This window comes from Papaver somniferum, unplaced genomic scaffold (genome assembly GCF_003573695.1).
Source record: "Papaver somniferum cultivar HN1 unplaced genomic scaffold, ASM357369v1 unplaced-scaffold_118, whole genome shotgun sequence".
Taxonomy (NCBI): Eukaryota; Viridiplantae; Streptophyta; class Magnoliopsida; order Ranunculales; family Papaveraceae; genus Papaver; species Papaver somniferum.
Window position 1 is genome coordinate 17,138,620 of NW_020620825.1, and position 72,089 is coordinate 17,210,708.

Below are 72,089 nucleotides of genomic sequence, written 5' to 3' on the forward strand. Positions count from 1 at the left end.
GAAGACGAAGAAATACTAAGGAGAGCTTGTGGAACTTCGTCGACAAAAGATATGTGGAGACTTAAACTCATCTATCACTTTGAAAGTCTATTTATACTCTATCTCCTATATTGAGACATGAGTCGTATTTATGATATAGTTTTGTACTATACACATTTGAGATTTCGAGCTGAGTATATCTTGCTTACATATTTCTCGAAATATGTGTTGGCAAGCTTTAGCTTTAGCCATGTCCATCTTTACTCGTGACGAAAGTCATGTTGACATTTCAATAACTTGAAAATTGCTTTGATGCTAATAGTGTGTGAAAACGGCTACTGACATTGTAGAAGAATGTTTCAATGATTGGAATGAAGAGTTGATAATGTAACCATCTTTGGATATAAGCATATATAGCGTGTTCGCACATTAGTGTATAAATACATAAACCGAGAGCCAAGTGTATGCATATGTGTGTATACGAAATTGGTGAAGGAGAAAGATGAGTATGTATAACCGTACGCATACTGGTAAAAGTTTTTTAACCGAAAACATCTGCTGGGTTTGGGAATTACAAACTCGTAAACTAGTCACCTTAAGTATGCGTACCCTTAGGCATACTAGAGGAAGTTTTCGAACCGAAAATATCTGCTGGATTTGAGAATTACAAACTCCTAAACTAGTCACCTTCGGTACACATACTGGCGGAAGTTTTCGAACCGAAAAATTCTGCTGAGTTTGGAACTTAACAAACTGAAAATCCGGTTGCTTAAGTATGCATACTTAAGCTGGTTATTTTATCAAATCGGTTTGTTCATGAACTTAAACATTTAAATCATAAGGAATGCAATCTTTGCAAACTATGGCTATAGTGTTCATGATTGATTCAAACGAATCAAACCGATTTTGTTTCGATTGTGTCTTCTATACAATTGAACAAATCATTAACTAGTTTCATTTGATTCACTTGAATTAGTTATGGGGGTTAATATGAGAGTAATGATATGGCTAACCTCGGTTAATTATTTGTCAACCAACATGGTGTACACGTTTAGGTACGGTTACATAAACCTAAATGAGGGTACATTTAATTTGTGTGTAACAAGATAAGTTCGATGTAAAAGTTGAAAGATATTAGCTTAGTTGAATCAGGTTTTTCATCTAACAGTGATTATTGAATGCTTTGTTACCAAGGTAACTTGGATTGCAAACCCTGATTTGAAAAACTATATAAGGGAGAACTCTAGCAACTGTCCCCACACCTCATGTGTGTTACTAGTTGCATAACTAGAGTCGATTCTCCTTTAACCTTAGGTTTTTTCTCGAGACCCTGTAGGTTAACGACTTGAAGACTTCATTAGGATTGTAAAGCCAGACCCAACTATTCTATTTGTAGTTGCGTGATCTGATCTTGCTGTTTCTATCGTGATTGAGTGTAATCGTAAGATTGGATTGAGATTTATATCTCCGATAGGCAAGATAGAAAAGTAGTCACAAACACCTTTGTCTTATCGTTTGTGATTCCACGTGTGGATGGGGAAAAACGAGTTGCTGGTTTTTACGGAATCGAGGAGACGACCGTACGGAGGAAACTCCTTGAACCGAGCGAACTGTCAAACCTCACACAGATGCACTGCAATAAGGGAGTGCTTTGCATTCGAGAGATCAATCTGTAGTACTCCGGCCTAAACCAAGACAATGGCCGTTCCAAAGTAAATTCGGTAACAAGAGAGGATGGGTCTATCTGTAGGAGGAAAGCTGAGAGATGCGTGAGATCAATGGTGATCGAAGATTGTAGGTGTGTTGTGTATTCTGAAAGTAAGATAAGTTCTGAATGATTGAATTTTCTCAGACGTTGAGGTATTAATCTCGTGTTGTCTGTTTGACGTAAGATTATCTTGTCCTTCAATCATGATTCAGAGACATATTTATATTGCTAGAATTGTAAACACCATGATCCCATGAAGTGTGACAGTCGATGGAATCAAAGAGTGGAGAAATGGAAATCGTGTGTTAAAACCAGTTCCTCAACGTTCAGAGACATGGTCGATTTTCCGTCCATTACTTTGTTAACTCCTTCAAATGATTGCACGACTTGCTCACATTCTCATCGTATGTATGAACAGACGTGCCGTAGACGGCCAGACCAAAACCCTAGTTAATATCCCCCAATGTGACACGATTGATGTTTCGTGATTGTGGAGTCTTCAAGGCAGACGTGTATTTAGTTAGTCAGTTGCTGACTTCATGACTTCATGGGACGATGGGTCCATGTATTGCTAAGTTGAAAATGATTTGCAAATATTCTGAAACTCATTAATTGAACATGTCTGTTGAGACAGAGGTATAATTCTCAAGTAAACGTTGACAGTTAAGGTGAGAAAATATTGCTCATTCGATGAATTGTTGAATATTGAGAGTCGAACCAATATTCCTTCGTTTGAGAAAATGTTGCTCATCTGAGCAAATGTTGCTCGTTTGATGAATAATTGGTAGCGTGACCAGATAAAATATTAAATTAAGATACTGGAAACTGGACCGAGTATAATTAATAAAATGTTGATCATGAGATTGTCGTAAAATTATTAGCGTTCGAATCTGGAACTATGAACCTTGGACTCAAAACCCTAATTCGATCAATTGATGGTTCATTGAAAATTAACCACAAAGTGTAGGAGGGACCAGCTACATGGGATCATGGATCGACCATATAGCTCCCATATGCTCGAGTGAGCAAATACCAAGGTCTCTTGAAGAGTTGGTGAAAGGATGATCAAATGTTGGTTTAATCATTCATTATTAAAATAATGCTCGTCTGAGCCTTAAGTGATAAAACGTAATTAATTATGACGGGATGAGGGACCGACCAAGGGGTCATGAAACCGTCCCTGGGTGGTCACGGGATCGAATGACGATCATTTTATGAAGTTCCAAAATAATTTGGAAGAGTTTGGACCTAATATGAACAAATTAGGTCAAATGATGAAAATATGTGGGACCGGCCTCTTGCAAGCTAAGGAGCCAACCTTGGTCAGTCAAAGTAATATGCGTGTCACCAAATGGTTCGTTTCTCAGTCCTGAGAATTTTGATATTTTTTGATGTGCGTTTGAGCAATCATTTGGGAAAATATGAAGAAATCGGGGATTTTTGCCGAAACTGAGAAAAAATTCATGAGATGAAGGAAAAATAATAATAAAATGAAGGAATCATGAAGTGTGGGACGGGATATGGCCAAGGCATGGCCAGCCGGCCAATAAGCCTGGTCCCACAACATTTTCCTAATTTTATTGTATTTTTCATGATTTTATGAAAATATCATGTAACCAAAGAGTTTGTTGAAATAAAGGAATTTTCCTTGAAGTGAAAGAGTTTCCATGAGATGAAGGAAACAAATAACATAATAATAATAAAATAAGGGCGTGTGGGACCGTCTAGGGCCTGGTCCCGTGAGTTTTCCCTAATTTTATGCATTATTTCCACGATTTGAAGGAATTTTCATAATTTGAAGGAAATACCATGAAATCAAGGAATTTCATGGGATCAAGGGAACATAAAAATAATAATGATAAAATAAAGAGTATGTGGGACCGGCTAGGGTATGACCGTCCGGCTAGGGCCCGGTCCCACGAGTTTCCATAATTTTATATTATTTTTTCATGGTTTGAAGGAAATACCATGAGATTAAGGAGTTTTCATGAGATTAGGGAAATAATATTAAAATAATGAGGAATCATGATATGTGGGACCGGCCATGACTAGGGAATAACCGTCCGGCTAGTATACACGGTCCCAGGACACCTTTCCTAATTTTATATTATTTCTTTGATGCGAAGGAAATACCATAGGACTGAGTAGTTTCCTTAAAACGAAGGATATTTGTTCAAATGAAGGGATTTTCATGAGATCAAGGAAAATAATAAAAATATAAAATTGGGCGTGGGACTGGTCACGACACGTCCAGCCGTCCCCGTGGGCCCAGTCCCCAGCGCCTTGCTTAATATTTTATTACTTATTATTTTCTTTCCTATTTTGCATAGGTTCATCGTTCCGTCGTATTTTGAGATGCTCGTTCGTGCGTTCAGGTGCTCATTAGTGCATTATTGTTGATTACACTTGCATCATTTGGATCAAGGCTTATTCGAAGGTAGCTCAGATGCCCGTATGCTGAATATTTATTACTAACCTATGGAGCTCTGTTGAGAAAACCATGAATTGAAGTAACGAAATATTATGAAAAACGTTGAATATTTTTCAAGGATCCAGTGAATGAATTTAATGATTTAGGAATAATTAATTGATGGCTCTATACTAGTACAATCGTCTAGGACCATTAATTATTCAGGAGTTGAGGTGATATGAGCTTGTTGAGGCGTCATATTTCTTCTATACAGTCAGGGAAAACATTGTTACATCCTGAAGACGTTATTGCTCTATACTAGCAGGCAAGCAGTCTGGGAGCCGTCTAATCTTGCGATTCTATATGGAAGTGATCACTGAAATTGCTCAGTATTCATGAAATATGTTGTTGCCTCAGCTGAGAGACTACACATCTACATATACTCTGAGAGACAGTATTCTCAGTCAGAGATTCTCGTGGCATGAGTTTTCACGCTTTCGATAAGAGACATGAGCCTCAATACTCGTCTGATTGCTAGATCAGGAGCATATATAATTATGGGTTTACGATTTTATCCCTTGTCGAAAATCCACCATCTACATTAAGTCCCCTGCTTAGTGAGGAACGGTCATGTTCCTCAGTCAACATCAAATGGTGTTTTTCCGATTACAAACAATATAAGCAATTGAACTTAGTCGTAAGTTAAGACGTTACCGGATTTTTGATAGTTCGAGCAAACCACGACTTGAATGAAGATCCTAGTGGCATGATAGATCATCGTCCAATGAGCGTAAATTGGTGTAGCACCACTGGTTTGGTGGTGAAACCTTGGTCGATTTAGGATTCACGGGTCCGGGCCCAAGAAAGGAAATCCACGGACGTTCGTTCGTTAGTTTAAGAAACAAACAAAATAGACCCGAGTCTAATGATAAAAAATTTGTCTAGGAGCTTTCACGAAAAACAAAATTTTATTTTTTAAATGCGTGAGATTTCACAAAGTGGAATAAACTCTCGTTTCAAAGGTGAATGCTCATACGAGAGAAAAGTTTTTTTTTTTTAATAGACATGCGTCGGTTAGTAATAAAATTTTGTTTATGAGCTTTCATGAAAATTTTTATCTTCGAGCTTTCGGAAATTTTTGGAAATATACTCTCGCTTCAAAGACAGATGCTCGTGCGAGGGAGCAAAAATATATAGATATATTTTTCAAATTTACGTGAGTTTCACGTTAAATATTTATATATTTTGTAAAATCATGTTTTGATTTTGAACAACTGTCGAAAGTAGACTGTTATACATGGTGAAATAATGTCTGTATGTGAGTTTTCACAATTGTGAAATGGACGTCTGTCCAATTTTCGAAAAACCAGTGGATGTTAAAATTCACGTGGGTTGTTCACTGTTTGATGAAAATCAAGTCATGATTTTGAATAATGAATTTTGCTCGTCTTTGCAGGTTTGAAGGAACGAGCAAGTTTTCGAAATTTTGACGTTATAATCACTACAGCTAGTGAAATTGTAAATAGGCAAGAGTTGGATTGTTGTCATTTCAGTACGTGTTTGTTATTGGTATATCCATGACTCCATGTCTTTCGCCTCAGATAATGGTGACTTCCAGTTACAACCACCCATCTGGTTCTTCCAGAGAATGCTCCAGAAATATCAAGTCAGAGATGAAGACTTTCTTTCTTGGTCTTAGCAGATACGAAGAGAAAGCAGAAGAAAAGAGCTGAAGATGAAAAGCTCAAATCTTATCAGCAGAAACACCATCGACTTCAGCAAGTGAGACTATCAGCTGAAGATTAAGTGCATCCTTGCATTCATGGTGTAGCTCCCATGTTTCTTTATCCTCAGAAAATTTCCAAGCTTTATCAAAGAAGATTTTCGGCTTTTGAGCACGTTTGGGAGCCGAAATCGACGAAACAGTAAACTTCCAGGAGGTTTTTAGAAAATTTTCAGCTGTCATGTAGTCCAATGTTTTGGCCACATATCTTTGCTCGTTTCTCCAATTGTTGTGAATTTTGGATATGTTCTAGGGGACATCCATACTAAGAGAAAGGTATATGACCCATACCTAGATTCTTCACAATTTCTCACAGCTCGCTTCTTTGTGCGAGACAGTATAAAATCACCTCAGACGAGCTTGTTGTAAAACACTCTTGTTATGTCTTTGAACCATTCGCTTGTGTCTTGAACAACTGGTGAAGGATTTAAATGCGATTGATTCATTTGAGATCAGAACCCTTTGATTGATACACGAGCATGGTGCTTGCAACCATCTTGTTTCTGTCAGATGTAGAAACATCACTTCTGAAATCCTGGTCACGGGACCATAACTAAGGTTGCACTCAAGAGGGGGTGGTGTAATGACCATGGTTTCATGTCCCGGTGGTAGAATTCCTTTTATGATGAATGATTAGCACATGAGATTCTGGTGCCACGGGTGTTGGACTGTGAAACTTATCGTCATGATCAGTGGACCGTCAGTCCCCAGTATTTTGTTAACTCTCTCCTTTTCGTTGTCTCTTCTTCTGGCAAGACTTGGATAGAGGACCCTGGTAGAAAAATTGATATAAAACCTAAGTGGTCGAAGTTTGAGGTACCTTGATGAAGTACTTAGTGGGAAGACCTGGTGAACATCGATCGACTGTGGAAGTTATGAATCCCGTCTAAAAATTGCTACTTGCAAGTTGTACGTTCTGGAAGATGTAGGAACCTCATACGACGTCGAAATTCGATGCTTGACCCCAAATTTTTAAGATAATAGACTGAGTTATTATATGAGAGAATAATCACTCAATTTGGAGTTGTAGAGGTCATCCAACGAAGCGTGCACATTTGTAATTTGTAATCCCGTACAGATTTTTCAGATTTCATAGACCTGACAGTAAAGGCCATATCTTTCAGCTCGTATGTCCGATTGATGCACCCTTTTGGTATGTTGTAGAAGATATATAGACGGACATCTTTTGTTGAGGAAGAATTGTGCTATTTCTCACCCATTGGTACATTTTTGTAAACCCATGGCATGAAGTGTGTTGTTTCTCATTTGTAGAGGTGGTGAGAACATCTTGTAGAATACTTTGGATTGTGCCCACCAGTCGTGCAAACTTTGGGAAGAGTTTCATGTGAGCATGTTATCAGGTCTACACATCTTGATATGAATCATTAGTGCTTGGAGAAGTCCGCTTCATCGGGTAACACTTCAGATAACAGGATGTTTCTCCTGAGACTGTTGTTGATGCTGAGATCACGACTGAATTTTCTCCAGAAATTCTTGTTGATGTTGAGACCATGGATGAAGTTCCTCCAAATATCCTTGTTGATGTAGATACTATGGTCGGATTTTCTTCAGAGACCGAGAAGGCTAGAACCATGATTATCGACATAGTCTTGCTCCTCCATCCAGTGAGCCGCGAAGTGGCTTTGTCAGGGAATTGACGTTGTTGCGGAAGATAAGCAACGGACTTTATTCAATAATATAATGTCCCAAATGTGTTGAAGGAGTTTGTGTCATCGATGAATGACACTTCATCTGCTCCAGAAGTATTATCATGGGATAGTGACGACTTATCGATTGTAGCACTTTGATTATGTCGGTGTTGAATCAGCGTGTCATCGTCGAGATATTTATGCTGAAGTTAGAGGCGTTTATTATTGAAGGTGTAATATTTGCTTAGGAGTATAATTTGAAGGCTTCTTAGACACTTGTGCGCTGAAGCGTCACATCCCTTAAGGTCGAATTTCTTTTGCCTGATCGTCTTGGCCTCGAGTATATTTTGTTGATTCAACATTACTTTTGTGGTAGGATTCCACACTTGTGCAGACATCAGAGCTTTCTGATTTTGTGGAACACATGGACACTCCTGAAAGGCTACGGAGAAACGCTCAAAGTATTCTTTTCCATGCTTGGATATCTTCCCAGTAATGAATGTCTCAGTGAGATGATCGATTCGGAGAGGTGGTGGAGTTATCCATTCATAACATCTCGTAAAGTTGCTAGCAGAATTGAGTCCCCATGCTAGGATAGCATGTGAGAAAATAAATGACATGGACATGAAAGGAATGAGAATTGCCTGAGTGCGGAACCTCTTGATGAATGTCTATGCATCTTTTTGCAGGATCTTGCTCAACCTCGTCAAAGCTAGAAATTCCTCCAAGTGCTCTGATGACGAAACATCCGCTAAATCCTATGGATCAGAACTTTTTTCATTGGAGAGATGTCAAACCAAATACGCTTTGGCGGTATCCATATTTTTAGCGTGGATCCACGCTCGTTCGAAGATCGTGTCATATCTTGGATCTTCCTGATTATGTGAAACTTGGTTTCTGTCCAGGTTGAACCTATTTTCACTTTGAGAGTGATGTAGCCATAAGCATCTCTGAGTATTCCTTCGTGGTCTCTGATTGATATGGGAGCATGAGTAGCTTCTTGTCGAGTGATGCATGTGGATCCGATGGTTTTCAGTGGAATGTTGTTGATGGCGGTGCCATCATTGATCAACGTTCTTCCAAATTCGTTTATTCTGAGACTAACTATGGTAAGCAGTCCCCAGCTGTACATATCTTAGTCGGTGGCTAGAGGCTCAAGAAGTATTTCCTGAATGGACTTCTTGACACGACGTGGTTCAGTGCTGTGAACATGTCTATCCTTTGTGCCTTCGACAAATAGAGCAATTCATACTTGACCAAGGATTGAACTGCCTCTTTGATAGGTTGTTCAGAGAGTATAAAGGTTATGATTGGGAGAGGATTCTTGTGTACCCCTTCAGTCCCCAGTTGAATATATTGTGGATCAACCTTCTCTTTGGTGACGTGCTTCAAAATATTGCAGTTACTTGTCGGATGATTGATAAATCTATGAAGGTGACAGTACCTGGGATTCTTCATTTTTTCTTCAGTTGGCTCTCTATCATGATGAACAACAATTTGATTGCACCATCTTGAATCCAGACTTCAAGTAACTCGATCACTCTTTCATGAGAAAATAAAAGTTTGATTCTGTCTGATCATTTCCCCGTTTGTTGATGTCGTGTCGAGGTTTGTGCATTTCAGGACTGGTTATATTTTCTTTGCCCTTCATAGGATCCTGGGATGTTGGAGAAGCGCTCTGATGATATGTCTCGGCTTTCCTTTCGTTCCTTTCAGCAACAACTTTTGTTGAAGGCTGGAGATTGTACTGAGTGTTGACTAGGCGTCGGTTGCTTCGAAGTTCCTCGACTTTGCATACTTTTATCTTTCCAGTAAAGCAGGTGTTGATCATTTAACTGCTTCATGAAGTTCTGAGAAAGTATGGAACCAGAGATTTTCCAACAAGTCTCTGTAGACCGGGATCATTCCGTTGATGCACAAATCCACCAGTTGTTGTTCAGTGACATTCGGGTCATGACAATCCAAAGCTTGGACTCTGAACCTCTTCACATAGTCGTTCGGATGCTCATTATTCTTCTAAGACATTTTCCTAAGTCAAGGAGAGTAATCTTCTATGAGACGAAGAAGTATTTCATGTAGAAAGCATTAACCATCTCTTCCAACTAGCGATACTCCCTGGTGCAATGTTGTTGTACCATGTGTATGCTCTACATGTCAGAGATTTCGAGAATTCCTTCAGACGGACGACATGGTTGTGTTCGTGTTCGCCTAGGAATCGAGAGACATGTTGAGCGTTCTCCGTTCCGTTGTATAATGTGAACATTGGAGAGGTATATCCCTTCGGGAGAGGAATTCTTTGTGTAGCAGCAGGATATGGAGGCTGATAACGGTGAACTGATGATGTTTTGTGTTTTCCTCGATCCTCCATAAAGGCGTTCCAAGTATCCACATGTCATCTAGCACATCAATTGGAGAAGCTGGAGAGGCGTCAGGATCAGAAGCTGGGGATGTTTCCTTGGCTTTTCATTTCTCCTTCTCTTTATGACGCTGGGCCTGAGTTTTCTCAGGTGACAGCTTGTCTGTGAGATTCTTTAGGTGAGAGCATAGCTCTTTCTGTGTCGTAGCCATTTCTATCTGATTCCTGGAGAGAGTCTCTTGAATCTTCATGAGATCAGTATGGTAGGTGGATCACTTATGATTTCCTCGGGAGACCTCCCGAAAAGAGGATTGTTTCCAGTGTTGGCTTTAGGAGGGGTGGTATTAGTAGCGCCGCTGGGAGAAGGATCGACTGGAGCACCACCACTGTTGTTGCTAGTGCTAGCCTTGTTTTCGTTAGGATTTGTAACTGAACCTGACCTAATACCGACTATTTTTGTGAGAATTGATATTACAACCGAGAGAATGATCTCCCACTGTGTTCGCCAATCTGTAGATGGGGGAAACGAGTTGCTGGTTTTTACGGAATTGAGGAGACGACCGTACGGAGGAAACTCCTTGAACCGAGTGAACTGTCAAACCTCACACAGATGCACTACAATAAGGGAGTGATTTGAATTCGAGAGATCAATCTGTAGTACTCCGGCCTAAACCAAGACAATGGTTGTTCCAGAATAAATTCGGTCACATGAGAGGATGGGTCGGTCTGTAGGAGGGAGGCTGAGAGATGCGAGAGATCAATGGAGATCGAAGATTGTAGGTGTGTTGTGTATTCTGAAAATAAGATAAGTTCTGAATGATTGAATTTTCTCAGACGTTGAGTTGTTAATCTCGTGTTGTCTGTTTGACGTAAGATTGTTTTGTTCTTCAATCATGATTCACAGACTTATTTATATTGCTAGAATTGTAAACACCATGATCCCATGAAGTGTAACAGTCGATGGAATCAAAGAGTCGAAAATGGAAATCGTGTGTTAAAACCAGTTGCTCAACGTGCGGAGACTTGGTCGATTTTCCATCCACTACTTTGTTAACTCCTTCGACTGATTGCACTACTTGCTCACATTCTCATCTTGTGTATGAACACACGTGCCGTAGACTGCCAGACCAAAACCCTAGTTAATATCCCCCAATGTGACACGATTGATGTCTCGTGATTGTGGAGTCTGCAAGGAAGACGTGTATTTAGTTAGTCAGTTGCTGACTTTATGACTTCATGGGACGATGGGTCCATGTATTGCTGAGTTGAACATGATTTGCAAATATTCTGAAACTCATGAATTGAACATGTCTGTTGAGACAGAGGTATAATTCTCAAGTAAACGTTGACAGTTAAGGTGAGCAAATATTGCTCATTCAATGAATTGTTGAATATTGAGAGTCGAACCAATATTCCTTGGTTTGGGCAAATGTTGATCGTTTGATGAATAATTGGTAGCTAACCAGATAAAATATTAAATTAAGATACTGGCAACTGGATCGAGTATTATTAATAAAATGTTGATCATGAGATCGTCGTAAAATTATTAGCGTTCGAATCTGGAACTATGAACCTTGGACTCGAAACCCTAATTCGATCAATTGATGGTTCGTTGAAAATTAACCACAAAGTGAAGGAGGGACCGGCTACATGGGATCATGGATCGACCATGTAGTGCCTATATGCTCGAGTGAGCAAATACCAAGGTCTCTTGAAGAGTTGGTGAAAGGATGATCAAATGCTAGTTTAATCATTTATTATTAAAATAATGCTCGTCTGAGCCTTAAGTGATAAAACTTAATTAATTATGAGGGGATGAGGGACCGACCAAGGGGTCATGAAACCGGCCCTGGGTGGTCACGGGATCGAATGACGATCATTTTATGAAGTTCCAAAATTATTTGGAAGAGTTTGGACCTAATATGAACAAATTAGGTCAAATGATGAAAATATGTTCGACCGGCCTCTTGCAAGCCAAGGAGCCAACCTTGATCGTCAAGGTAATATGCTCGCGTCACCAAAGTGTTCGTGTCTCAGTCCTGAGAATTTTGATATTTTCTGATGTGCGTTTGAGCAATCATTTGGGAAAAATATGAAGAAATCAGGGATTTTTGCTGAAACTGAGAAAAACTTCATGAGATGAAGGAAAAATAATAATAAAATGAAGGAATCATGAAGTGTGGGACCGGATATGGCTAAGGCACGGCCGTCCGGCCAATAAGCCTGGTCCCACAACATTTTCCTAATTTTATTATAATTTTCATGATTTTATGAAAATATCATGAAACCAAAGATTTTGTTGAAATAAAGGAATTTTCCTTGAAGTGAAAGAGTTTCCATGAGATGAAGGAAACAAATAATATAATAATAATAATAAAATAAGGGCGTGTGGGACCGGCTTGGGCATGGTCGGCCGGCTAGGGCCCAGTCCCGTGAGTTTTCCCTAATTTTATGTATTATTTCCACGATTTGAAGGAATTTTCATAATTCAAAGGAAATACCATGAAATCAAGGAATTTCATGGGATCAAGGAGATATAAAAATAAAATAAAGGGCATGTGGGACCGGCTAGGGCTTGACAGGCTGGCTAGGGCCCGGTCCCACGAGTTTTCATAATTTTTTATTATTTTTTCATGGTTTGAAGGAAATACCATGAGATTAAGGAGTTTTCATGAGATTAGGGAAATAATAATAAAATAATGAGGAATCATGAGGTGTGGGACCGAACATGACTAGGGCATAGCCGACCGGCTAGTAGACACGGTCCCGTGACACCTTTTCCAATTTTATATTATTTCTTTGATGCGAAGGAAACACCATAAGACTGAGGAGTTTCCTTAAAACGAAGGATATTTGTTAAAATGAAGGGATTTTCATGAGATCAAGGAAAATAATAAAAATAGGATAAAATACAAAATTGGGCGTGGGACTGGTCACGGCACGTCCGGCCGGCCGGTGGGCCCAGTCCCTAGCGCCTTGGTTAATATTTTATTATTTATTATTTTCTAACCTGTTTTGCATAGGTTTATCGTCCCGTCGTATTTTGAGATGCTCGTTCGTGCGTTCAGGTACTCATTAGTGCATTATTGTTGAGTACACTTGCATCATTTGGATCGGGGCTTATTCGTAGGTAGCTCAGATGCCCGTACACTGAATATTTATTACTAACCCATGGAGCTATGTTGAGAAAACCATGAATTGAAGTAACGAAATATTATGAAAAACATTGAATATTTTTCAAGGATTCAGTGAATGAATCTAATGATTTAGGAATAATTAATTGATGGCTCTATACTAGTACGATCCTCTAGGAGCATCAATTATTCAGGAGTTGAGTGATATGAGCTTGTTGAGGCGTCATATTTCTTCTTTACAGTCAGGGAAAACATTGTTACATCCTGAAGACGTTATTGCTCTATACTAGCAGGCAAGCTATCTAGGAGCCGAATAATCTTGCGATTCTATATGGAAGTGATCACTGAAATTGCTCAGTATTCATGAGATATGTCGTTGCCTCAGCTGAGAGACTACACATCTACATATACTCTGAGAGACAGTATTCTCAGTTAGAGATTCTCGTGGCATGAGTTTTCACGCTTTTGATAAGAGACATGAGCCTCAATACTCGTCTGATTGCTAGATCAGGAGCATATATAATTATGGGTTTACGATTTTAGCCCTCGTCGAAAATCCACCATCTATACCACAATAACTTGTTTCGCTAGTCTATTAAGTTTATTGTGAGGTGATTGTGTTCTTCGGGAACATAAGTTCGGTTTATCAATTGGTTCCTGTTCACTTTGATTTATCAAAAGACATAACAAAACTCTTGGGTATTTCTGTGGGAGGCAGATTTATTCAAACCTATAGACTTTTCTGTGTGAGACAGATTTGTTTATCAAGTCTTCGACTTTGGGTCGTAGCAACTCTTGGTTGTGAATGAGATCATCTAAGGGAATCAAGTACGTAGTATCCTGCTGGGATCAGAGACGTAAGGAGTGCAATTGTACCTTGAATCAGTGTGAGATTGATTAGGGTTCAAATATAGTCCAGTCCTAAGTTAATTTGTAGTAGGATAGAGTTTGTAGCGGCTTAATACAGTGTAGTGTTCAATATGGACTAGGTTCCGGGGTATTTCTTCCTTTGCGGTTTCCTCGTTAACAAAACTACGGTGTCTGTGTTATTTCTTTTCCGCATCATATTTTGTTATATAATTGAAATATCACAGGTTATGCATTAAGATCAACCAATTAGAATATCCAACCTTTGGTTGTTGATTTACATTGATTGACACTTGAACATTGGTCTTTGGTGTCGTTCAAGTAACTCCTCTTATATTCAATCAGGCTCGCAGATTTCTATTTGTTGATTGCGGATTGAATTAAGTGTTAGAGATATTAAAACTCTTTGATATACTTTATTCTAGATTGAGTCTGAATGTCTAGTTGATTCTCTAGAAAGTGTATTGGAGTAAGTCCTCTCAGATTGCCAAACGAATTGTTGGGTATGGTTGTTAAACCCCCCGCTTTTTCAGTAAGCGCGGGTAGAGATGGCGAACAATTTTTCTCCTGTGTGAGGTGGTAAGGAAGGTTTATTATACTCGACCACTTTAGCCTTTCCCTTAGAAGCAAGCAATGGTTTACCGTTTTTGCTAGCGTTCACAGCTTTCCCTTTGCCTCCCTGCAGCCCCGGTAGCTGATTTTTTCTTACTATTTCATTACGAGAGTCATATTTTCCAGTAGATAACCCCATAACTCCCCATCCTCGTCATTCAAAGCTTTAAAAATGGTTGCCCCATCATACGAGTGACTACCGTGGATGGGAAATCTCGTAAGAGCCACTACGTCCTCTAAAACTATGGTGGCCTCCCCCCATTCAAATAATAAGGTATGAACATGAGACGCCCAATGACAAAATAGCCGCGTCATATTATGCCTACACCTAACTACTTCTTGTTGGAGATACGAATGTATGGCTTCCTCGACACCCGCTGAAGGAAGGGCGACTGCGTGGCATGTATTAGAGCGGATGTAAGTCGTCCAGTGCGGAAGTATGGCAGGCGTGACAGATGAGGACCGAATATCGATAGCGAGAAGATCGTAATCACCACGATGGATAGCCATCCGTAGAACCTTTTTGAATAAAAAGGTGTCAAGGGTATTTTCCTCAGGATACATGAGCCATCCAGAGGCCGGAGGATGAGTTGACACATAAGGGTTGAGTAGGCGCGGGACGAGAGTGTTATCCATAGGAAGGATGCGCTGACCATCACGGAGACTTCACAGTTTTAACGCACGCTTCAGATCAGAGTTGCTCGTGATTTCAAAGATCGTATATGCTGCACCATCCGCTGGAACTGGTATATGCAATTCTTCCTGATCCACATAGCTCGCCACTTCAGAGTCGATACTCATCAGTTCCCCGGACCCTTCTTCTTCTTCTTCTTCTTCCTCCTCCGTGGATGAACTACTACTGGTAGAATCGCTATACATGACGCGTGTACGATATGTCTGGAATGAGATGAGGTAAAATGATGGAATAACGTTGAAGAGAACGAATAATTCAAAGGGTCTATATATAAGTTACGTGGAGACCAGATTGTGGCAATTATGAGGAATGAAGAGGAACAGTTCGTTTCCTTTCACGAAATGGGAGACTAACCGTCGCATGGGGACGTGAGGATGGAAGAAAAATCTTTCTCTTTGTAAAGAGAGAAAGGCGTACATAGGGAAGAAAATTGACTACCGGGTCATTTGAAAATTGACCCAAAAGTCAGGAGACTAATGTTGAAAATGAATATTATTACCCCTTAACAGGGCTAGGGAGCCCCTAAAGGGGTGCCAAATCCAACATGAACAAAGGGGACTTGGGATTAAGGCCCAAGTTCACTAAGAAGTATCCATGGGAAGAAAAGGATAAGGAGGGAATTAAAGGAAAAGCAGGAGGTTGTATTAGAAAGGGAGTGGCATAAGTGATAATTAAGGAAATTTAGGACATGTGGCATGATGTCATTAAAAGAAGGGATTTTGGGAAAGTCTATAAAAGGAAATAAATAGTACAGTGGAAAACAAGTTATCTCTCTTACCATTCCTAGAAAGTGTAGTCATTTGGTGTAGTTAATACGGATAAAACCAAAATCATATTCACCCCTCAACACTCACTATATCAACCATCTACACTGTCTCCACCAGCTAATCCTGGTCCATTTAGAATTTTTAAAGCAACTTCTGGATTAAAAGTGAAGCTAGATAAGAGTACGGTCATAGATATCAACCTTGATTATAAACTATAAGGAATAACAAAGATTTTACATTACCTAGTGGAAAAACTTTCCTTCAAATGCTTAAGCATGGTGGTACCTTCATTGGTAAATTACGTCGTATATTATACTTAGGTCCGGCTGTCCAAAGAATTTTGGTTGTCCCACTCGTGTCTAGTCCACTGAAATAATGGACGTTAAAAGTCTATGCTTTTTTTAGCGCGCTGAGAGGTTGATCGTCCACCAGTCAAATTACCAATTGGATTAGATAAAATCCGCGAATTTACGTGTTTCACTCAGCCCTACCAAAAATAGGCTTATAATAAAATGACTACATTATAAGCCCGTTAAATTTTCGTCAAAGACGTCATTCTTGCACATACCCGTTCTTGTCTTCCTACAAGCTTGAGACTATCAAACAAAATCGTTCTTGAATCTTAGGGGTGAGCATGGTCCGAATAGGTATGCTTTCATCTCATCTACATCCAACCCAATATAGGGGGATTTCAAGATCCTAGTATCATTATCATGATTTCTAATATTAACTCAAAAACACACATCTTTTACTAACATTTCCTTCACTCACCGTCAAATAAAAAAATCCATCTTTTATCAAATACTAGTTAAGTAACTCATCATTTTCATTTACTAATAACATTTCTAATTTCATCTGATACTTCCTCCGTTCTACCAAAGATGAACATATGTAATGAGGAAGGTTCCATTTATACTTTTATTCTCATATTATCTCACACGTTGGACGTCTTTTATGTGAATAAAAACCAAACGCTAACAGATTTGAAGCTAATATTTGGGGATATGTTCATCTTATAAAGATCTACACGCCTACAAAAAACGAGTGCAATCCAAAATGTTAAACCTTATAATCTACCGGTCTTAATTTCAATGGTTAAAATTCTTTAATTTTCAACGACTCGTTTTCAAAGTAGTTGACAGTGGTGTTATACGTCTCGGAATATGCTGGTTTTTGATAGGAATATAGAGCTTTATAAGATGAACATATCCTTAAAATATTAGCTTCAAATCTATTACCGTTTAGTTTTTATTCACAAAAACGAAATCCAATGTGTGGAATAGTGTGAGAATAAAAATGTGAGGAGATCCCTCCTCTTATGTAATAATTTATTTTGAAGGCACAATTGGGGGATACCTCCACAAATTGGGGAAACTAAAAAAAATATTATGAAGTAATTGAAGTACCCCTTGTCCAAGTGTACTTGGGGGATACTTCAAATAATATATTTTGGTTAGATGACAAAGAAGAAGGATTTTGGAAGATTTGTGTGATATGAGAAGGTGCTTAAATTGATTTTAATGACTCCTAATTGCAACCTTTTTTAGACAATCAAACTTTCATCTATGAGAAATCCCCAAATCAGATCCCAATTCAAACACTAAGTCAATCAAATTTTGCATTTACAACGCCACTTTCGGTATTATATTCGTTAGACAAAACAATACCGAAAGTTAACCTGCTACTGAAATTCAAATTCGATTATATATATATATATATATATATATATATAGTTTAGACGTTTTTTTGATAACCTATATGGTTTTGATTCAAATCATTTTGATTATCATAATTTGCGACGCTCGTTGCTACTCAAAACGATTTTTTTGATAACCTAAACAAAAAATCATTCATCACGATTTGTGTGAGTTTTTTGATGGAGAAAAAAAGTGAAGGGGGATACTAAAAAAAATAGGTTTTCCATTTTTATTAGGATAAGGATAACATGGTTATTTCACACCTAAAAAAAGGACCCCTTAACCAAAATACAACCCCATTTAACTTTAAGTATCTCCCAATTTGTGGAGGTGTCCCCCAATTGGGCCTTATTTATTTTTAATGCTTCACTACAATAATGTCATGATTATTTTTTTGTTGTTGTAAATAAGGCAATTCGTTGAAAAAACTACTAAAGTCCCGAAAAGGTAGAGCCATTTAATATCAATCCGCATGAGGATTCTTTGATATTAGATTTATCTACTAATACATGTTTAATAATACAAGTTGGGGGAGTGGTTTCCCAGGTGACAGTAGTGTTTAATGATACAAGGCACAAAAGAAGTAGAGCCATCTAATATCAATCCACATGAGAATTCTATGATATTAGATTTATCTACTAATAGTTGTTTAATAATACAAGTTGGGGAGTGGTTTCCCAGGTGACAGTAGTGTTTAATGGTCTTATAAATTTTGCTAAAGTATCTGCCACTCCATTTCCTAATCTTGGAACAAAGTAAAAACCTAAGAAATTGTTGCATAGATGTGCTAGTCTGTTTGCTTCATCAAGATACGCCTTTGAGCGTCAGGATATGTCAGCTGCCTTTCCTTGTAAGTACTTGAAAATACTTTTGCAATCTTCTTCTATGCTGAAATTTTCCAGACCTTTGTCATGTGCCCAAATAGATGCATGCATCACTCCTAAAGCCTTCGCTTCTTGTGGGTCTGTTGTCGTTGATTGTCCCACTTTCTCTCCTCCTGAATATCATGTATCATCTCTTCGAATTAAAGCATAACTGGAAAGTAAACTGTCATAAATCCATGCCGCATCTACATTAATCTTAAGAGTGTCTTTTGAAGGTGCCTGCCACAAAGGTTTCATAGTTTTCTTCTTTAGTTTTTTTAGCTTTATTATGAAGGTTACTTCTTTGTGCCCAGAAAACTACATGTCATTGTATTTTCATAGCTAGATTTTTTATTGTTGTAGTTTCGTTTTCAAAAACTCTGTAACATCTTTCCTTCCAAATAAACCACATTTTAGTAAGCATCAATTATAGGGAAATTTCTTTTCTAGGGTTCTTGATCCAATCCTTACGGAGCTCCATGAAAGTACTTGAACTATTTATGTTAAGGGTGATAGGGTTTGGGGGCGAGTTCCATATTTCTTTAGAATGAGGACAATGTAGCCAGAGGTGTTCAGTAGTTTTTGTTTCAGTTCCACACATGGTACAATAAGGATCAACATCTTTTACCTTTCCAAAAAGCTTAGAGTTTGTAGATAAGGTGTTTTGAAGACATTCCCAAAGAAAGAGTTTAATCCTTTGGGAGATGTCTAGTTTTCATAAGGCAATCCAGAACGAATCATGTAAATTTAGACTAACTATATCAACTCCAGTTTCATTTAGTTTATCATACAAGGGTTTTACTGTGTAATCTCCCGATTTTGTTAAAAGGTAGATTTTTTATTTTATTTTTATTTTTGATCGGTAAAGAATTTGGTGCTGGCGAGTTTCGAATTCAGGTCACTGGTATCATCACCTAGTGACTTTACCACTGTACTACAGTGACACCGGCCTAAAAAGGTAGATGTTTCTAATATTATATATATTAGTACCAACTGAGCTTAGCTAACATCAACATTAGTGAACAAAGCAGGCATATGGAAAATGAATAACTATGAGTTTAGTGAACATGGATGTGTGACTGATTTTAACTTCGCATCGGCATCGGCATCCATTCCATTGGCATAGGGATCTGAATCATGGGAAAAAAAAGGTTTAGTCCAAAAACGCGTCAAAAAGTATGGATTAGTCCATCCCGAGTTAACTAGGTACAATTTAGTCCAAAAATATGGAAAATACACATATAACCTTACTGATTTACAATTTAGTCCAAATATTTGCAGTTTAGTACAAAGTGACTCAGGATGATGTCAGCATTTTTAAATAATATAAAAAAAATTGAAAACAATTTATCGTTCGAATCGTTTGCCCAAAATTTGCAAACTTTATATATTCGAAAAGCTCTTTCCGAGAGCTACAAAAAGAGTACCCATATGACTATATAATTATCATTTTTGAAAAATCTTAGTTTACATTGGTGTACAAACATGTACACATCTACAAAAATCATGTACACATCTACAAAAACCAAAAAATCCAAAGACAAGACAGGGTGCATCAGTTTATTCACCACATACAACTTGAATCGTCCATCAAGCACCAGTAATGCTATCCATATAAAAATAAACATAACATGGAAACTAAAACGGATATGAACCATTAACCTTCGCAAACCTTGTGATAGGCTTGGGCACTCTACCATTTTGAGCTTATGAGTCCCTAAAAATAAACAATGAAAAGAATCAACATGCGCACAATAACAAATAACACGTGTACCAAAAACATGTATACCCATGTGTAAAAGTCCATACCCAAGCACATTATCAATCACATGCGTACAACTATGTAATTACCAAGAACAACTACAATGTACATATGATTTTGCTAGATATCATACGAAACAAAAGTAAAATAAGGTTCTACCGATAATGAAGATGTTTTATCACAAAATAAAAATTTTGCAGACATTGTCCAACACCCACGATTCTAACGAAGTGCTTACCTGGACAAGTACGTCTTGTTTCCTTGTATTGAGTATTCAAATAAGTTTTGTGCATAACTAACAATTTAGAAAGGCATACATGCCACTATTTATAAATCTGACACAAATATGTGGTTTGTCCTTCTTATGACATGAGGGCTACTTTAGGTGCACTGCTGTCAAGTAGAGTACACATGAAATTTAACAAGTTTTTCTTGGGTCACCATGGTGTACAACTATGTACACACCTACAAAAATCAACTGAAGTTCAGAATAAAGTTAAACCAAATGAAAACGTTCTTTTGATTTAAAATCAACCAAACATTCTCTCACCTACAGTCCTTTAAAACAATAATTTATCATTCAACCTCGTCTAAACCCTGCAAAATCATTATGTGCACATCCTTCTCGGATACCATTGATACCCTACATATAACTACAGTGTACAATAAAGTGCACATGCCAAAACAAAATACGGTGTACAATAATGCGTACATCCTATATAAAGGAAGATTATAATTTGCTTTCTCAATTCATCACCAACAAAAAGTACGGTGTACAATAATGTGCACACCCTATATGAATGAACAAGTAATTTCCTCTCTTAAGTCATCACCATGAACATGTGTACAATCAAGTACACCTTACTGTGTCCCAACAAATTATCAGTCTTATACCTCCTAAATTAACATATGTCATTCAAATTTTCAAATACTAGTATCATGTGCAACTTCTTCCATTTCAAATAGGATCGAATCTAATCAGGGGGTGTATTAGACAATAAAAACAAATGTGATACCGTGTAATCTACGCCTAACTAGTTATAATCTTACTAAATGCAGATTCCTTTGACTTTGTTAGGATCTAGACTGTATACATAATGCTGCAACATTCCTTTCCTACTAATAAGTTTTGTAATGAGCTATTAGAGTGAAAGATAAAATAAAAAAAAAAAACTAACCTTACTTAACCAAAAGTGTCTCGTATCTGCGCTTTGATGATCTTAACTGCAACTATCAAACTCCTAGTAGCCAACGCAACAATAATGGTAAACTTGGTTTCGAGACTGAACTCATTCGGTCATTCCTAGTCAAATCGAAAGATTAAATTCGACTTGAAATACAAATAACCATTCAAAGAATGTTAAGATTATCTTACTCATTGTACAACTCCCAGATAAACAAATCATATCAAATTTAAGAACCTGAAATAGTACCCTTTTAAGAATCAATAGGTGTACATCTATATGCACATTAACTATCAACATGTGTAATATTAGGTGTACATTGAAAATAAACATATACACAATTATGTATACATAAGGAATCAACACGTGCACAATTATGTACATATTAACAAATCAACATGAACTCCTTACATTCCATATCTTTTGATTATTCTTATCATAATTGATGAGTACATAACAATTACATTCATTATGTCCACACTGCAAAAAAATAGGCTTACCATAATCTAAAAAATTATAGCATAAACGCCCATAAGACTCGTCAGGTATTAACAATCAACATGTGTACAATTATGTACACATTAACGACCAACTGGTGTACACCTATGTGCACATTAACGATAGGTGTACAATTATGTACACATCAAAAATGAACAGGTGTACAACTGTGTACACATTAACAACTCAATAACAAAAGGTGATTGCTGAAATTCAACAACTATATAATTTTAGAAAACGAAAAAACATAGAAAAGTGAAACAATTATGCAGAATTTAGTTCCAAAGCTTTGTTGCACTTCTAAATAGTCTCCACATGTGTACCATGAGAAGATCAAATAATATAACAAATTATGACCAGATCAAGCATCCACTCTGATACATGAAAAGAAAATAGTGGTCGAAATTACACACATACTTCAAAACATAGAGTGTAACAGGACACCACACATTTGATTTGACATGAAACAAGTCTGTAATTTGTACACAAACGAAAATCCGTAAATGAAAACACTCTTTAATTTTCATTTATACTACAAGAAAATGATTAAGGAGCTAAAATACGTGCTCGGACTTGCAAGAGAAACTGGATGCAGGGTACAAATACATAAACAAATAAGGATCTCATAAAGAAGTGAATATATATATATAATTAGCTATTAAGTTCACATAGTGGTTCACTGTCCAGATTCAAACTTAAATTAAACAGACTCCAAGGTGAAACATATAATAGCTTATATAAAGTACACTTAGGTACCTGATGATTTTAAGAAAATGAATTAAACAACATCCTAGTACACATAAACTTAACAATATTAATTCAATTAGGTCCTTTAGAGAAATCTTTGCACAAACAGAACTTACTACTGTATTTATGTTCCAGCAAAGTAGTTCCAAGTAGGTAGTAGTACAAAATTAAAAACATGCCGACACGCCAATGACAGTTCAAAGAGAACTAGTATAAAAGTATCTGGGACTTAGACAGAGTCACGGTTTGAAATGAGAGCTTAAACTTTGAAAAAGAGAATTTAAACTTATGTATAATTTAGAATTAATAACTGTCCATGACAAGAACAAGTATCAGATTAAAATTAATTCTAAATTTTCACGAAGATCCATGACATATTACGGTGAAAATGCTATGACCATAAAGTATTTGAAAGTCAACAGATTGTACAACTTCAAAAAAAACATCAGATCATTTCATTTTGGAAACATAAGTACATATATAAAATCCAGAAATACTAACAAATGATCTAGGCAAGCCAGGTCTCACTTTCCGGAAAAAGATCAAGAAAATGTTTAAATCAGAATGCAGACATTAGCATATTGACTAAAATGCGCAACTGTCGGCGAAATATTCAACGATGTGCATACCTTACAACCATATTTTTCTAAAGGCTCTTCACATACAGTTTAATAATTTTAATTAGATCCAACAAATCTTTGATAGGGAGAAATAAAGTTTATCATTTCTTTTTATGTGTTCGTTTTACGTAAGTCAAAGAAAACCTCTACACATATCATTCTCAAATGAAAGCCAACAAACTACTTACTAACCTATCCAGCAGCAAGCCCGAATATCACCATTCAAACGTGCAATAGTTTTTACTATAAAAAAGTAACACGATCATCGTTAGTAGTACACTAACTTCCAAAAATGGAAGACGATAAATAATTTGCACTAGTATCACCTTTGGTACGAATGATAAATTTCCAATTTACAAATTATGATCAAAAGTGATGGTAATCTGGGCAACCCCTAGGTACAGGGAATACATATGAACTCAAATTCTCCTAGTAACTTGTTGCTGGGGGGAATAATCCATTCTTAGAAATGTGTAAGGAGCATATCTGGGGAGTACAAAATACACCGAAACATGATGAAGAAGAAACAAATTCAGTGCCACACAATTCTAACTGAACTAAATTCTTATTATTAAGTTTTATTCATAAATATAGTTTGCAGTGTTACACCAACAAAGTCATATGGACCATTCAGCTGACAAGAAAAATGGTATTATCTTCATAATTGACCATTCAGACTATACAAAATGGTGTTGCCATCATAATTGATTCATGTGAGATTGCACCTATACAAATCAATCAAACAGAACCATGAACCAACACTATACATACAAAAAATTAAAGATATGGAACAGTAATACTTACAACAGGGGTATGGATTTCTTCCTTATCCTGAGTATTATCAGAACCCCAAGAAGATAAAATTGGTGTTGTTGTTCGATAATAATTGTCATCATCATCGTCATCCACATCCATATCGCCCCATTTTTGATGAATAAATGAACAGTTTGTTCAGATCTAGAAATCGAATAAGAAGTACAGAGGAGATCAATCAAATAACATAAAATGAAAGGATTAAAGCACTAACATGAACAAATCTCTGCAAAAGAACGACTCTAAATCTCCTCCGCCTAATTCTCTCTCTCAAAAAAAATCTTCAGATCCAAAAAATAAACATCGTCAAGATGAGAAGGGTAATTAAGGAAAGATAAAATGGTGGTATTTCTGGGGTCGGCTGGAATTTGGACTTACTCGTCCAAAGTCTGGACTAAACTGTTAATGCAGGGTAATTTTGGACTACCGTGTACTGGCTTTAAATGAGTGGACTAAAACGTCAAAGCCCACAAACTTTGGGATTAAACGTCAATTTCTACCTGAATCATCTGATACCCACCCATAAAAAAACAACAGATGGGCTGGTTTAGAATCTGCAGATTCCATCCCAGTCCAGATGGTCCATGTATTTAGCCTGTAATGTGTTGAGTCTCTTGGTACTTCCCGGTTGACAGTATCTTCCCATCTCTTTCATTTTTACAGTTTTGTCTGTGTACAGAATTGCAAAACCCTAAAACCCTCGTTTACTTTCTCCGAAAATCGAGATGGTATTGGGATTATTGGTAGGGTTAGGAAGATCAATGAGAAGAAAGAGAACATCATCTCTTTCTATTCTCTCTTCTAAACGCGCTCCTAAAGACTATTACAAAGGAAAAAATTGTAAACCTACTGGTTTTCATACTCGCAAAGGTACCTTCACCATCTCTACTCTATTATAGTGTTGATTGATCCGTCTCTCTTTTTGTTCAGTAATTTACAAATGCGAATTTGCAAAATTCTTCAGGTGGATATGTTGTTGTTGATGAGAAATTGCCAAATTATGTTGTTCCTGATCTAACTGACTTCAAGGTACTGTCAATTATCTCCAAGCTATTGCTTGCGTATGTTTCGATGATGAAAATGCTTTCCGTTGATCTTGGTTTTTGTACAAATGTAACGGGCTGGATATCAAGAATGTTACTTGAATCTCAGAAATAGGGATAAGGAAATTGAATCTTGGTTCTTATCTTGAATGTCTTGCACAATTGGTGTAGAGAGTAGGTCATCTTTTTCTAGCTATATATGTCAGTATCTGTTTACTAATCATACATGGCTTTATGCAGTTGAAGCCATATGTTTCACAATGCGCGGTAGAGGTGAAAACTACTGATGCTACCAATGCAGCTAAGTGAAGATGTGGCAAACTGAGCAAGTATTCCGGTCGTTTGTTCTTCTCAGTAGGCCTTAATTGAATTTTATTTTTATCTAAAAAAATGGAACATAAAATTGAAGAGTATTGATAATTTGGAATATGTGTTCTCTTTTGTTGACTCAATGAATATACTTTACTTCCCCAGACTAGCCAACTAGGGTACTAGTTTTCGCTTGCATGTCTAAGAGAAAGATAAATCCTTCTATTCACCATGCTTGATTTTGTTGCAAGACCTTAATTTGAGTCTCCATTTTGTCTTGATGCATTTAAGTAGTTCTGGGTGAAATACAATAAGTAGTAAGACAACTTATTTATCCAATTGTGAAAAATTCCTATTGTCAAAATATACTTAACCAATAGAAGGAGCACATATTTAGCACAAGACATCAGAAAATTTAGTTGCTTGCTATTTCAAAGTCTCAACTACTTTTGGCATGAGCCTCTAGTGTCTTTTTAGATAAATGGCTGTGCGCAGAGACTTAAATGAGTCGTGGTTTCTAGACATTTCTTCTAGGACTCGGTTAAATGATTACTTGGGACTAGGAAACTTATCTCTTATATTTTATTCTGTTGATTCTTTTACTATTCATAGCTAGCTGTACATGTATATGGATTTGTACGTCAGCATGCCTTGAATATCTGTAGCCGAACATCAACTGGATTAAAATTAACATAGATGGAGCAGCCAGAGGCCACCCGGGATTTGCAGGGGCTGGATACGTTTGTAGAGACTCTGATGCACGAACTGTAATAACAATGGCTCAACCGTTGGGAATTACGACTGCACTAACGGCATAAACATGGGTCTTACTATTGGCTTCAAGAACAGCAACAGAGAGACAATGGCCTAGAATTCTCTTTGAAACAGACTCAGAGAACCTCCTGCGTTTCATCACATCAACTACCACGCCACCTTGGCACATAGCATGAATGATTGAAGAAATAAAAAGTTGGCTTAGGCAAATCCCGCAAGTCGCTATACAACACAACTACATGGAAGGAAATCAAGCAGCGGACGGATTAGCAAATCATGCAGCAGATGGAAGCCAAGCAGGAAACTATTCAATCAAAATTTGGGACCAGGCAATCCCATCTTTTATCAGTCACATTTTATTTCAAGACTCTGTGGGTACCACATACACAAGACAAGTTGTAAATTAAACTTTTACTAATAAAATTAATGCTTCAAAAAAAAAAAATCTAGCCAAATATTCACTTTGGTATTGCATCTAACTAACCACCTAGTGTTCTGTTGAACAATTTCAAGACCAGAATATATACTCATCCAAAGCCAAGAACATTCATCTTTAAGTTTGTCTAAATGGAGAAAGCTACCATTTCTGCATTTTCAGTGTTGAGAACCTTATAACATAGGAAGGTCCCATCATTACAAGCATTCCAAGCTACTTTAGTCAACAAAACAGTATTTAAATTTTCAAGATTTTTAAAACCTAAATCTCCTAGAGATTTAGGAATTTGAAGTTTGTCCCAACCTATAAAATGGATGCCTTATGACTACCATATTTTCCCCACCAAAATTTCCTCTGAATATATTCCAATTGGGTGAAAGTATTTTTAGGAATTCTAAAACACCCATTTGATGAGTAGGCAGAGCATTGGGGACATGTTTGACCATGGTAGATCTAGCTGCCTGGTTAATATTTTTTCCTTTCCAGGGAATTAATCTGACATTAAAACTCTGAATAATACGTTTAAAAGCTTTACTTTTATTTCTACCCATCAAAAGAGTCACACCTATATATTTATCAGTGTCTTTTATCTCAGTCATATCAAGAGCTCTAGAAAGATCAGTTATGGTAGAAGGACTAATATCCTTACTAAAGTAAACACTAGGCTTACTAAAATTTAACATTTGTCCAGAAAACTTACCAAAATGATTAAGAATATCAAGTATACCTGTCACATTGTGCATATCAACTTTGGTAAAAATGAGAATGTCATATGCAAATAAGAGGTGAGTAAATTCATGTGCATTTCTTGTAGCTTTAACACCAGAGATAACATGATTAGAAGCAGCGTTAACAAGGAATCTGGATGGGGGTGTGTGTGTGTGTGTGGTGGGGGGGGGGGGGACTGTACTCACTTGTGGGAGAGCCATTGAGAAGCATAGAAATTTTAGTTGTTGAAATACATTGTTTAATGTATTTGCAAAATTTCTCAGGAAAACCTATTTTCTTAAGAATTTATAAAAGAAATGGCCACTCTAACCTATCAAAAGTTTTGGATAAATCCAATTTTAAAGCCATTGTACCAGTATATCCTTCCTTATGCTTCATGGTATGAATCTTCTTATGAGCAATGATTATGTTATCTTGGTTAGATCTTCCTAGAACAAAATCAAATTGATAAGGTGAAATAATCTTCTTGATATGAGGTTTGATCTTATTTGCTAAAATCTTCGAAAGTATGTTACAGATTGTGTTACACAAACCTATAGGTCTACAATCAACATGATGCTTAACAATATCAGTTTTAGGAATCAAAGATAAAAAAAGTTTTATTAAACTCTCTAGGCATATGACCAGTGGTAAAAATAATTTGAACATCTTGAGCAACATCATTACCAACAATGTTCCAGTTGGTTTGATAGAAACCATCTTAGAAGCCATCTGGTCCTGAAGAGCTCCAAGAATCCATGTCTTTGATAATTTTTAAAATATCATCAGCAGATGGTATTCTAACAAAAACCTCAGACAAATCATTAGTGATGATAGTTTTGATAATATCAAAACCATCCTCAGAAACATGTTGTATAGTTGAGCAGCTCACGGAACTAAAGTGAGTAACAAGAGTATTAGATCATCCCTTTTATCGTGCCAGTTACCATGCATATCATATAAACAATCAATGTTTTCCTTAAATATTTTTCTAATTAGCTAGAGTATAGAAATATCTAGAATTATTATCCATGTCAATTATGAATCTATCTCCAGATTTTTGCTTATAGAATTCAGTTTTGATACTAAAACAAAGTTCTAATTGTTTATTAGTTTAAGTGAGCCAATCATGCTGAGTGCTAGAAATAGGTTCATTATGTATGGTATGAAGTTGTTCCTGAAGAGCATTAATATTATTATCAATATCACCAAATTTAATCTTATTCCAATAAGATGGTCTTTTTCTAGTAGAATTATGCTTTCCAATCAAAAGATGAGCAGAAGATCCTACTATATCAGTATTTCAAGCAACATCAAGTTGATTTTTAAAACCAGCATGTTTAATCCACATAACAAAAAACTTAAATGGTCTCCATAGGTTTTTAGATTCTTGTTTGGTTTGCAACATTATAAGGCAATGGTCAGAGCCTGCCTGAACTAGATGATGTAACTTGGCATTGGGGAACTCATTATTACACCATTGTTGGTTTCCCAATGCCATATCAATTTTAGATTTTCTAAGGCCAATTCCAACTTATTACTAGACCAGGTGAAGTCTCTCTCTATGTAACCTAAATCCATAAGACCACATTCATTTATTTTTTTTTGAACAAATCTATCATCCTGAGAGAAAGATGAACTAACATCTAAAGTATGAAGATGCACATTCAGATGCCCCATAACAAGCTATCACATTACAATATATATGAAAGATCAGCACCAGATAATCTGCAGAAGTGATGTTAGAATAACCTAAACATAGGATATACTAACCTCGCCATACTCCATAGAGAAGACGATGTTAAGATAACTCCAGTCTCAAATGATAACGCCCTCCACATGTAATTCGTATATCCCATGACTCAGGAACTACCATCAAAGTTCTCTTCGTATCAGACTTTGTGATTCCTCGTGATAGATATCTAAAATCTTATCTGGTTTTTTTGTATTTTACTTGAGAGGTGGTTCATGATCTAGGATTCTCAACTAACTGAGTTTAAGTGTTCCATATTCGTAAGGTTTGCTTGACTTTGTATAATGAACACAAATTTCCAAAACTAGGTTGAAACATATCAAAATGGCAAAGAAAATAGGCTTAATTGTTTTAGGAAAATAGGTATCAAAAGTATTCACTAAGGTTAAAGCAATTCTTAGGATGTAAAGGACGTCAGCTAAAGGAATCAAGTGCGCAGAATCTTGCAAAGTTCAAGAGGCGTAAGGAACACGGCTGTAACTGAATTCCTTTGAGGGTTAACTCGGTCTCAGCTACATTACAGTATGAAGTCTGATAGTAGGCCAGTGTCTATAGTAGTTTAATACAATGTGATATTCAAAGGTGGACGAGGTCCATGGGGTTTTTCTACATGTGCAACTTTCCTCGTTAACAAAATTTCTGATGAATGTATTTTTCCTTTTTCTTATTATATTGTTTATCTTTATAACGGGATCGGCACAAGTAGTACGTGAATCAATCCACATAGTATAAGTTCTTATTATTTGATATAAAAACAAGACTCGTTCTTGTTGAAATCATATACGACTTGTTAGAATTCAGATACGACTAGATTAATCTTGGTCATTAATATTTGAGATCGTCCAAGAACTCTTCTACATAATGAGGTTCAGAAACCATTGTTATATACATATCTATTGTGGAAAATAAATAGAAAGAGAGAAACTCTATATATATATACAATCTTATTCAAGGGTCTTTGTTTTGAATTACGTATGATTGTGTTAGGTTTTGTCCATTGATGTTGCCGAATGAAAAAGTTGGTGGTGCACTTGGTGCCCTCTCTTTTCAGTATTTATATTTGGAAGGATGGATTTCATTTTCATTCCAGTTGGTAGAAATTAGTTGGATCTCTAATGAGCCAGATTAGCAACTTTCTTTAGATAGTTTTGTTTTGCGTCGTTTTGTTCAAGATATTTTATAATTTTTTCTGTACCAGTTCTAATGTGATTAGAAATATTTTTGCTCCATAACCTAAGCATGTATCTTACACTAGTGAGTTCTTTAATGAACGTAAGTGTTGGAAAACCTCGAATATGATGTTCCAACACTCCTGAATTAGACCAACATACTGGTCATGTTTCATCAATTCCCCAAAATACTTGAAAGGGGTAGCCCCGTTGTTCCAAGTATTACGAGTATTCGACACGGTCAGAATACATGTTCCCAAGTATCGAAGCTTGGAATTCGGGAATTTCAGGTTCAATTTGGCATTTAAAAGATCACAGTCAAGCCTCTGTTATGTGAATTAAATACTTGATCTTCCATTATTCCATGCATATATGTACCCAATGAAACCCAAATCCATCAGCCCACAATTGTTAATAAGATTATTTTAGAAAATTAGCTTCTCAACTATGCTAGCCATATTTTTATTTAAATATCCAAAAAGCAAGTTTCAAATTCGTGCCTGAACTCTCATGAAAACATGTAAAATACCAAAAATTATTTGCATTTCTAATTTGAATATTCAATGATTATGCTTATAATCAAAAATTGCTATTTTTATGTTGTTTTCCAAAATGGACAGAGATATATGGTGGTACAAGTCGATAGTCATCGATACTTATTCTTCTCATTATTTTATACATTTTCTTGTTTCGTTCTTTAATTAGTTTCTAACAGAAATAAGATGTTTGGATTATTTTATCTAACAGATTTTTTAAGCTACTAGTTATTTCTACATTTCTTAGATCCTAACAATTCCAAAGTACAATATTAACAAACTGCTAAAAGTAAGATACCACATGACATTCAATTTCGATTAGATTATATGACTCAAACATGCTAATAGTTATTTGAGTATGGAATACCATCACTAGTGCCGACGTATTTCTAGACATGTGTGGGCATTTTATTCTACCTATGCAAGGAGCATGATTTAGAGTTTCCTCTCCGTATGCTATATCCATACAGTACATACATAATATTTGAACATGGGCATACGATTTTGTGTGCAAATTTCTTCTATCCTAGTTTCATGCTAATCATATTCAGCGAATAAAATTGAAAAATAGGTTTTGGGCCAACCTCTTTAGTTGGGTTGTGAATCTTGTGAGTTGTGATTCTAGTTAGCAATTTGGGATACGGACGTTCGGGACGGCATACGTTCGTGTATTATTCGTTTCAATGGAAGATAAATTTGGTCCACTATTCGGTCAACCATTTTCAATTCGGTGATAATTCGGAACAACATACGTACGTGTATAACTCGTTTTAGATAATTGAATTCGGGACGGAAAATTCGGCTTGTTAATATAATTAAATTAATATGTATTTGTGAATTTAATAGCCTAATTTTATCATATAGATACGTTGCAGCGAAAAAATAAACATTTTTAACAACGGGTCGTTGGGGGATATGGGTTTTAAACGATTATCTACAGTGTATATGCTGAATTAAACAAAACCGATCGTGTGGAGCTGTGGTTGAAGGGTTAGCCTAGGAGTAAGGCGTCTCGAGGTCCCTTCACTTACTTTTCATTTTTTCTACGAAACATTAGTGAAGGCTGAGTCAGCCACTTGACTCTGACCAAAAACTTGTTTGTTTGCAGCTGACTCGGCGTCTGAATCTGAGTCAACTCCTGACTCGGACCGAGTCAGCAGTCAGACCGTTTGTTTTCCATTTTGAGTCAGATCTGACTCGACCTCTGACTCAGACATAACCCCTGACTCGGACTCATTTGAGTCAGGTAACAAAATACCCCTGACTCATGGGACCAAACCACTGACTCACTTATTTCCGAGTCAGATGAGTCAGATCTGACTCAAAACAAACATATCGACTCAGATCTAGATGAGTCAGGTGATTTCACTCAGATCCAGATGATTCAGATCCAGACGACTCAGAGGAGTCAGGAATAAACAAACATGGTGCAAGTCAAGTGAACGAATTTCCTACCCGAACTAACCGCGAACCCGTATTATTCGCGTATAGTGCGGAAACCTCACATAATGCGCGTACAGGGGTCGGTAGTTGAGTAGTGCGCGTATAATTCGTGGATCGATTCGGAATAATTCGCCGAATTGCTAACTAGGGTTATGATAGCTCACAATAATGCTTCAAAAAGACAACATTGGCTATGTGGTAGCTCACAATAATGCTTCAAAAAGACAACATTGGCTAGCTGAGTTAGTTGGATGGACGTTCATATTTTATTTTAAGTCTAATCGGGATTTAGACTTAAACTCGTGGCTAAGACTACAGATTATTCAAAGATAGAAAGAACCGGAAAAGTAGACTTTTTCAAAACAAAAACCTTAAAAATAGAATGAGTTGTACACGTGCGCACCCCCCTCAACACTATCACCAACTATATACTATAATTATTAAGAGAGGCAAGGCAACGCAAATAATCATGAGATAATTGGTATTTCGTACTCAGATTTAGACCAGCACTAGTGTTTGGTCTAATATTTGTCCAAAATTAGGGATTGGTACCTGGACTAGACATTGACCTAGTGTTTGGTCTAATATTTGTCCAAAATTAGGGGTTGGTAACTGGACTAGACATTGACCGGAATCGACTGTCTATGACATAACTTTAAATAATTTTGTAAATTAAAAATTTGTAAAATATTGAGATTACAAGTCTAGCCCTGAGGTGGCTAACATCCAACGGTTACAAAGAAAATCATTTAGTCTACGGCTGGGATGCAAAATCTAATAATCATATACTTAGACTATTTTTCCTCCGTCCAATATCAATCTTCGTCTTCTTCCTCCGCATCTATCAAAAACACAGCCACAAACCCCATAACTTCTTTCCTGATTTCTTCAGTCACGAAGCCATGGAATCAATTACTCTCCAAAATCAAAACTCCAATTTCAATAAATCGAAACCCCAACTTCTAAATCAAACAAAATCCCCATATACCGAATCAAACAAAACCCTAATTGAGTGATTCAAATCAACATCTCAATTTCATTAAATTGAATCCTAATTTCTGAATCAAACAAAACCATTATTTACCGAATCGAAGAAAACCCTTGTTTACTGATTGAATCATAATCTCAATTTCATTGAATCAAAACCAAAATTCCAATTTCTACCACTATTTGCTAAATCAAAACCCTAAATTCTGTAAATAGAAACCCAAACTAGAGTGATAGCTGCAACTTTTATGGGTTGCAGACAGGAAAATGGAGATCGAGCAGGATAAATTGCAGCTGATGATTGAAGCATCCATGGAGAAGACATGGTTTTATACTTGAATTGAAGCTTGTTTGAGAACTGGGAAGAATACAGATGAGGTTGGATTTGAACTCAGATGAGTTAGAGTTGAATCTGTGATGTTCTAGAATTACAGGTTAGGGTCTGAGTGTTTAATTGTGTTGTTGCTCGTAACTCTAATCTCGTTGCTGCTTCTGCTGGTGTTTTTTTGTTCATGGCAATTTATAGGGTTTTTTTTTCTGATTTTTTCTTCCCATTTTTTCTGATTTCTGAGATGCTGATGTTGGGTTCAGACGAGATGGTTAGAAGGTGAGTTCATAATTAATGAAGAAATTGGCAGCTGTGGTTTGAGTTAATTTTTAATTTGGCAGGATGGTTTAATCACGAATTGATATTGAAATTAGGGTTCTTATAGCTTTGAGAAGAATGGTTTTTGTTGTCTCTGTAATTGAAGGAATATTGCAGCTGAGTTTGAAATGGATTTGAAGATGGGTTGATTTGAAGTTCGAATTAGATGAGAGGAATTGGAAGTCAGGGTTCAGTGATGCTATGATTTTGTGGTGATCAGTGGATTTGAGATGAAAGTGTTGGTGGTGTTGCTTCAAAATAAAAAATCAATCTCAGATGGGTTGTGATGTGCAGGTGACTGAGATGATGTATTGCTGCCATTGTTGTGTGCAAAGGGTGCTAGAGGAATTTTAATTGAAATTGGCAGATTGGTTTGTGGTTGAATTGCAGAATGTTGTGCTGGTTCTGGGTAATGTGTTGTAGAGGATGCTGTTGTAGAGAAGGTGGTGGTGTTGAGTTGACGTAGCAGATTAATGAAATAAAGGAGATGGTGGTGCTAGGGAAAATTTGGAAAGTGAAGGTTATTATAGTAAATGGGTCATTAATTAATTAATTTAATTTAATTTATTTATTGTTTTAATAATATCTAAACAGAAGTTAGGATTTAACCGAGTCAATATGGGTCGTCTGGTCCAGGTACCAAGCACAAGCACTAACGTTGGACAAATGTTAGACCAAAGCCTAGTGTTGGGCAAAACCTGAATATTAAACACAAATTATTCCAATAATCATTCATTAATTAAGCATCGAGTAGATTTCCACATAATTACGCAACCGACTTCATTCTTCGGTCAATACTTCGGTAGGTCCATCACTTCACCTTCCATGCATCATCAACCATGATTTTATTCTTGACCCAAATTCCGCATTCATTAAATAATCAAATCCACCCCAAGATTTCTAGTCCTTGAAGGAAAATAAATCCCTCATAATTCCACAAGTATATATTGGGAGATATCAGAGGGAAATCATAAAGAAGAGATCAAAAGTGATCTGAGAAACGATTTGAAAAAATGGGTTATGAATTGTTTGTTATAGTAGGAAGGTGTAAGAAACATCCACAACATAAACAATCACCGGGAGTATGTTCATGTTGTTTAAGAGAAAAGCTTTATTATGTTGTTAATATTAACAACAATTTCACTGCTACTAATTCTACCGCTTCATCTCTTTTCTGGTCTTCTTCTTCTCATATTCCTTCTCCAACTCATGGTCAACAACAGCAGCAGCAGCAGGAAGAAAAAGCTTCTACGTCGTTAGAAGTCATTAGTGGTCAAAAAGTATCAACAAACTTAATTAGAAATGGTGTTAAGAAAGATGAACAAGAGTTTAAACGAAGTCGTTCGTTGGAGGTTGTTATAAGGAAGAAATATGTTGTTGATGATGAAGTTATAGTTGAAGATGATAAGAAACTTAATAAGAAGAAATTTGGTCGTGGGTTTTGGTTAAGATTACTGAACAAACCGACACCTTCTACTAATAAAAGGAACGATAAGATGTCCATGATGATGCATTCCAAGACAATGACTGAAAAACGGACACAAAGAGTTTAAGTTCATCGTGTAATCGGAATAGACCATGATCGGAATACAGATTCGACAGTTCTTGAGTTTACCGGTCATTCTCTCTTCTTATGTTTTTTTTGTGTGGGTATTTTTTCATCTTCTTTTTTTTGGATACGACATCATTGTGATCGTGTAGTTGAGAGAGGAAAAACTAAACAAAAGAAATTCAAAGATTGGGACAGTGAAGAAAACAAGATAGTTGTCTAGTCTTTTACGTGTACAAATTTAGTTGTTGTGATTAGAGGTTTGAATAAGTCTCAATGATTTTCTATGTAAGTATTATATATTGGGTTGAACTTTCCTGAAAACTAATGGCTTTGTCACTCTCACACATATTTTTGTTTATTCAATTTCCACTTTTTTATATGGGTATTTAGCCTAATTTTTCTCTTTTAATTAAGTATTGTTTTAAAAAAAAAAGGTTATATTAAGGAGGAAAAAGAAGACATTATAGAGCTCGTTGAATGACCGCTATAAGAGTGATCACACACTCATAAGAGTTTCCCAATTGCTTCACATGAGATTTGGAGTTACAAATTAGAACGTATTAGTGTTGCAAAGACCATATAATAACTAGTTGTTTTACAAGATCTATATTTTCAGCCACACTTTCTGACTACCACTAAAAAAATTTTCATTCTTCTCCTTCCAAAGAATCCAGCAAATTGCATATGGTATTATGTTCCAAATTCCTTTCCCTCTTCCATATATTACATTCGTAATCCAAGTATCAAACAAATGTAACAAGGTTCTCGGCATATGCCATGATATCTTGAAAGTTTTAATGAAAGGGTCAGACTCATGAAATTGTCCAAACTTTATCAGCAATGCATGAAAAAGTGGTCAAAAGTTTCTCTTACGTCGTTGTACATGACACACATATCACTATCATTGTTTATTCCTCTATGCCTCAACATATCCTTAGTCGGAACGAATAATGAAAGGTATCCCAGAGAATGAAGCTTACCGTTGTTTTTTCAGAGACGTCTGTCAAATATGCAAGGACCAAGATCACCAGCCAAAGCTTCATAGCATTTAGATGCACTGAAGTTCTCCATAATCACCAACTCGTCATATTCTTCCACTAAATCAGGGATATGTGGGATGTCACGTCTGACAATGTCTCATTCAAGTTGCTCATTTGCATTCAATGGTCTTATAAAGTCACGGTTCCAATTATTATTCACGATCATATCCGCAATTCTATCATCCTTCACCTTAGCTTATTTTACCACAACCGGTCTTGCAACCTCCCTCTATCAAGCCATTTATCCATCCAGAATCGAATTCCTTTGCTATTTCCCACAATAAAATGTCATATGTTAAAGATCGTAGGAACCATTTGACAATGTTTTTCCACAGACTCCTACATTGGAGTTGGTTATCAACGTCAGCCATTTACAACCCACTATTTTTCTTAAACTTCTAGTGCACTATTTTCCGCCAGAGATTATTCTTATTTTTAGAGTATCTTCAAATCCACTTCACAGGCAATAGGTGATTGGTTTTCCTCAAGTTTTTCATCCCCAATCCTCTATTCACCTTGGCATAAAAATTTAGTCCATGAAACCCAAATAAGCTTCCTTTTTCCTTCCACAACACCCCACAAAAACATCCGCATAATCTTAACCATTATTCTCTGCACACTTACTAGAAGATAAAATAAAGACAAATTTTTTTTTGTAATTATTATATATTGGGTTGAGCTTCCCCAGAAACTAATAGCTTTTTCCCCCTCACACGTGTTTTTATTTTTTCTATTTGGGTTTTTAGCCTAATTTCCGCTTTTAGCTAAGTATTGGTACCTAGTGTCCACTACTGTGCAACTGTTCCAAAACAGATAACAAATATTTATGGTTGTTAATGGCTAAAGATTACGAGGGGGGACAATACCAAAGTTCATGTGACACAAAACATATTCCAGTGTGCCTTATAAGGTTTTTGATATCTAAAAGATGGTTATATATAATATTGATTGTATTGTCTTAACTCGAACAAAGAGAAGTCTGGCATTTATATATTATGCGCACGAGACTTAACAAAAACCTAACATCACTAAAGACAATGCAACTAACAGTAACGGAAAATAAAACAAAAGTAAGTAGCCTACTAACACTTTGTTGACACTGCAAGAAAAACAGATTTGTATTCTCCATTAGCCATCTATTTGCTAATAACCATTAGCCACTAACCTGGATTTGTAGCTCTCAAATTTTCCATTTTACCTCAATTTTACTTTATATACCCATCTGCAACCAAGGATATTCATATAATCATGATATGGTATCCATGTGTTGTTGAGTAGAAGAGCTTCATATTCCTTGCCCTTTGAATCTACCCATTTCGGATATTTGTGAGCAATTTTGAAAGTCTTAGGCTCAGCAAGAGAAATGACTTTATAAGTGAATGCCATGGGTAAAAAATGACTTGTAGAGAAGTATGTCACAAAGTCAGGGTGATAATTTGGCTTATGAACACCCAACTGAGATCTGGTTGTCCTAGGATGAATATGAGTATCATCCAACTATTGAGCAGTGTTAAGCTCATTTGTTGGTTCTGGAAAGTCAGTGATAGGCTAAATTATTGGTGTAACAGTGACCTCTGGAAAGTCAAGGATTGGATTAACTATTGTGGATGATGGATCTGGAAGAATAATCTGATCAGGATATATTTCTTCAAGAGGAAATGGTAGTGTATGTAAAAGAGAAAAATATAGAGATTTGTAGGTAGTGGGGGTTGAGAAAGTCATAGGAGAGTCTGAAGTAGATGAAGTTAATTTAGCATAAGTGAAGAAAGTCACCAAAGATCACATGCCTGGATATGTACACCTTCTTAATAGCATTACCTTAACATTTGTAAGCTTTGTGGAGTTGGTTATACCCAACAAAGGTGCACAAAATAGACTTTGGACTAAGTCTGTCCTATACTGAGCCAAAAAAGGAAAATATGCACAACCATACACCTTCAAAGAGGAAATATCAGGAAGCTTAGCAAATAGTACTTCAAATGGTGTTTTGAAGTCAAGAATCTTAGAGGGAGTCTTGTTGATAAGAAAAGTTGTAGTAATGAAAGAGTCTACCCAAAATTACTTTGGCATGCAAGCAGTAAAGGCAATTGTGTTCCCAACCTCGGTAATATGCCTTATTTTTCTTTCAGCAACACCATTATGTTAGGGAGTTTTGGGACAAGAACAATACACCATAATACCAGAAGCATCAAGAAAAGCTCTAAACTCTCCTTTGATAAGCTCATAAGCCCCATCACATTGACAAGATTTAATTGTTGCAGAGAAAAAGAATTTCATTAACTATTTTGTAGTAGTCTCATCATTGGTCTTCATAAGATAAATCCAATGATATTTACTGTAATTATCTATAAACATGATGTAATACGTGAACCCCAACTTGGACAATGTGGGTAATGGCCCCCAAATATCACAGTGAATGAGCTGCAAAGGTGCAGTGGAAGTCCTATCAAAAGTAAAAAAAGTCAACCTCTTGCTCTTCCCAATCTGACAAGAGTGACATAGAGCATTTGATAAGATATGTGGACACAAGATTCTTAAGAATATGATTTGCCAGATATCCTAGTATCTTATGCTAAAGAGTAAAAGTGCCTTGAATAGTCACATTTTCTTGAGGAGACACAAAATAAGTGGAGATCATATGATCCAAAACCATCTTTTGGACCTTCAGTGGAAACTTGGTGTGTATACAAATCTTTGATTGAGTAACTCCATGGAGAAAACTCAACAGAGAGAAAATCATTACTAGTGAGTTTCCCAACTGAAACAATATTTTGTTTCAACTCTAGCACATATAAAACATATTTAAGTGCAATCTGGGAGTCAGATGCTTCTATAACATTATCACCAACCTTTTAATAGATAAAAGTTTCCCATTACCCACCAAGACTTTTTCAGGACCAACATAAGGCAAGGAAATTTGAAATATAGCTGCATTGTTGGTCATGTGGCTGGTGGCGGCTGAATCAGCCACATGACCAAGACTTTTTCACCAACTATAACATTATCACCAACTTATATTTTCCCTCAAGACTTTTTGGAGTTTAAGACATGATCGAGGCTTGTATTGAGTTGTTGGCCTGAGGTTTCTGACGATTTTGTCTAGGGCCATTTGATTTATTGTATCTGTAAGGGAAAATATAAGTTGAATGACCCGTCTTCTTACATATTTGACAAACACAAGTTGTATAATCAGGTGAAACACAGGTTGTAGAGGGTTGTGAATTATCTTTATGAAAAGTTTTTTTTGTGAAGAATGTGGAAGACGTGATATTGTCAAGAGATAATTTGGTTTCAGTGTGTTGATTTTGAATCCATTACTCATGTTGGATAAGACGATATTTCAACTCATTAAAAGAAAAACCTACATCTCGATTTTGGATTGAGACAACAAAGTTATCATACTCACGACCCAAACTGTTAGAGCACTGCTCGGTCGAACTCGCATGTTGTTATCTCAAGCATGTTTGTCAATGTGAGTGATCAAAACTATAAGTCTTGATTTCTAGTCTACTATAGCTAAGTCTCGGACTAGGATAGAAAGTGTAGTTGAGCTCAAGAACTCCATGGCGATCATCATACAAGACGAAGAACTACTCAAGGAACTGGTGGAACTTCATCGACTAAAAGGTATGTGGAGACTTGAACTTATCTATTACTCAAAAGTCTATCTAATCTATCTCCAATCTTGAGACAAAAACCGTTTTACTATATAGACTTTGATTATACAATGTATACACATTTTCTATTTCGACTCGAGTTTATCTCCCCTATCTATTTCTCGGAATATGTGTTGGCAAGCTTTCGCTTTGGCCAAGTTCATCTTTACCTAGTGACGAAAGTCATGTTATGTTTCAATCACTTGAAAATGGCTTTGACGAAAAATGGTTTGTGAATAACAACTATATAACGTCCTCTAAGAAAGTTTCAAATATTGAAATGAGAGTTTAGATTATATAACCATTGTTGGATATAAGCATTGTGTGGAAACACATAAATGTATAAGTCCTTATTCCTTGAACCAAAGTATGCGTACTTTGTTGATCAGGAAAACCGGAACAAGAGTCCGCGAACCCAGACCGCGTACTGTCGGAGGTTCTCTTCCCGAGAAAATCTGCTGGAGTTTGTAAACTTGTTACAAGCTTATTCCGGGTACTTAAGTCCGCGTACCAAGTCCACGCACTCAGGTTGGTTATATTCTAAAAACGATTATTCGTGAACTTATACTTATATAACTAAGGAATGCAAGTTTGCAAACCGTGGCTATAAAGTTCATGAATCGATTCGAGTGAATCAAATCGTTTTTGCTTCGATTGTTTCTTGTATACTTCTATAAGATCTAAGAAATCGAACAACTCTTTAACTAGTTCATTTGAGTCATTCGAACTAGTTATGGTGAAGAAGAATATGGTTAATATGAAAGTGCTCATATAGCTAACCATTTGGTTAACTATTGTTGAACCAACAAATGTACATGTTTTGGTACGGTTATACAAACCTAAAAACGTGCATTTCATTTGTATGTAACAAGCTAAGTTTTCGATCTAACGGTTGAAAGATATTAGCTTGAATCTAATAAGGTTTTCATCTAATGGTGAATATATAATGCTTTGTTACTAAGCTAACATTGATTGCAAACCCTGATTTGAAAGACTATATAAGGAAGAACTCTAGCAACTGGGAAACCTAATCCCCACATCTCCTGTGTGATACTAGTTGTATAAGCTAGAGTCGATTCTCCTTTAACCTTAGGTTTCTACCGAGACCCTGTAGGTTAATGACTTGAAGACTTCAATAGGATTGTGAAGCCAGACTCAGTAACAAAATTCTTTCAAATTCATTTCATGTTCTTCTAGTTTAATCCATTTTCCCATGATATGTCATTGTTAGATCCTGTTTTATGCATCGTAAATTTTTTTTCAATACTCTCTTAGATTAATCTAAGTTCCCTTTATTCTTTTGAACTTTAAAAAAGTTTTCTCATAAAATCTTAAAAATGGTTTGCTAACTTTAATCTTTATCTCCTCTAATATGTTTGCAGATTGTTCTCTCCTCAATGGCGTTTGCCGAGTTTATTGTTGTGTTTAAAGCGTTTGCTCTGTTAGTTATGATGCTTTTTGAAGCCAAAGTATATCCATTATCACATCATCTTTAGAAGTTCATCATCAACCAGGAACGAGTTATCAAAGATCAAACCCGATCCAGATATTCAACTCAAAAAAGTCAACCTCAAAAGAAGCGGAAGATTAGTAAATTCAAATTTCAAAAAAGCCGATACAAATTAGGAAACAAAATCCTTTTTTTCCTCACCGTAATGGCAGCTGTTCCAACTGTTTTTGGCGAAAATTTATCTCTCAGTAAATACAATATATCTTATCACCAAAAATACTGCATAAAAAACTCTTGTTATGGTGATCCAAATCTTTTCTTGTTAGAAGGCTACTACTATATAGGAAATTCTGAAACACAAGAAGAAGAAGAAGAAGACGAAGAAGAAGACGAAGAAGAAGAAGAAGTTAACCCTAATCTCATTAGAAATGCTCATATGGCAACAAGTTCTGATAACCAAGTCATGGATCCGGCATAAAAATTCAAGAAAGCTGCGCTTGATTTGGATAATGATATAGAAACTTTGAATTAACTCCCTGAAGAAGTTGTGAACAATGAAGGAGAAGAATGGGACCATTGTCTGATTGGTATGATTATAATGGAAGAAGGGTCATTAGGCTTCAAAGATGTGGAATATCGTATCAAATTCTTATGATTTTTTATTCCAGAAGGGGAAGTGAAAGTGGTAGAAGTTGATAAAAATGTAATGATGTTCAAATTCAAAGAGGAGGAAACAAAAGACAAGATTTACAAAACAAGACCATGGAGCATAAATAAGAATTTAGTTATTCTCCACCTATACAATTCCTTTGTCATATATCAGGAGTTAGATTGGGATCATCAATGCTTCTGGCTGCAACTAAAGAAGCACCTGCCTAAACACATGAATGTTACTTCTGTAACAAAAATTGGAAGACTGATGGGGGAAATAATAGGTATTGAACCAGAAGATGCAATCCCAGTTGATAAAGATGGTGTAAAAGTCTGTGTTGTGGTTGATATTAATAACCCTATGAGAAGAGGAGAAATGGCAAAAACCGATGCTGGTCTGACAAGATGGATCAAGTTATTCTATGAGAAACAGCCGCATAATATCTGTCCTAATTGTTACATCATCAAGCACACTACATGGGCCTGTGAAGCAGCAACAGATTTTCTCAAAAAAGCTCATGCAAAACCTTATTTCTTTGGGAAAACCACTGCCAACAATACTAAAAATATTGAGGAAGGAAAAGATGTGGTTTCTATCCCAACTCTACAAAAGAAGAAATAACCTAAAACTACTGATTTTGTTCCCCCTAAGGTTGGTTATTTCATTGGTCCAATGTCTAGCAATCAAGCTCAGAATGAGGAAGGGAATGAAACTGAAAGATTGGGAAAGAGACTTAGATTAACTGAAGCTAGCAACTCTCAATATGATAAGCAATTGGATACACAAACTGCAGATGGATTCACAACTGAGGAGAAACAATCAAATAACACCACAGGGGAGCTTAAGGTAACATTCAAAACTCTTACTTTCTTTTATTTCAAGTTTGGTGAAATTTATTTTGAAAATAGTCTTTATGTTGTCTTTTCCTTTTAAATCTGTTTTTCATTATCATAATTTTCAAAACATGAAAATCATATCATGGAATATATGTGGGTTTGGGAACAAAGACACCAGAAATCATCTTCATATGCTCATAAAATCCCAAAGTACATATATCATCTTTCTATCTGAAACCAAAAATCAAGAAAAGAGAATGAAATACCTCCTGACTAGATTTAAATATCCAAATACTATCATTTTGAACCCAATACGCCTCTATGGTGGCTTAGTTATCCTTTGGAAAGACAACATTGACCTTCAAATCATTGATAGACAATTAAACATGATTAACTGACTTGTCAAGTTAGACAACCAAAATGTGAGTTCTTTACTTACTTGCCTTTATGGAGCTCTCAATGATGCCGACAAACAAAGACAGTGGGATCATTTATGAGATATTATATTGGCCTATACTAATCCTTGGATTGTAATAGGGGATTCAAATTTCATAATTCATAGAGATGAAAAAGAAGGTGGCAACATACCTAGGAAAACTGAGATTGATGAAAACAACCTTATTTTGAGTAGGAATAATCTCCAAAGTCTTCACTATATAGGTAATCCTTTTACCTGGACAAACAGGAGAAATGGTGATGAATTAATCCCAGAAAGGCTAGACATAACTTGTGTTACCATGGACTGGAGTGATCTTTATCCTCAGGTTGCTCTTTATCATCTTACTGTTGTAGGCAATGACCATTTCCCTATTATGTTAACAACTAGAAAAAATGTAAACAACATGAAAAAGCCTTTTAGAGTCAACAAAGCCTGGTTTAGAGATTCTAGCTGCCCTGATTAAAACAAGATGGAATTGTAATAAGAATGGTTCTGCTGCTTTTCAGCTTGTGCACTGCCTTAATAATACTAAGTCTGGCCTTAGATATTGGAACTACAACCATTTTGGAAACATAAATACTCAAATTGTGAATTTAGAATCTCAACTGCCTGACTTAACTGCTTCTGGTAGAAATATTAATCCTAGTAGAATCTCTGAGTTAATTCAGAATCTGATTTCGTTGGTTGGGTCCCATGGCATTCATCAAGGGACCCACTACTCCCAATGAGTTCATCATCACCCTCCATTGGATATATTGTTTTAGGGTTGTTTTTGGTGTTGTATGTTAGAACCATTGATTATATAATTCCCACTTACTCTTTTATCTCCGAACTTAGATCTGCAGCGTCTTCTTCTCTTCTTCGCTGTGAGTTTATCTCAACTTAGATTTGCAGCGTCTTCTTCTCTTCTTTGCTATGAGTTCACTGTGAATGCACTTGCGATCACCACCCCCACCACCACATCATCTTCTTCTTCTCTTCTTCACTCGCAGTCACCGCCACCACATCATCAGCACCTCCATCACCACTTCTTCTTCTTATTTGCATTCTTATGATTCACAACAATAAGGTAAAATTGATGTTTTTTTATTTATTTTAAAGGCCTAACTTTTCATCGTTTGCGAGCTGATAAACGGTACTATTATGAATAATAACAATATATTTAAACAAAATTTGATTTGGATACATTTATTTTCCACTTGAAAACCTAATTTCTTTTAGCTCATCTTCTCATCAATTTATGATTTTGATTTGGAATTTTCTTTAAAATAAGATTTTAGGTTTTTTTAGATTTGATAATTTGGGTGTTCTGTGTGCTACTTCAACTTAGACAACTAGCATAAACTTTCCCAAGTTATACTTGTATTTCTAACTTGGTGTGATGTGACCTTAATATTGCTGTCATTTCGTGAGTTGAAGTTCTGTTTGTCTCTATCTCAAGGTAAATAACACCAGCAAGGGAAGGAGCTGCAATATAAGAAAGTTCGCTATGAGTTCACTGTGAACCCTGAACCACCACATCATCAGCACCTCCATCACCACTTCTTCTTCTTCTTTGCATTCTTATGATTCAGAACAATAAGGTAAAATTGATGGTTTTTTATTTATTTTAAAGGCCTAACTTGGGTGTTCTGCGTGCTACTTCAACTTAGACCACTAGCATAAACTTTCCCAAGTTATACTTGTATTTCTAACTTGGTGTGATGTGACCTTATAATATTGCTGTCATTTCGCGATTTTAAATTTTGTTTGTCTCTATATCAAGGTAAATAACACCAGCAAGGGAAGAAAGTTCACGGCTGCTTGGAGGTACACATATGCTCTTAACCCTCTTTGGTATTACTACACATGTTGTTTCTAGCTTCCTTTTCTTAAAACCATAGCAGTTGAAGAAAGCAGATCTTAGGGTTATGTAGATTTTGGGTCTTATTTAAGTGACCATGAACACCACGAAGTCCACGACTAGCTTTTGAAAGCTGGTTAAATAATTAATGTTAGTAAGCTGAATCCACATGTCAGCTCTATGATTGATCCTAGTGAACAGTTAAGATGTTGTGGGATTAGGCTTATTAGCCTAATTTTTTTTTCTTTTGCTACCACTAATACCACCTCCGGTGCGATCCCATTGCCTAGCCAAGATTCAAGTGAACAAGTTAGGTAAGCAATAGATTCTTTTACTACCTAGCCAAAGCACAAACATTCAGACAAACAGATGAATCTAACACATAAACACTCAGACAAACAAAAGAATCTCGAAATGTATCTGCTTGAATTAGCCTCCCCCTTAATGTACCTCATAAATTATTATTTCAGACATGCACATGCGATTGGTTTATTGGATTGACAATAAGATGTTGAGGTTTACTGTTAGTGGAACAATATGCTAATTATTGAAGACAAAGATTTTCATTGTAATTGATGTAGATATTTGAAAATTTTCTTTTATTTTGTGTTCTATTTGCTTATAGTGGAGTAGTATGCTAATAATTGAAGACAGTTTCTCATTATAATTTATATAGATTTTTTTCTAAAGTTCTATGTTCTGATTGTTTACGATGGAGACTTTCTTTTTTTTTGGACTGATTGAGTAATCATAAATAATAATGTCGAAAAGACTAAGTTGCCTTTTCCCCTAATAGAACTCCCAACTCATGTAAGTCATTCTCCTACAACTCCTTACTCATTTAAATCATTCCTCCTACCCATATGGTTTATTTTCTTTTTGTATTGGAATCATCTAAACAATTCTCTAAACTTCGATGATTTTCTTTCTATAAATTATAAATTAGAACATTAGAACACCATTCATAGAAGAATGTAGTCGATCTTAATTAAATTTTGAAATACGATCTCTCAAGACTTCATAGCATTCATCATGAGTAAATGCTTTTGTCTTGATATACCAATTTCGGCAAGGACAAACCTATGAGGGGGCTAAGTGGGGCTTTAGCCCTCCCCCTCACAGGTGAAGAAACTTTTTTAGTGTATGTATTTGGTAGAAGTGTAATTTGTAGCCCAGTCTAAATTACTAATAGCCCACTACTTAGCCCATTTTTTTTGGTAAATGATGAATCTCTTTGGTCATTTTTTCGTTAAGGATTTTGATCGTCTTAGTGTTTATTTGTCTACTTATCTAGTCTTTTGTGTGGATCACGATTAGCCACTAACCACGCGGCTCGTTCCAAAAAAGAATAATAATTCGCGGCCTTCAGCCGCTTTGGAATATAATGACAGTTCATCCCTAGAGTTCTGGGTCCGTCCCCGAGTATTGGGGAAAAGCCATAGCAAACTGAGAATACAGAGTAATAACATGTTGGTGTAACTTCGGTAGTTTTCCAAAATTGAGATAAACTGAATATTAATGGACCTTATTAACAAGGGAGCGGATCCGGTGACTTAATTTTTGTACTTAATTTTGGACGTCAGTTGTCTACCTTAGATTCTATAAAATCTGACGTACAGAATTACTAACTCAAATATAACCTAAATAAAGACCTAGCTCGGCTCTAGGCGAGCCGATAATTATTTTTTCAGAGTTCACTTCGCTGTTAACATAGAATTGGCACTGAGAAATAGTGTAATCTACAATTTTAACCTAAAAACAAATGAATCATATCCTGTTCTCAAATACTCATTATCATAATCAAATTCCTCGTTATCAATCATTGATGAACCTTCCAAACCCACCTCTCAAAGCACGATTCTTATAGAATGCTTGATGAATAAATAGTCAAATTAAAATAGGAATTATGATATAAGTTTCTCTCTTCTTATATTTGTAGCTCTTTAAACTAATGATTCTGGAACATAAAAACTTTTTTTTTTATGTTTTTGTAAATCAAAACGATATCGATATGCTTTTTTATCAGGGCCTTCGTGTGATTGTTTCTTTGTGCTCAGCCGATAATCACACCCCATTGAAAATGCCTCTAAAATCAAATATATTAATTTGTATGATAAGAAAAACTAAAAATAGTGTCACCCTCGGATGAAAGGAAAAAACCCCAGACCGAAAGGCAAAAACCATTGGTTGATGAAAGATCATTATTAGATGATCTCAAAGAATCAATTTCAAAAATCCAATTTCATAACTAAGTAGCAAACACATAGAGGAGCTAAAAAAAGAGTTTGGACTTGGATGTCAAGCTACGATAAAGGAGCTAAAAAAAGACCTGGATTCCATGAAGCTTAGTACTCAGTGACGGAGCCACTCCTGGACTAGGGAGGACAACTCAATTTAGTTGAAAAGAATATTTGTCCCACCTAATTTTATGTACATAAGAGAAAATTTAGGATGTATTAGTGAACCGATAACTACTTGTGGATAAAAAGTCGGAAAATTGATCAGTTATTTTAAATAATTACAGCTAAATTGATTGGTTAGCCCAATAGTATTGATCTTAACTAAATGAGTTGACTAAAGTTTTACTGTGCGTGGAGAAAATTGTGTTAAATTTTTTTTGGCGGCCTTCGACCGCAGATCAACAGGATGGTATCATCCTTCATTGTTAAGTTGTCCCCCCAGCCAAATCTTTCTGGCTCCGCCGCTGTTATTACTAGACTACTGACTTGTTTGACCTTAAAATAAAACTCATAAAAGAAAAACACCATCGTTAGGTCAGTAATGATCAGCTTGGCTTGAGCCAAGCTATATCAGTATAATAAGTCCAAATGGCTCATCATCTTTTACCGTCCGAGATAAAAAGATCTACGGAAAAAAACTAACGTGCAAAATTAAGTGAAAAAAATTAAGTTAGGGGATCTGCTTCCTATTAACAAATACTCACTCATTGTTCAAGGAAAATTATGATTAGGTTTAAATGACGTAAAGATACTCGGCAATTCTCCGACCTCATACATGAGGATCTTGGTCTCACTTTAATGTTCTTAACTGGCACATGTTAATAGTTATAACTCAGATTAACTAAAGAAGATTCAGAATACATGCAAGTGTCGTTGCAACCTGAGTTAGATACAACTGAATTTACGGTTTGATTACAATAAGCTTATAAGCCAAACAACCTATAAGCTTTGTGAGGCTAAACCTTACATAGAGCACACCACATTAAATAACAAAAATTCTTATGTAGCCATCTTATTAGACTAAGTGATGAATTTTGGTTGGGCCAACTAATTGCAGGTTTAGTTGAAGATTTGTTACAAATAGCCGGGCTGGGTGCAGGAGAAAGCTTTTTGGTTGGGGCCGGGTACGGGAGAAAGTTTCTTGGTTCATTATTTATGAACCATAATTTTGGGCATACCAAAATCTTTCAAGGCATACTGAATGAAGACAAAAAAGGTTGTTGAATAGCAAAATCAGATAACCCCTTAACCCAAATTTTTTTTAATGGCAAATCTGCCCTTTACGTATTAGTGTTAATAATCTTGATTAGTGATTAAATATTTTGTTTAGAGATTAAGATAATTTTCAGAATTATAAGAGTTGTTTAGATGAAAAATATGAGGAAAAAAAAATCAAAGTTTTGGTTTGGTTAAGAAGGAGAGAAAGAGAAGGAGAAAGTGAGAAAATTATAATTCTTGATTCAATGGAGGATGAGGAGAGTCATATATCATCTAAAATACCTAGGAAAATTCTTGGTGTTCTTCATCAGCAGCAGCAACAACAACAGAGTTTCATCAACTCTTGATTTCTGCTTCTCTGGACCTCCTCTCGACCCCAAACTCTCGACACGCCTCTATGCTAACCCAAGAGTTATATTTATACACCTTTGGACCAAGAATAACTTCTCATTAATCCAAAAAATCTTCCCATTACTCGGCAGTGAATGAAAATATTCCCGATATCTTTTTTCTTTAATTCTCTGATTTGTTACTTGTTCCCTGTTTTATCTCTTATCACGCGTCATCCTTGAGCTGTAGGGATTGTTTCCATCTAATAGAATCAACCCATGCACGTCTCTTCCATCCAAGAATTCCAAGAATAGAATATTTTTCCTATTTTAGAATATCTTCCCTGATTTGATTACCACCGGTTATCTAACCAATTTTGACCGAATCCAACACCCATACCAGCTCTATCTAGGCCCTGGGAACAAACCCATTTAATTTGGGCCATTGAATCTCACTGGAACACCTTCAAATCCTCAACCCTAGTCACGGCAGTTCAAGAACAATTTTTCCCACCAATTTTTGGTTTTTGAATTTGGGAAGAAGATGTCCTCCCCCAACCAGAACTGGGGTGCGAATAGCAGCTGCCTTGGGGGTGACCTGGGGGTGCCCCTTAGTAATTAGGTTACCCCGTATCCAAAAGCGAGAGTCTGAATAACACTTTTCCTCTGGGGGTGCCAAAATCAACTTTTCGAGCCGAATTTTCCAAAAATGTTTATTTCCTAAAAATACATAAAAACACAATATTAGTACAAAAATAGAGTTCCAACAATACGGACATTGAGGACAAATTAGATACAAAACTGTGTCTATCAAATACCCCCAAACTTATTATTTGCTAGTCCTCGAGCAAATCTAATCTAGAAAGTAAAATGACTACACTTAGCACGTGCAGCAAGCCGTTAAACCACTAGGTGGCCCTACTGGCGGAGTGTTGTCTCCGGAGGGTTTACCAGAGGTGTACCCACAAAACCTTTATACTCTAGACCCTAGCTATCTACAACGAACCTTGGAAGGCACTAAAGAATCTCCTTGGTTGGCATACTTATTGACTACAAGAAGAAGTACCCTGATGCGAAATTCCAATTGATGTACACGAGTTTGCACTCAAGCATACTAAAATTCATATATAAGTGACATAGCTCTACTCAGATAGTTCACTATGGACATCATATTCGGAGTCAAACTAATCACATGGAAAGATTAAGAGATGGATATAGAAAAACATAGATGATTTTGATGTTTACTAAGTGAACGGCGTTTCCCATATCTGTCTGAAGGCCTCCGCCAAAATGAACCTATCCTAATGGATTGAGATACTAGTCTGACTAATATCAACACACTGGCATATACAAGGGTACCAGTGGTCGATAACCTAACTCTAGGTCAACACAACTGGCATATACAAGGGTACCAGTGGTCGACTTTATTGAATTTATTCCTTTTGGTCAAATGGTCTGGTCTCAATTTTTTTTTTTCAACTTTTTGGTAACTACCATTTTTTTTTCCATGGTATCTCAATCACTCTAATTCACCCTAGCATTGGTAACAACTTGAATCGTGGGCCCCACCTATCACTTAGAGAAACATAGTTTAAAAACAAAATAAAAATAGAAGTGGAAAGGACTCAACGAGATATGGTGCAACTATCATGTTATTTCTAACACCTGAGCTCTGTGCTTTTATGAATAGACTCTATAGATGTTTCCATCTAATCAGATTGGTTCCTCAACTCCTACGATCAAAATGCTTCCATCCACTTAGATTAGTTAGTGCAATCCTAAATAGGCATAAATTTCTAAGCTCTGGAGTTTATTTATTGCAACTAAAAAGTTTCTCCCATACCCCCAAACTTAAACCTAACATTGTCCTCAATGTTCTAAAGATAAAATTAAAAACATAAACAAGGAGAAACTGTTACCAATGAAGCAAAAGAGATAAGGAAAGATATTACCGTGTCGCAAGAATATTGGGTTACCTCCCAAGAAGTGCTAAGTTTAAAGTCTTCAGCCAGACATCGGAAGGAATTAGTCACCTCATAGAATCATATAGAAGTAGTCGGAATAACTGTGGGTCATCTGGATCAAAAAGTATTACCCACAAGAAGAGGAAACTGCAACAGACCAAAAAGATGCCGAACATACCCTTGTTTAAGACAACTACATCTAGTTGTGGCTCAGGTTCAGGTTCTATAACCGGGTCTAGATAACAGGTTTTCATCGGTTGGATTTCCTCAAAGCTAAGATCTGGTTCAGGTATTAGAGTCTGGAAAAACTCAACTAAGAATTTATAAGCACATAACAACAACCTGAATAACTGGGGATCCTCTAAGTCAGTCAGATTTGACTCACACAGCTGACCACAATGAAAGAGGTGGTCTTCCTTAAGAAAATGTGTCGACCCTAATATCCTAAAGTGATTAGGTTTAGTCTCAAAACTTAATAACCGACACATCTTAAAATCAAAAGTTCCCACAATTGGTTGAAAAGTTTTTGGTGGGAAAACAAAGTCAATCTTGGTATCATAGCCTGGGTTAACCACATCAACCAGAGGATGGGTTTCTAACAACTGAGCTTCTTTCTGGACATCATTAGGTTCAGGGAAACATGTATGAAGATAATCTTGTAAGATGGTTGAGGCACAAATTTCAAGTCCTAAAGGAGGGTACTTTCTAAGAGTTAAAGCACACGGAGAATGATAATCACCCCCAAACTTAGAGTTTTCTGTGTCTCTAGAAAGACTAGTCACAACTTTCCTAATTTCTAGGTCATCAGATTCCTGGAAATGGTCAATTGATTCTTCTAAGTAAGGTTCATCCTCACTCATCTCTACGACTTCATCTTCTTCGTCTAAGACTATTGTTTCTAAATCGCTAGACTCTAAAACATTATTCTCAGAATAAAATCGTTCCTCTAAATCATTATCGGCTTTGTAAACAGGACATACTACATCGTCTAAAACGAGGGTATCTCTAGTCAAATCCTCATCCTTTTGAATAGGTGAATAATTATTAAAATTATTTAGATTTGAACTAGAAATAATATTATCATTGTAAAGCTCAATTGGAGTAACCATTTCCTGATCACTATTCCTACATAAGTATGATTCTCCATCAACACTATCCTCATCATAATAACATGAAAAAGATCGAACCTCATCAAACCAAGTAGTGTTACCAATTCTAACCTCGTCATCTTTATTATGAAAATAACTATCCTCATTTTTAAGGGTATTATTGGAAACACTATATTGAAAAGTAAGATTATTTCGAGCAAGTCTTTCGTTCGTCTCAGCCATCAGCTTGAGGGATTCCTCTATAGAAAGTTCACTCATTATTGTAGTTCTTTCGTCTATAATTACACTATTCATCTCAGCTAACTTACGCGTCGACTCAGCTAACTCCCTGAGGGACTCTTCTAAAGGAGGAATAAGAACAAAGGGATCATAAAAAAAGGACTACTTTTCAATAGTTTGATTGTATCCTCTAGAGACGAAGAACTAGTGCTATAATATTCTTGCTCGTAAGACTGATGCATGTGTGGATAGTAATTGGGATCACCAGGGTATGACCCATATCCTTCCAAAGGATGGCGTTCCCAACCACTATTCCCAACATGGTCATAAAAAGGATGATGTCCATATTCAAATTCAGGTCGATAATCATTGTATTGGCTTCTATCATACCAGTTCGACATTCTTAATTGCAAGGGAATTCTACACAATCACAAACAAGGCTGACTCGACCAAATCAAACCTATAAAATCTAGCAAACAACAAGCATGATGGCTCCACTTAGATTGTTTCTAGACTTGCTTCTATCTCTCGAAGGGGAATTCGTTACAATTTAAGCAAACCCCTCTGGAATCAATCCGAGTCAAAGTAAGTTGAATTGAGGCGAGGGAAGCTCAGTGGAGCTTTGATACCCAAGGCCTCACCGCTATCACAAGGAGGTGCTACACGCATTCAACTCACATAAACCATCATGAACTTCGAGGTTTGCTTAAGAAAGTAACCAATATGCTTCGAAATTTTTTCCTGATAAGCGCGATACCCTATCGGTCTCGTTCTAGTCAAGTTTTAAGCTTGGGTTCGCGTTAGGTTTCGTTTTCCTAAGGCGGGCAAGAAGGGAGCGGTGATGAAATCCGAACCCTTATCTTGTATTGGCCAGGCCTTGCCCTTTACTAGGAATTTAAAAACAGTCCAAATTCGTCCTCAATCAATGAATCACCTTAAGGAATACAGTAACTCGCTTACAGGAGATTCGCGAGTGTTTCGATGGACTTACCTCCCGTACCAGACGGGGGATGAACCGTTGAAGTCGACTCGGGCCACGACTCCTATGTCATGTACGAACCCGAGGGGCCGAGACGATATAGTAATCGTCGTCCTTCCCTGCACACAGTTTATATAATTTTTTTTTAATAATACCCTTCCGTAGGGTTAAAAAAAAAAGAATAAAGTCCAATTATCCAGAATAAAGTCCAAATAAAAAGTCCAAAAATTACAAAAATTATGAAAGATAAAGCCTATTTACAAATCCTAAAAAAAAAAATTATGTCTTTTTTTTTTCTTCTCTTTTAGCTTTAAGCTTTTTGTTCCCAAGTCCTTAGTATTCCACTTCGAACCTGTAAATCAAAGACACAAAAAGAAACGTAAAAATGAACAAATAATAATAAAAAAATAATAAAAACCTAAAAATTCTACCTAAACACAAATCCGCGTCGGCGGCGCCAAAATGATTAAAGATTTAATGGGGTTGTAGTAATGAGGTTCAAACTCTAGCACTTGTGAAGGATAATTTTTTAGACTTAATAGAAAATAAATATATACAAAAATATTAACAATGGGCAAGAGTACTGGGGCTAAAGATTCGGCCGTTTTTTTTCATTTTCAAATGGTTCAGAAATTAATTCTAGCAATTATAGTTCAAAAACAAAACAAATATTAACTCTAGTTTATTGCCAAGATAGATTTTATAAAATATTACTTGTATTTCTTAAGCATGGCATATCAAAAATCCCTAGGACTAAGCATACTCCATCAAATGAAATCACAAGTAATTAATTTAAAATCTTAATTCAATTAAAATTAGTGCAAAAAGTAAATAAAAGAATTAATGAAATTACCACATGGATTAAATTCGACCTCCTCCGCCGTCCCAGTGTTGGGGTGTAACTCATCATGTAGAAAACACACTCAAAATATTTATTTATTGCTCAAATGGTGTTTACAATGAAGAGAAGAAGAGAAAATGGTGTAAAACTGTAATCTGCGACGCACAAAAAGCGTCACAGAATGAACGATAAAAGACAAGTGCTACTGCTGTTTAGACTGCACTGCGACCCACGGCTGTGCGTCTTAGACACTGTTGATAAACGACTGTCCTTGCGAGTCTGTTCTTCGTGTTCTTGGTGTTCTTCAACAGCAGCAACAACAACAACAGAGTTTCATCAACTCTTGATTTCTGCTTCTCTGGACCTCCTCTCGACCCCAAACTCTCGACACGCCTCTATGCTAACCCAAGAGTTATATTTATACACCTTTGGACCAAAAATAACTTCTCATTAATCCAAAAAATCTTCCCATTACTCGGCAGTAAATGAAAATATTCCCAATATCTTTTTTCTTTAATTCTCTGATTTGTTACGGATTGTTCCCTGTTTTATCTCTTCTCATGCGTCATCCTTGAGCTGTAGGGATTGTTTCCAGCCAATAGAATCAACCCATGCACGTCTCTTCCATCCAAGAATTCCAAGAATAGAATATTTTTCCTATTTTAGAATATCTTCCATGATTTGATTACCACCGGTTATCTAACCAATTTTGACCGAATCCAACACCCATACCAGCTCTATCTAGGCCCTAGGAACAAACCCATTTAATTTGGGCCATTGAATCTCACTGGAACACCTTCAAATCCTCAACCCTAGTCACGGCAGTTCAAGAACAATTTTTCCCGCCAATTTTTGGTTTTTGAATTTGGGAAGAAGATGTCCTCCCCCTAACCAGAACTGGGGTGCGAGTAGCAGCTGCCTTGGGGGTGACCTGGGGGTGCCCCTTAGTAATTAGGTTACCCCTTATCCAAAAGCGAGAGTTCGAATAACACTTGTCCTCTGGGGTGCCAAAATCAACTTTTCGAGCCGAATTTTCCAAAAATGTTTATTTCCTAAAAATACATAAAAACACAATATTAGTACAAAAATAGAGTTCCAACAATACGGACATTGAGGACAAATTAGATACAAAAATGTGTCTATCAGTAGATCCAAGTTTTGATGATTTCGTTGGGGTTTAATCGGATGATTTGTATTGTTTTGATTTGGATATTTTACCATTTTTATGGTAATGATGTTAGGTCTTATAATGTGAAGAACTAATTTTTATGTATTTTCCAGATTGGATTGGTACCTTGAAGCTGAAGAGTTCATGTGCTTTAATTTTCCTCACTTTCCATCATCACAGAAACTATCAAGTTCATCTCTGGATAGAGGGCTAAATTCTCTCGATTCTTTCGTCTGTTGAGCATCAGTAGCAGCAATAGTAATGTCCAGCAATTAAAATAATAAAGTTTGGCAAGTAGCACAGTTGTATAAGTTGCATTCCAAAATTTTGGTGGATCAAAGATGTGTAAGTTTCCCTAAACTGAGCACTTGAATCTTTTGTTTACATGCTTCTTCTACTGTATAGCAGTTTTGGGTTCTCTAAGAATGCGCCTTCACACTAATTATCCTTATTACTTCGATAACAACATTTCTTATTGATCAAATTGAAAGTTTTTTCTCTATAATTCAGTATAAACACTGGCACATTTTGTGTGCTCAGCTGATGCTTATAGAGTTAATATTATTCCTAATAGGAATTGAGTTAACTCGGGGAAGCATCAGCTGAGCATGGATGAGTAAGAATAATGAAGACTCCGAGGTGGAAATCACGTTTACAGTGAATATTATTCCTAATAATAACTCATCCCTTAAAATGTTTGAAGATGTGCTGACTACTCTATTTGCTCAGCGCAGATAAACTCATCCCTCAAAACGTTTACACCGAATATCACTTATATATATTGTGCAATATATGGTGGCGTAGGATAGTCTATTTCGATGAAGTAATTGCCATATATATATTTTGGATAAGCACTTCGTACGCAAAATCTTTTTGGACAAGTTGGCTAACTTCTTAGATGTGTTTTTCCAAGGTAGTTTTGCAAACAGTTGCTTAATGGGATTGAACCATAATAGTGTACAACAATATTGTACCACTAATGTTAAGTGGTATAGCTTTAATTCGTCGTTAAGTTGGAAAGTACCTATTGCAATTTGAAGTGCAGCGCACATTTTTATACTTAAATATTTGCTTATTTAATGGCTGCTAGACAATGGACAAATGCTTAGAAAAGATACTGTTAAAAATTACGCAGCATTAATTAGTCTTTAGCTAATGAACCAGTGTAAACCTGCTTTAGTTCTTAAACTAAATCTTTTAGCTTAATCCAAAAGTTGTGGTAAAGAAGTGGGCGGTGGGTGCAGGTGGATATGTGGTTGTTTAGGGGTTCGTTTATAAGACTTGTTCTCATTAATTGTTTATGCTAGCGATCTGGCTACATATATGCTAAAGAACCAAAGATGTAAAGAACATTTTGGAAGCGTATGATCCATGCTTCAATTTTATGCACACTCGATTTCTTCCAAAATTTGGTAGCAGTTTCATTCTTAATTATTTGGGCCATCCGTAATGGCTCGACAACTATGACCTGACTAACTATTTTATTATTAGTCACAAATTGGTTTATTTCATCTCTTTCTACTATATTAGTTATGATCACTTTTTTTATTCTGATTATTGATTTGTTGTATTTTATGCAAGTTGCAGGTACAATTTTTATTCAAAAGCAATTTGAACTGAGTAGTGTGGATGGGCAATCCAACACCACCACTGGTTGCAGGGTCTTACATGGATAGAACATAATTAATGAAGTAGCAAGAAGAGAAGAGACCTTCTTGAGGCTGTAAAGGTTGAAAGCCGTCACTCTACGGTTTTTGTTTGTAATATTGATTCTAAATCTCACGACTTTGAAAATCCATTGTGCTATTAGGTAAAAATCACTCTTATTGTTCTTTTTGTTAAATCAACATTCTATTTGGTATTTTTCTTTGATCCGATTAGTGCCGGTTCTGCTTCCTTTCTAATGTATGATATAGCTGTAGAATGGTGAGTTTTGAGATCTTGCAGCTTTTTGAGTATGAATTTTGTCTAAGAGATTGATCATGGGAGATGGGTATATTAAGTGTTCAGGATACGAATCTGAGATGGTTTAGTTTTAAAGTAAAATTTAATATTAAGGTTTTACTTATATCAGAGAAATGGACGCTGTAACAGACAATCATGTCAGGAGAAGATACTCAGAGCAATAACCAAGGTTTATCCAACCACATTTACTTATAGGGCTGAACATGGTTTCGGTTTTCTGCTGAAACCGGACCGAACCAGACCAATTAGGAAGAAATCAAACCGAACCATTTACTAATGGATTGGTTATGGTTTAGAAAGTGAAAAACCGATAGTGTTGGTTTTGGTTTGGTTTGACCACTAAAACCGAACCAAAAACCATTGGAAAACCGATTAATTTTTAGACTTAATTTTTACCTTGATTTACAAGTATTAGATTCTACCCATTGATTTAGAGGATAAATAGAAACCCTAAATACTCTCCCTCTTTCTCCTCCTCTTAGTCGCCTCCCTTCTCCGCCCCTAACTACAGCAGCCACTGCTTCTACTCGACTTTCTACTTCTCTTCTTCCTTTTTTGTTTGTTTGTCAATAACTAAATTAAGATATATTATATATCTTCTTTTAATCTCTAGATTTAGAGTATGCTTTAACTATTCTTGATTTTTTTTTTGTCTGTAAATTTGTGTAAACCAATACTATCGGCAGTTACGATTTTTTTATCTGTAAATTTGTGTATTTGTTTTTTGTTTGAGTCGTTTGACATAATTATTGGTTAACCAAAAACCACTGGGACAAACCGAAACCGGCTGGAACCATTTGGAAACCGAACCAATGGTTAATGGATTGGTTTGGTTTAGATTTTTAGAAACCGGTAGTATTGGTTTCGGTTTTGGTTTGGCTAGAAACCGAACCAAAACCGACCATGAACAACCCTATTTACTTATTATGTTTCTGTCTACAATATCATCCGAAGGACTTGCATATGATAGAAGAAACATATAGAAAAAGACAATGAGCTAGAGCTTTTTCATGTGAAGCAGGATTTTGAGTCTTTGGTGGTAAGCTGGGAGTGAATGGCGCCAGAACAAACTGAAACTGACAGGCATATCATGCTAAATCTGTCGACTTCTATTTTTCAAGGACTTAGCCTGACGTGAAACTGAATTGGTCAGAGCCAGATTTAGAGTTTGAATGAGCTGAATCTGGATTTGTTGGCTAAATCTCTAAATGGTATAGAGACAGGAAAGCAGAAGGTATTAATGGTAATGATATGCGGAAACTATGCTCCTTCCTTCCTTCCTATCTATTTTTTTTTCTTTTTTATCCACTTTTCTGAGAGTTTTTTTTAAGGCATGGCTCTGTTCGTGTAGGTAATATATTGTCCATGAATATTGACAACCCCATACAGCAACTTGGTGGAATGGTTTCAAAATACCATACAAAACGTATCATTGTTTGTAACCATTTTATTGTGATCATGATCATGGTTGAATCTCCGTGAAATAAATTTTATTTTGGGTCCCTAGATTGCTCTGTGGTGTGGTGTGCTGCTGATGCTCTAGCGTAAATATGTGTGCTTCATAATTTTCTAAACCTTGCACAGAGGTGTAACTCATCTCCAGGTATGGAGTGATTCAATGGTGACTATGAGCTTTATATAATTCCCTTTTTGTATAGTAGTAACAAAGTAGCGAAGCTGGATGCTTGCATTTATAAATTTTTTTTATGTAGGACAAAAATGCTTTCCAACTGTCCACAGCCGACACTACATCCTGTCTCGAGTGCAACAACAGGTGAATCGTTGTTGCTAACTGTTGAGCATGCAAAAAATTATAAATTGCGTTGATTTCCAGAATAGGTAAAAGAAGGTTCTTAATATTTTGACATGGCTTGAAAAATATTAGTTCATGGTAGAATATATAAATATTAGTGACCCTCATAGATTGAGCTCATTATTCCTTTCCGATTGTCTCTTCGAATTCTTATTGTTTCTAATGCAGAAAAACATCAGTTTCGGGAAATTTTAGGACGATGATCACTATTGTGTAATAAGAGATCAAACTGAATTAGATTTACGTATAATTTGGTATTTTAATTCGATTTGGGTTTGTGGGTTAGGCTTATTCTGGCCCCTCTGCAGGTTCTTCCTTTAGTTGGTATTGTATTCACAAAAATTGTATTGATTTTAACCTAAAACGTAGACATATGCATTAGGAGGTTGCACTGTTTATTCATTAATATAAATACTCATACTCAATGCAAGACTGAACCTCCTAATTCCATATCACAGGTTAAACTCAATTTTTTTCAGAGGAAAGACAAGGGGCTTTGATGCAATTGACCCTTCTCTAGAAAGGGATAGTGATTGCATCGCCTGATTAATTTCCTAGAGACGTTCTTGCATTTGTCCATGGGTAAACACTCCAAGATGACATGGTCCATGGACGAGCATTACCGGGTACTGGAGGTCCAAGTTCCCATTCACTCTAATACATGTAAGTTTCAAGGGGGAGAAAATGGATGATTACCGCCCATCAATATACAATGTTGGTGCAAGCATATCACTCTTCCATCATGAATGAGCTTTCGTCTTCAATTATACAAACTTATAGGTTGATGTGCATGCATACAATTGTGTGCACGATACCGGATAGTTAATATAATTGCTCAATTTCAAAATTTCTAGAATTGCATAGAATCATTACCAGATGTAGCTTTCTAGGATTTTTTTTTTTTTTTTTTGTTTTGTTTCAGTTCTCCCTTATTTTGATCCGCATTGTTACTGAAACTATATAATGACAACCTATGGTTCCGCGATGACTGGACTGGGACTAAAAAAGTCACTCCTGAGTGAAAAACTCCATTTCTACATGCTCTGAGTTAGGTTAGCAAAATCCATCTCTGAACTGGGTTTCATTAGTAATCCAACCAAAATAGGAATAAACATTCCTCACAATTTTTTATTTTTTGCCGATTTAGTTTGTCAAGTCACAAGTATGCACAGCTTAAATGATCATTCCTCCATACTGAAGGTATTCTACGATCTTAATTTTTTAATGTCTTTAAAAATTAATGTTGGTTTAGTACTAAGAGATTGTTGTGGTAATTATTTGCAGGAAAAACTGCCTGTGCGGAAAATTACTGGACTAAAGTTTCTGATAACAGTGTAACATATCTCCAGCATTCCCCGAAAGTAAGCATAAGATTTATTGCTCATGTATTTACCTAATCACATAGTTTAAGTCTCTCTTTGTGCCCCACTCAGACTTACGCAAGATTGTGGATTTGGTTGAGGTGCAGAGTTTCATATGGTTAGCACTGTCCAATTACAAAATACCCTCTCTCCTGTCAAAGCAAATATTTTCCCTTCTATTTAGATTTACTAGTAAGGACACATGTGCGACGCATATTTTGAAAGATATTAAGTTTTTAAAATTTTTGATTTATTTTTAAAACAATGGTATTTATGTAAATATGTAAAAAATAGGGACAACTAAGTAATTTAAGGGGTCTCCTACCAAAAATACCTCTCTTCTTTATGTTAGTAAGATGTACTCAGGAAACCCTTGATATATTTGTTGACATATCTTATTCTGGCGATGATGTTATTATTCAGTAGATCGATCCTTTATAACGTTGAGCGGAATATACAATGTCACTAACAAGATGAGCAATGGTGAAAATGATCTACAAAATAATGACGTCATAGCCTTGATGTAGTCATTGTAGGATTTTATGGCAGTTGATGGAAACATTTTGTTGCATCAAAGAATATGGATATTATTCTATGATTTTTTACTCCTTGGATTACGTCTTGGTCTTCCTGTTGATTTTGGTAATTTGTTTTTGCAGATATGAGGTGTAGACTACATGGTCTAAAGCTCATTTGGTTGAAATTTTCTACCGATTGTCATAATACTAATTGAACACCCTCATCTACCTATAGAAAGGTAACCATCCATTTATGTTTGTGTAGTTATATTAAATTGGTCAATGAGTCAATGCTAAATGGATGTTCCTCTTTGGGTGATAGAACCACTGCGTTAATCAAGGACCAGTGGTTGAACAAGGATCAAAAGGAATACCTACGCGAAGTGGTGAAGGGTGGGTTTTACTCATCCTTATTTTTCACAAGTTTATACCAGGCAGTTCATATATTTCATTGGTTTTGTTTTGCATGATTTTTGTTGTTAATGTATAATAGTCAATATCATGTTTACGTTTTCAGAGTTTACTCCCCTCTGGATGGTGACAGTCTGGCCTGAGGTGATGTTATGTTTGCCAACAGGTTAATGTGGACAGGGAAAATCAGTCAAGATCCTGAGCATCTTTTAGGGGTAAGTATATATATCTTCAAGAGGTAGTCAGTTCGGTATTATCACGTAATCAGCGGGTTTAGCTGAATTATTAACAAACATCTGATCTGAGTTTTTCTGCGGTACTATTTTTTATGAGTTGTACATTTTTTGCAATTGATTGCAACTTCTAAATTGGTCACTTTGAGGTTTAGATTTTTTTTTTAATCACGAGTTGAAAATTTAAGATTAAATTTTTGTTTTATTCGGCTTGGTTATGTATATCTTAGATTTCAGAAACTAAGATGTAATTTTCGTCTTGCATGGATTCTTCGGGTCTAACTTCCTTAAATTGATAGTTATATCATGTGTGAACCGTGAACATGTCGTAGAACTTAGCTTTACAATAGGAAAGAAAGAGTTCGCGTGTCTGAAAATTGAGTATTACTGTTCCCCATCCTATGTATTATCCACCTGATTCATTACCGTAATTCTATTTTGGCAGAGCTGATGCTGAGATTAATTTCACTCTTTAAAAGACGATATCTTTCAGCTAACTAAGGAATAAAAGATTGTTTCTACGGATGGCCATTCATGGCCATAGAGTTCTCGGGGTTTATTACTAAGAATATATGGTTGAGTAAATATATATTTTACTGCTCTATTGTAGTTACCAAGAAATTTATTGTGACCCACCCTAATCATTAGCGGACGTGCGAGAATATTGATCGGCTGACCAATTTCATCATGCCACCAAGACATCGGGATCTTCCTTATATGTTCGACCCTCTAAATTTCGACCTAATCACAACTAATTTTACCCCCAATCATTATCTGACGATTAAATTTTTTTGTGAGGATATTGATCCGATGACCAAATTTGATCAGATCAGGCCAGCAAGACATCAAGATCTTCCCTATATGCTCGACCCTCGAGATTTCAACCTAATCACGACTAATTTTACATTGGGATCTTCCTTATAGGTTCCACCCTCTGGATTTCAACATAATCACGACTAATTTTAAAGTGGAGACTGTATTTAACCTCAAAAATTCAAATTCCCCGGCTACTATGACACGATTACCTAAACACCTCTCCAATCATTACCGAACGACTAAAATTTTGTGTGAGAATACTGACCGGTTGACCAAATTTGATTAGGCCAGCAAGACATCAGGATCTTCCTTATAGGTTCGACCCTCTAAATTTCAACCTAATCACAATTAATTTAAAAGATGGGACAATATTTAATTCTAAAAATTCTAATTCACGGCCGGGACAGACCCCAACTACTATGACATGATTGCCTAACCACCGACTCACTCATTATCGGACGACTAAAATTTTGTGCCAGGATACTGACCGGCTGACCAAATTTGATCAGGCCAGCAAGACATCCCGATCTTCCTCATAAGTTCCATCCTCTGTATTTTAACCTAATATCTTTTATTGGCAGTAGGATACAAAATTTAATAATCAGGTGAGTAAATTTGACTGGCGAGTCCAGCAACAAGTTGTAACCAGGGGTAGTGGACCCCACCATCTAAACTCTGGAATCCTAGAGGGAGCACAACAACGAGTTGTTACCAGGAGTAGCAGACAAACACCCTGACTGTCGGCATTTTTACTCGTAAATGCTAGTTATTTCCCACTCATTGATGAACACGAAAGTATGACACATTTTCACCCATAAATGCACTAGCTGGGACTCATTTTATCACTAATAAACTTGTTTGTAGGTGTTTTTGGGAGAATAAACGTTTTTCGAAGAATCAGCTCGAAAAACTGTTAAAGGCACCTCCGGAGGACAATTTCTATTTGGACTTTCATTGTTGGCTAAGGGGTACTCAATTAATAAGGGGCACCCTAATTTCTATTCACACCCCAGCGCACCCCATCTACTAAAGGCACCCACGTTTTGGTTAGAGACAGCCTTTTCTTCCCCGTTTGAATTTGTTTTTGGCGGGAAAATTATTTGATGAACAACGAACTCGGAGTTATTCACTGGATTAAAACCAGAGAGTGATGATTGGACCTTTCTTGATTATTTTGATTGTATGGGCCTATTACGGGTAAACAGGCCCTGTAAGAGTTTCACTGTCAAAGAAAAAAGCAAATTCACGTGGATTTGGATTAATACAGGGAAGTCAATATTAAGGATTCTGTTGGAAATATTTTGGTACTTACGTAAGTTCTACTTCTGCTGAAACAAATATTAAACGTGAAGGGAGTGTGCAGGTTTCCATCCTATGCGTGAGAAGATAAACAGGAAAGAAAATATTCACCGAGTTCTTCACAAGGCTGAGAGATCTCTGGAAAATATTTGGAAGATATTCTATAAGATTTGTTCATAAGATTTGATTAGGATTGACCTATTCCACTAAACAGGGGTGGTAATTGCGTTGAAATCAAAAAGGGAAGGATATTTTATCGTTTGGAACAAAACAAGGCAAGGAAGATATTCACGGGTTTCTGTTATTTATCTTTGGAAGATTTTGCGCATTAACGAGAGAAGATATTTTGTCAGACTTGGTTTTATTCTCACAGGAAGTTTGGAAAGTTTAACAACCAACAAAAGACGCGTGAAGGAGGCAAGAAAGGGAAGAAAATATCTCGAAGATATATTCTTTTACTGCCGAGTAATGGAAGAATTTTTGGAGTGATTGAGCGATATTTCTTGGTTCTGCTGTCTATATAAAGAGTGCTGCTGTTTCATAGAAGGGCATCGAGAGTTGGGGAGAAGAACAGAGGGTTGCAGAGCAGATTTCTCTGCTGCTGCAGAGAAGAAGAAGAAGAACATTTGACGCCTACAGACTGTCGCAGAGAACTGTCGTTTATTAATAGTACTCGTAACAGTCAGTTTGGCACGCTTGTTTTGAATTTGCAACAATTTCTTGTAACGGTGACGTCTGTAACGCCAGTACAGCGTTGCGTATTCACTATATTGTTACTCTTCTTCAATAAAAACACCTGTTGAGCTATGAATTATCTTTTTGAGCCTGTTTCCAACCTAATGATCTAAACCCCAACACTGGGACGACGGAGGAAGCCGAATTTCATACATGGGTAAATTTATTTTATTTTCCATATGACTTTTGCACTAATTAAAATAGAATTATGATTTGAATTAATTAGTTATTATTTTATTTGATGGGTCATGCTTGCTTAAATGTTTGATGTCCCATGCTTACGATTTATAACTAATATTTTGAGAATCTACTTTGGCAAAATAAGAGTCGATGTTATTTTTAGTGAGCGATAATTGTTGAGAATGAATAATTGAGCCTTATGATATGAATTCGGTGGAATCCTAGTCCCAGTAGCTCTCTTTTATTATTTTCATTAAACCTTTAAATTTAATCTTCACAAGTCTTAGAGTTCGAATCTTTATTACTACAACAACGATTAAAAACCTCAACATTTTGGCGCCGCCGACGCAGATTTATTTTTAGGTTTATTTTTTTATTTTGTATAGTATTTTCTTTTTCTTTTAGATTTTTTTTCCTTTTTATGCGTTTCTTTTTGTATTTCTTTTCAGGGACTTTTTGAAGATGATGCTTTCTTATGAGGAGACGTCACCTACGATGATGCTGGCGGAATATAAGCGTAGAAAGTCAAATTATCAGGAAACCTCATCTGAGATGATGCTTGCTGAATATAAGCGTAGGCAGTGGTATGGAGTTTCTGCTCCAATGAGGTAAGTGAAGAATCTCCTCTAATGATATATGAGAAGTATTACAAATACACACCACCTAGTTTGGAACAAAGATTGAGAATTCTGGAATGCCAAAAATTATTTGATGATGATGATAAGTCTAGTAGTGACTCTCCGTTCCAGACAGAATTTGTAGATGACCCTGTGGATGATTGTGTAGATGATGATTTGCCTAATTCTATAGATGAATCTATCTCACAAGATAATTCACCAAACTTAGAGGTTGTTTCTAGACCCCTAGACTTCCCAAAGTTACCTAATTTAAGGTTAGAATTGTGTGCTTCTAAAATTTTATTGGAGTACTTTGCATCTAAATACCCAGAGGACTTGCCTATTCCTTATACAGTGCATGAGCCAATTGATATTTCCGCAGTCCCAATAGTATCCCCATATTTTGTTCTATATTCACTTCCATGTGAAGTAAAAACTAGGTTTGGGGGTAATCCTCTATTTCAGACAGTTTCAATGTCACCATATTTTCATAGCATAATTGTGAATCCGTCGTTTGTAAATACTGTATTTTGGGTTGATCCCCAAATTTTCAAGCTGTTAATTTTTGGGGATCCATTTCTGTACATTCCAATAGGTATATTTATTTTATTTTATTTTTATTTTGGTTTACTTTTTGCATTTTTCATCTTAATATTTGCGTTGGATGACTCAATTACATTGAGGACAATGTAATGTTTAAGTGTGGGGGAGATGTTAACTTTTTACTTTTTTTTCTGGAATTTTCTTGCAAATCATGATCAGCTGTGTAGCGGGTCTGTTCTTTTTTTTTTGCATGTTATGACCAGCTGTGTAGCGGGTCTAAAAAAATGAAAAAAAATGAAAAATATAAAAATAAAATAAAATAAGAATTTGATTGTTAGGATTATGACCAGCTGTGTTGCGGGTCTTTTCTTTTTTCTTGCATTATATGACCAGTTGTGTAGCGGATCTAAAAAAATATAAAAAAATCAAATAAAAAAAATAAATAATGACCAGCTGTGTAGCGGGTCTCTCTCTATCTCTCTTATTATATGATCAGCTGTGTAGCGGGTCAATTTTCTGTTTTGCTCGAGGACTAGAAAAATGTAAGTGTGAGGGAATTTGATGAACACGCAAGTGTGACACATTTTCACCCATAAATACACTAGCCGGGACTCATTTTATCACTCATAAACTTGTTTGTAGGTGTTTTTGGGCAAACAAACGTTTTTAGAAGAATCGGTTCGAAAAACTGTTAAAGGCACCTCCGGAGGAAAGTTGCTATTCGGAATTTCATTGTTGGCTAAGGGGTACTCAATTACTAAGGGGCACCCTAATTTCTATTCACACCCCAGGGCACCCCATCTACTAAAGGCATCCACGTTTTGGTTATAGGCAGCCTTTTCTTTCCCGCTTGAATTTGTTTTTGGCGGGAAAATTATTTGATGAACAACGAACTCAAAGTTATTCACTGGATTAAAACCAGAGAGTGATGATTGGACCTTTCTTGATTATTTTGATTGTTATGGGCCTATTACGGGTAAACAGGACCGGTAAGAGTTTCACTGTCAAAGAAAAAAGCAAATTCACGTGGATTTGGATTAATACAGGGAAGTCAATATTATGGATTCTGTTGGAAATATTTTTGGTACTTACGTGAGTTCTATTTCTGCTGAAACAAATATTAAACATGAAGGGAGTGTGCAGGTTTCCATCTTACGCTTGATAAGATAAACAGGAAAGAAAATATTTACCGAGTTCTTCACAAGGCTGAGAGATCTCTGGAAAAGATTTGGAAGATATTTTATAAGATTTGTTCACAAGATTTGATTAGGATTGACCTGTTCCACTAAACAGGGGTGGTAATTGCGTTGAAATCAAAAAGGGAAGGATATTTTATCGTTTGGAACAAAACAGGGCAAGGAATATATTCACGGGTTTCTGTTATTTATCTTTAAAAGATTTTGCGCATTAATGGGAGAAGATATTCTGTCAGACTTGGTTTTATTCTCACAGGAAGTTTGGAAAGTTTAACAACCAACAAAAGACGCGTGAAGGAGGCAAGAAAGGGAAGAAAATATCTCGAAGATATATTCTTTTACTGCCGAGTAATGGAAGAATTTTTGGAGTGATTGAGCGATATTTCTTGGTTCTGCTGTCTATATAAAGAGTGCTGATGTTTCATAGAAGGGCATCGAGAGTTGGGGAGAAGAACATCGGGTTGCAGAGCAGATTTCTCTGCTGCTGCAGAGAAGAAGAAGAAGAACATTTGACGCCTACAGACTGTCGCAGAGAACTGTCGTTTATTAATAGTACTCGTAACAGTCAGATTGGCACGCTTGTTTTGAATTTGCAACAATTTCTTGTAACGGTGACGTCTGTAACGCCAATACAGCGTTGCATATTCACTATATTGTTACTCTTCTTCAATGAAAACACCTTTTGAGCTATGAATTATATTTTTGAGCGTGTTTCCAACCTAACGAGCTAAACCCAACACTGGGACAACGGAGGAAGCCGAATTTCATACATGGGTAAATTTATTTTATTTTCTATATGACTTTTGCACTAATTAAAATAGAATTATGATTTGAATTAATTTGTTATTATTTTATTTGATGGGTCATGCTTGCTTAAATGTTTGATGTCCCATGCTTACGATTTATAACTAATATTTTGAGAATCTACTTTGGCAAAATAAGAGTCGATGTTATTTTTAGTGAGCGATAATTGTTGAGAATGAATAATTGAGCCTTATGATATGAACTCGATGGAATCCTAGTACCAGTAGCTCTCTTTTATTATTTTCATTAAACCTTTAAATTTAATCTTCACAAGTCTTAGAGTTCGAATCTTTATTACTACAACAATGATTAAAAAATCACATCACCCATCTATTTAAGTTCATCATTTTCTCGAAGTTCTATCTCTTTTACTGACAGTAGGATACAAAATGTTTTGGATAAGATCTATAATCCCCCAATTTGGTGGGGGTGTCATTATTGGAAATGCCCTATTTATACGGAAATGCAGAATATTGATCATCTTAGAACATATAATGAAATTATTCGCTACAACATTTACGCGAAGAAAATCTTTTACGAGAAGAGAGAAGAGAAGAAGACTGAAAAAATTGAAATGTGAGAATCTAATACCTTTGTCCACATATATATACTTCGTAGGAATCCCAAAACAACATTCGTCTATATGTTAAGAGTGGTTTTTTTTTTGTATATATAATTTTTTTGTGAAGCACGTATAGTTAAGGGAAAAATCTTATTACAAATTTATAGTTTTATCATAACCCAACTTATGTTGAAAATATCAGAATTTTCCGAAAACATAATGGTGAAAACAAAATTTTCACTCAAAATTCAAGTTAAAGTTTTAATTTTAATTTAAGATATTTAGGACAAATATGTAATTTTCACATAAAAATGGGTGGAAAACAAAATGTTCACCTAATATGGTAATGGTAGACAATACAGGTCGTCCATAGGACATAGAAAAGAATGGAAAATAGAAAAATAATTTTTTTTTTATAAACCGTCAAAATAAACCATACCGAAATATGATAGATGGTGATGTTAGGTAATTCAGATATTATTCCATTTTTTGTGGGTACTAGTCTACTAGACCTTTGTAAGACGAGAATATCCCAAAATATTAGCATAAAATACGCTATTGTGTATGTTTTATTATGTGAAGTATGTGCAAAAGTGTATAATACTAATTAGAGGTTTTCTCTCTATCAGCGTACTGGACATGCAAAGATGGGTGGATTGAGATTAGAAGGGGGCTATTTTGTGTGGCATTAGAGCAAGTCTTATGGTAGAATCCATTGTATTCCAAGTATGAAAAAATTGGGAAATATCAAGTCTAGTGGCTTCCAAATTGGTGTTTTCTACGAAAAATCCAAGAAGTGTTCCATGGTTTTGGGGAAGGTCTAGTGGTGTAACATTTTAGTGGACATGAATGGGGGATAAATAGTTTTTTTGTGACAGCTCATCTCTTATATCTGCTTCCCCTGTTTACGTCTCATTAGTCATTACTCTACTCATTCTAGGACTAGAGATAGGACGAGAACAAGACTAGATGGGATGTGACCGGACGACAGTCACGAGACGTCTACTTTTTCACGCAATTCCAGTCTCTCTCTATCCCGTGCTTACTGGTTCATGTGACCGGACCTATGTTATTGTTACCCTTTGTAATAATAAAAGTCTTCTAAAGTAGATTTCAGAAGTCAAGGTGACAACAATATGTTTCAAGAGAAAATGCTACCTACCCCCACTCATATCCACCAATATCTTCCACTATGAGGTGTTATGGGGATAGTGGCCTAATATCACACAAAAGGTCCCCTGCTAGCTCTAATCAAGGGGTGAAAATTAGACCACTCATGGGGGGAACCCTTGGGGGAAATCCAAGATATATGCCAGAGAGATATCATTTTCTATTTTCATGTGATAATCTAGTTAATACTGATTGCAGTTCTTGTAATATTTTGTTTTTGTTTTTTTCTCGGTAAATAGATGATATATTAAGAAAGAACAAAATTACAAAACAGCTAAAAGGCTAGCCACCAAACAGGGAAAAAAAAGGGAAAACAACAAAGAAAAAAATCCAAAATTACAACCAGAATAAAACCCCAAAACTTCCTTGCTTTGAAAATTTGGGTTTGTTGGGTATGTTTTTTTTTACAATGATTCTGGGCAGACCGCCCAAAAAAACTCCCCCAAAACCGTCATGTGAGAGGGAATGGTGGGACACGCCGTCAGGGAGTTAGCAGGGGGTCCCATTAAAGGGGACCTGGGTCCACCACATGTGTCTTGGCGGTTTTGGGGACGGTTTTTTTAGGAATTTTTGTTTTTTCTTTAAAACTCAATTTGAGATTAGTTTTCGGTCTACGGTCATTAAGTATATATTCTATGCACAATTCCAATTTTCTAACTTTAAGATTCTTCTCACACGACGTTGCTTCTCAGATATGCTTTTTTCTAATCTAGGCCTAGGGACAAGATCCTTCTTTGGTACGTTCAGCATGCAGAGAGAGAGGCGAAATGGTCTTGTCAGCAACATTTAATATACTACTTACACACAAGTGGCGATATTTATTTAATGCCTTAAATAAATACAGACTTACTATAGTTGGACCCAGGCTCTTTTAACCTTGAAAATCGATAAAAATGAGAGATAAGGTAATTAGCAAAAATAAGATGACAGCAAATTAATCCTAATTGCACCTATGTTTTGAGGAAATTTGATATCACCGTTTTTTTTCTTACAAAAATTTCTTTTTACACATTTATTACTGTGAATATTTTGTTTTGCACCTGTGTGTTGAGTAATTTAAATTATTGTCATCCTCTTCTCGAAGTTCTATCTCTTTTAGAATACAAATTTTTTGAACCAAGAGTTAAATTTCCAAAATTTAGGGTGTTTGCATTTTACTGTGTGACACAACCGTTTCCCCCCATCTTTCCCTCCAGATATGTCCCGAAAAATGTAAAGTTTAAACCCTTTGGGGCCCGTTAGTGGTTCCCCGAGGGCTCCATAATCAGAGTTTTGCGAGTCTTTATTTTGGGAGACGAGACGTGACGTTTTCTTTTCCATTCTCTCTTTCACTCTCTCAACAACATAAATAATATTTTGGCTGACCTCTTTAAATTGATACATCATTCTTTTGGATTTGGTGCAAAACCCAAGTTATATTGATACTGATTCCAGTTGTCTGCAAAACCTTTATTTCACTTCCTTCCATGAGAATTAGGATTTGGTATAGATGATGTCGGTCAATGCTAAGGGTTCTGCCGTGGAACATGACATATGTATATAAAAAAAGGTACCCTGGTAATTCTTACGTAGGCATGCTGATTGATTCAATAAATGCGCTAGTGGTCGTATTGACTTCATGTGTATGGTTTTACGATTTTAATCCTAAGCTAAAAACCACCATCAACATTAAGTCCCCTGCTTAGCTCAGAAAATGAGCATTGTTGCGAGGTAAACATAAGATGGTGCCAAGCAAGGACAAAATCAAAATGACAAGTCGTGAAAAGATGGTCAAGAAGACCCGACTAACCTTTCTCGAGGGGTAAGGGGAGTTCGTGATTCTCTTGTTGGCGGCCTTGCATAGATTCTACTCGTGGTGTTGCTGGCTAGACCATAAAGTGGTGAGATTTAGATTGTCGGCTTGGAATGGGAGCCGCAGGCGTTGGTCAGATTGGAATGGAGGAAACTGGCTTCGGCCCGCGGAACGGTAGAAACTGTCTTCAGTCTGCAGAATGGTGTAAACTGGTTTCGGAACTTCGGCTACCAAACGATGGTGGTGACGCTGGAACTTTGGTTATCAAATGGTAGTTATGGCGCCTGGAAAATTTGTTTAAATTGGGATTTGGCATGCCGAAACCTAATTAGTGCCCCTTACTAGAATCGTTGTAGAATTCTCGTACAAACTCGGATTTTAACGGTCCTCCCCTCCATCTGACCGGAAAAGAATTTCCTATCTCTTTACGCGGGAATATTTAGGTTTTGAGCTCGTTTAGGAGGTGAAAACGACCCGACAGTCAAACTCATGAAGAATTCAAGAGGGATGTTGCGGGCCCGTGGAATGATGACGACTGGCTTCAGTTCCGTGGAAGGATGATGACTGGCTTCAGTTCCGTGGAAAGATGGGA

General features: G+C 36.3%; 2 protein-coding genes and 2 long non-coding RNA genes across 8 annotated transcripts; all 4 read left to right on the forward strand.

The window, feature by feature from the left end:
* The first annotated feature begins 24,781 nt into the window (after positions 1-24,781).
* On the forward strand, positions 24,782-25,628 carry LOC113330367 (39S ribosomal protein L41-A, mitochondrial-like). The gene is made up of 3 exons (XM_026577179.1): positions 24,782-25,013; positions 25,108-25,172; positions 25,427-25,628. Exons 1-3 carry the CDS (start codon positions 24,869-24,871, stop codon positions 25,493-25,495), a joined length of 279 nt encoding a protein of 92 aa, XP_026432964.1. The 5' UTR covers positions 24,782-24,868; the 3' UTR covers positions 25,496-25,628.
* Positions 25,629-32,975: 7,347 nt separating this feature from the next.
* LOC113330573 lies at positions 32,976-35,876 on the forward strand. The gene has a single exon (XM_026577379.1). It carries the CDS (start codon positions 34,961-34,963, stop codon positions 35,498-35,500), a length of 540 nt encoding a protein of 179 aa, XP_026433164.1. The 5' UTR covers positions 32,976-34,960; the 3' UTR covers positions 35,501-35,876.
* An 8,504-nt stretch (positions 35,877-44,380) lies between these two features.
* Positions 44,381-57,346, forward strand: LOC113330384. Of its 5 annotated transcripts, none has more exons than XR_003350226.1 (6): positions 44,381-44,641; positions 45,014-45,155; positions 45,338-45,381; positions 48,713-48,871; positions 55,596-55,827; positions 57,070-57,346. It is a non-coding gene; the product is annotated as an uncharacterized LOC113330384 (long non-coding RNA). The 5 variants fall into 5 exon arrangements; XR_003350229.1 differs by having other exon boundaries at positions 57,143-57,344; XR_003350227.1 differs by lacking the exon at positions 55,596-55,827 and having other exon boundaries at positions 57,070-57,339.
* Positions 57,347-58,794: 1,448 nt separating this feature from the next.
* On the forward strand, positions 58,795-59,898 carry LOC113330544. Its single transcript, XR_003350309.1, has 3 exons — positions 58,795-59,050; positions 59,160-59,221; positions 59,719-59,898. It is a non-coding gene; the product is annotated as an uncharacterized LOC113330544 (long non-coding RNA).
* Positions 59,899-72,089: the final 12,191 nt, after the last annotated feature.

Coding starts and splice junctions, on each gene's coding strand:
- LOC113330367 (XM_026577179.1), top strand. CDS start 24,869: ATGGTATTGGGATTATTGGTAGGGTTAGGAAGATCAATGAGAAGAAAG. Junction 25,014..25,107: donor TGGTTTTCATACTCGCAAAG/GTACCTTCACCA, acceptor AAAATTCTTCAG/GTGGATATGTTGTTGTTGAT. Junction 25,173..25,426: donor CTGATCTAACTGACTTCAAG/GTACTGTCAATT, acceptor GGCTTTATGCAG/TTGAAGCCATATGTTTCACA.
- LOC113330573 (XM_026577379.1), top strand. CDS start 34,961: ATGGGTTATGAATTGTTTGTTATAGTAGGAAGGTGTAAGAAACATCCA.